This window comes from Aristolochia californica, unplaced genomic scaffold, assembly GCF_029961685.1.
Source record: "Aristolochia californica isolate CCGP_79_NKW_82.1479 unplaced genomic scaffold, dmAriCali1.0.hap1 SCAF_4, whole genome shotgun sequence".
NCBI lineage: Eukaryota > Viridiplantae > Streptophyta > Magnoliopsida > Piperales > Aristolochiaceae > Aristolochia > Aristolochia californica.
Genome location: NW_027182103.1, coordinates 16,533,647 through 16,605,735, shown reverse-complemented (window position 1 = coordinate 16,605,735; position 72,089 = coordinate 16,533,647).

The window sequence follows — 72,089 nt, the reverse complement described above, 5'->3', positions numbered from 1 at the left end:
TATGATCATTAGATCAACTTTTTGTAAATGTGCAAAATAATGGCTTGTTTGACTCGGGTACATTCCCACCGCATGTTCACTTGGCAATTTAATGTTATTCTCTTTAAAAGGTTTTTATCCCTAGGTCATTTGCATATTTAACATGTTTCAAGCATGCATATCCATTTTATAAAACATGTGTAGAAAAATCTCTTTCTTTTAAAATTCTGAGCTATTCGGGTTGAACTAGTGGAATTTCCCAAACTAGGATTTCAAAACTTTTGTGTTCATTTGTGGTGTGTGAACAAATTTTCTTCACTTACATTTGTTATTTCAATAAATTCTTTCCATACATAAACTCAAAAAGTTTCATTTTGTTGTGATCTATTTGCCTTTCATCTCTTTTTTTGTTTACGAGCTGAAGGGAAACTGAAAACTCAAGTTTTGATATAAAAAAAAGTATACTTCTAATATGGAAATGCACAATGCACAAATGTAGAGAGAAATAATTCCAAAAAGTGTCAGTAATTTTTAGGGATTGTAAACTCTTTTTAGTTTTTTATATATAGTGTTATGCAATCATTGGGAAAAGGGGGAGGCGGTGGATTTTTAAATGAGTGTTGTCTCCCAATCCATAAGTCATTCCTTAAAAAAATATAGCCCATTACGCATGATAAATCACTTTACAACCATCTATGATCGTTAGGTCAGCTTTTTGTAAATGGGCAAAATAATGGCTTGTTTGACTCGGGTAAATATCCCACCGCACTTTCACTTGGGAATTTAATATTATTCTCTTTAAAATGTTTGGATCCATTGGTCATTTTCTTCTTTAACTTGTTTCAAGCAACCATATCAATTTTTTAAAACATGTGTACAAAAATCCCTTTCTTTAAATTCCGAGTTATTAGGGTTGAACTAGTGGAATCTCCCAAACTTGGATAACAAAACTTTGGTGTTCATTTGTGGTGTGTGAATAAATTTTATTTACATTTTTAATTGCTTTAAATTCTTTCCATACATAAACTCTAAAATTTTCATTTTGTTGTGATCTATTTTCCTTTTATCTCTTTTTTTGTTTACGAGATGAAGTCAAAGTGAAAACTCAAGTTTTGATTTAAGAAAAAAGTACATATCTAAAATGGAAATGCACAATGCACAAATGTAGATAGAGATAATTCCAAAAAGTCCCTATAATTTTTAGGGATTGTAAATTGTTTTTAAGTTTTTATATATATCAGGTTCTGCAATCGTCTGGAAAAGGGGTTAACGGGGGATTTTTAATTGAGTGTTGGCTCCCAATCCATAAATCATTCCTTACAAAAATATAGCCAGTTATACATGATAAATCACATTACAATCATCTATGATCGTTAGGTCAACTTTTTGTAAATGGGCAAAATAATGGCTTGTTTGACTCGGGTAAATATCCCACCGCATGTTTACTTGGGAATTTAATGTTATTCTTTTTAAAAGCTTTGGATCCATAGGTCGTTTGAATCTTTAACATGTTTCAAGCATGCATATCCATTTTTTAAAACATGTTTAGAAAATTTTCTTTCATATAAAATTCCGAACAATTAGGGTTGAGCTAGAAGAACTTTCCAAATTTGAATAACAAAACTTTTGTGTCCATTTGTGGTGTGTGAAAAAATTATCTTTACTTACATTTGTTATTGCTTTGATTTCTTTCCATACATAAACTCTAAAATTTTCATTTTGTTGTGATCTATTTGCGAAAGTGAAAACTCAAGTTTTGATTAAAAAAAAAGTATACATATAAAATAGAAATGCACAATGCTCAAATGTAGAGAGTAATAATTCCAAAAAGTGTCTCTAATTTTTAGGGATTGTAAACTCTTTTTAGTTTTTTATATATCAGGTTCTGCAATAGTCAGAAAAAAGGGGATTTTTAACTTAGTGTTGACTCCCAATCCATAAGTCTTTCCTTACAAAAATATAGCCCGTTACGCATGATAAATCACTTTACAATAATCTATGATCATTAAGTCTGCTTTTTGTAACTGGGCAAAATAATGGCTTGTTTGACTCAGGTAAATATCCCACCGCACGTTCACTTGAGAATTTAATGTTATTCGCTTTAAAAGGTTTGGATCCATAGGTCATTTGCATCTTTAACATGTTTCAAGCATGCATATCCATTTTTTAAAACATGTGTAGAAAACTCTCATTCTTATAAAACTCTGAGCTATTAGGTTTGAACTAGCTGAATTTCCCAACCTTGGATAACAAAACTTTTGTGTTTATTTGTGGTGTGTGAATGAATTTTCTTTACTTATATTTGTTATTACTTTAAATTCTTTCCATACTAAACTCTAAAATTTTCATTTTGTCATGATCTATTTGCTTTTTATCTCTTTTTTTGTTTACGAGATGAAAGGTAAGTGAAAACTCATGTTTTTATTTAAGAAAAAAATACACATCTAAAATGGAAATACACAATGCAAAAATGTATAGAGAGATAATTCACAAATGTTTCTGTAACTTTTAGGGATAGTGAAGTCTTTTTAGTTTTTATACATCAGGTTCTGCAATCGTCAGGAAAAGAGCGAGGCGGGGGATTTTTAACTAAGTGTTGACTCCAATCCATAAGTCATTCCTTACTAAATTATAGCCCATTACGCATGATAAATCATTATACAATCATCTGTGATTGTTAGGTCTGATTTTTGTAAATGGGAAAAATAATGGCTTGTTTGACTCGGGTAAATATCCCACCGCATGTTCACTTCGGAATTTAACGTTATTATCTTTAAAAAAATTTTATCCATTGGTTTTTTGCATCTTTAACATTTTTCAAGCATGCATATCCATTTTTTAAAACATGTGTAGAAAATTTTCTTTCTTATAAATTTTTGAGCTATTAGGGTTGAACTATAGGAATTTCCCAAAGTTAGATAACAAAACTTGTTCAGTTGTGGTGTGTGAATAAATTTACATTACTTAAATTTGTTATTGCTTTAAATTCTTTCCATACATAAACTCTAAAATTTTCATTTTGTTGTGATCTATTTGCTTTTTATCTCTTTTTTTGTTTACGAGATGAAGGGAAAGTGAATACTCAAGTTTTTATTTAGGAAAAAAGTATACTTCTAAAGTGGAAATGCACAATGCACAAATATAGAGAGAGATAATCGCAAAATGTCTCTGTAATTTTTAGGGATTGTAAACTCATTTTAGTTTTTTATATATAAGGTTCGGCAATCGTTGGGAAATGGGGGAGGCCGGGGATTTTTAAGTGATTGTTGACTCTCAATCCTAAGTCATTCCTTACAAAAATATAGCCCGTTATGCATGATAAATAACTTTACAATCATCTATTATTGTTAGGTCAGCTTTTGTAAATGGGCAAAATAATGGCTTGTTTGACTCGGGTAAATATCCCACCGTACGTTCACTTGGGAATTTAATGTTATTCTCTTTAAAATATTTGGATCCATAGGTTATTTTCATATTTAACATGTTTCAAGCATGCATATTCATTTTTTGAAACATGTGTAAAAAAAGCTCTTTCTTATAAAATTTCGAGCTATTAGGGTTGTACTAGTGGAATTTCCCAAACTTGGATAACAAAACTTTTGTGTTCATTTGTGGTGAGTGAATAAATTTACTTTACTTACATTTTCTATTGCATTAAATTCTTTCCATATATAAACTCTAAAATTTTCATTTTGTTGTGATCTATTTGCCTTTTATCTCTTTTTTTGTTTACGAGATGAAGAGGAAGTGAAAACTCAAGTTTTGATTTAAGAAAAAAGTATATATCTAAAATGGAAATGTACAATGCAAAAATATATAGAGACATTATTCCAAAAAGTTTATGTAGTTTTTAGGGATTTTGAACTCTTTTTAGTTTTTAATATATCAGATTCTGCAATCGTCAGGAAAAGGGGGAGGCGGGGGATTTTAAACTGAGTGTTGGCTCCCAATCCATAAGTCATTCCTTACAAAAATATATCCCGTTACGCATGATAAATCACTTTACAATCATCTATTTTCATTAGGCCAGATTTTTGTAAATTAAAACATTCGGTTTTCACTTTCCCTTCATCTCGTAAACAAAAAAAGTGATAAAAGGCAAAAATTGATTGCAACAAAATGAAAATTGTCAAGTGAACGTGCGGTAGGATATTTACCCGAGTCAAACTAGTCATTATACTGCCCATTTATAAAAAGCTGACCTAACAATTATAGGTAATTGTAAAGTGATTCATGATGCACAACGGACTATATTTTTGGGAGTCAACACTCCGTTAAAAATCCCCCGCCTCCCTCTATTCCCTTCGATTACAAAACCTGATATATAAAAACTAAAAGGAGTTTACAATTCCTAAAAATTACAGACCCTTTTTGGAATTATCTCTCTCTACATTTGTCCATTGTGCATTTCTATTTTAGATGTATACTATTTTCTTAAATCAAAGCTTGAGTTTTCACTTTCCCTTCATCTCGTTAACAAAAAATGAGATAAAAACCAAATAGATCACAACAAAATAAAAAAATTTGAGTTTATGTATGGAAAGAATTTATAGCAATGACAAATGTCAGTATAGAAAATTTATTCACACACCACAAATGAACATAAATGTTATCCAAGTTTGAGAAATTCCACTAGTTCAACCCTAATAGCTTGGAATTTTATAAGAAAGAGATTTTTCTATACTTTTTTTAAAAAATAGATATGCATGCTTGAAATATGTTAAAGATGCAACTGACCTATGGATCCAAACATTTTAAAGAGAATAACAACAAATTCTCAAGTAAACGTGCAGTGGGTTATTTACTCGAGTCAAACAAGCCATTATTTTGCCATTTACAAAAAGCTGACCTAACAGTCATGGATGATTGTAAAGTGATTTATTATGTTTAATGGGCTATATTTTTTTAAGGAATGACTTATGGATTGGGAGTCAACACTCAGTTAAAAATCTTCCACCTCCCTTTTTTCTCGACAATTGCAAAACTTGATATATAAAAACTAAAAAGAGTTTACAATCCCTAAAAATTACAAACACTTTTTGATATTATCTCTATCAAAATTTGTGCAATGTACATTTCCATTTTAGATGTACACTTTTTTCTTAAATCTAAACTTGAGTTTTAACTTTTCCTTCATCTCGTAAACAAAAAAAAGAGATAAAAGGAAAAAATAGATCACTACAAAATGAAAATTTTAGAGTTTTATGTATGGAAAGAATTTAATGCAATAAAAATTGTAAGTAAAGAAAATTTATTCATACACCACAAATGAACAAAAAAAAAATTGTTATCGAAGTTTGGGAAATTCCACTAGTTCAACCCTACTAGCTTGGAATTTTATAAGAAAAATATTTTTCTACAAATGTTTTAAAAAATGGATATGCATGCTTGAAACATGTTAAAGATGCAAATGACCTATGGATCTAAACCTTTTAAATAAAATAACATTAAATTCTCAAGTGAGCGTGCGGTGGGATATTTACCCGAGTCAAACAAGCCATTATTTTGCCCAGTTAAAAAAAGTTGACCTAACTATCATAGATAATCGTAAAGAGATTTATCATGCATAAAGGGTTATATCTTTGCAAGGAATGACTTATGGATTGGGAGTCAACACTCAGGTAAAAATCCTCCGCCTCCCCCTTTTCACGACGATTCCAAAACCATATAAATAAAAACTAAAAAGAGTTTACAATCCCTTAAAATTACAGACACTTTTTGGAATTATCTTTCCCTACATTTGTGCTTTGTGAATTTCCATTTTAGATGTATACTTTTTTCTTAAATCAAAACTTGAGTTTTCACTTTCCCTTCATCTTGTAAAAAAAAAATGAGACAAAAGGCAAATAGATCACAATAAAATGAAAAATTTTCGATTTTATGTATGGAAAGAATTTAAAGCATTAAAAAATTTAAGTAAAGAAAATTTGTTCACACACCACAAATGAACACAAAAAAAAAAATTTCCAAGTTTGGGAAATTCCACTAGGTCAACCCTAATAGCTTGGAATTTTAGAAGAAAGAGATTTTTCTACACATGTTAGAAAAAATGGATATGTATGCTTGAAACATGTTAAAGATGCAAATGACCTATGGATCCAAACCTTTTAAAGAGAATAGTATTAAATTCTCATGTGAACGTGCGGTGGGATATTTACCCGAGTCAAACAAGCCATTATATTGCCCATTTACAACAAGCTGACCTAACGATCATAGATGATTGTAAAGTGATTTATCATGCATAACGGGCTATATTTTTGTAAGGAGTGACTTATGGATTGGGAGTCAACACTAAGTTAAAAATCTTTCGCCTCCCCCTTTTTTCGACGATTGCAAAACCTAATATAGAAAAATTAAAAAGAGTTTACTATCCCTAAAAATAACAGAGACTTTTTGTAATTATCACTCTCTACATTTGTGCATTGTGCATTTCCATTTTAGATGTATACTATTTTGTTAAATCAAAGCTTGAGTTTTCACTTTCCCTTCATTTCTTAAACAAAAAAAAGAGATAAAAGGCAAATAGATCACAACAAAATGAAAATTTTGGAGTTTATGTATGGAAAGAATTTAAAGCAATAACAAATGTAAGTAAAGGAAATTTATTCACACACCACAATTGAACTGAAAAGTTTTGTTATCCAAGTTTTGGAAATTCCACTAGTTCAACCCTAATAGCTTGGAATTTTATAAGAAATAGATTTTCTACACATGTTTTATAAAAAAGGTATGCATACTTGAAACAAGTTAAAGATGGAAATGACCTATGGATCCAAACCTTTTAAAGAGAAGAACATTAAATTCTCAAGTGAACCTGCGATGGGATATTTACCCGAGTCAAACAAGCCATTATATTGCCCATTTAGAAAAACCTGACCTAACGATCATAGATGATTGTAAAGTGATTTCTCAAACATAACGGGCTATATTTTATTAGGGAATGCCTTATGGATTGGGAGTCAAAACTCTGTTAAAAATCCCCCGCCTCCCCCTTTTCCTGACTATTACAAAACCTGATAAATAAAAACTAAAAAGAGTTTACAATTGATAAAAATTACAGACACTTTTTGAAAATTTCTCTCTCTACATTTGTGCATTGTGCATTTCCATTTTAGATGTATACTATTTTCTTAAATCAAAACTTGAGTTTTCACTTTCCCTTCATCTCGTAAACAAAACATGAGATAAAAGGCAAATTGATCACAACAAAATGAAAATTTTAGAGTTTATGTATGGAAAGAATTTAAAGCATTAAAAAATGTAAGTAAAGAAAATTTATTCACACACCACAAATGTACACAAAAGTTTTGTTATCCAAGATTGGGAAATTCTACTAGTTCAACCCTTAGAGCTTGGAATATATAAGAAAGAGAATTTTCTGCTCATGTTTTAAAAAATTGATATGCATTCTTGATACATGTTAAAGATTAAAATGATCTATGGATCCACCCTTTTAAAGAGAATAACAATATATTCTGAAGTGAACGTGCGGTGGGATATTTACCCGAGTCAAACAAACCGTTATTTTGCCCACTTACAAAAAGTTGACCTAACAATCATAGATGATTGTAAAGTGACTTATCATGTGTAACGGGCTATATTTTTTTAAGGAATTACTTATGGATTGGGAGCCAACACTCCATAAAAAATCCCCCACCTCCCCCTTTTTCCCTACGATTAAAAAACCAGATAAAAAAACTAAACAGAGTTAACAATCCCTAAAAATTATAGACACTTTTTGGAATTATCTCTCTCTACATTTGTGCATTGTGCATTTCCATTTTAGATGTATACTTTTTTCTTAAATCAAAAGTTGATTTTTCACTTTCTCTTCATCTCGTAACAAAAAAAGAGATAAAAGGGAAAAATAGATCACAACAAATGAAAATTTTAGAGTTTATGCATGGAAAGAATAAAAAGCAATAACAAATGTAAGTAAATAAAATTTATTCACACACCAAAAATGAACACAAAAGTTTTGTTATCAAAGTTTGGGAAATTCCACTAGTTCAACCCTAATACTTTGGAATTTTATAAGAAAGATATTTTTCTACACATGTTTTAAAAAAGGGATATCCTTGTTTGAAACATGCTAAAGATGCAAATGACCTATGGATCCATACCATTTAAAGAGAATAACATTAAATTCTCAAGCGAACATGCAGTGGGATATTTACCTGAGTCAGACAAGCCATTATTTGTCCCATTTACAAAAAGCTGACCTAACGATCATAGATGATGGTAAAGTGATTAATCATGCGTAACGGGCTATATTTTGGTAAGGTATGACTTATCGATTGGGAGTCAACACTCAGTTAAAAATCGCCCGCCTCCCCCTTTTCCCGACGATTACAAAATGTAATATATAAAAACTAAAAAGAGTTTACAATCCCTAAAAATTACAGACACTTTTTGGAATTATCTCATTCTACATTTGTGCATTGTGCATTTCCATTTTAGATGTATACTTTTTTCTTAAATAAAAACTAGAGTTTTCGTTTTCCCTTAATCTTGTAAAAAAAAAAGAGATAAAAGGTAAATGGATCACAACAAAAAAAAAATTAGGGTTGATGTATGGAAAGGATTTAAAAAAAAAATAAATTTAAGAAACGGTAATTTATTCACACACCACAAATGAACACAAAAGTTTTGTTATCCAAGTTTGGCAAATTCCAGTAGCTCAACCCTAATTGCTTGGAATTTTATAAAAAAGAGATTTTTCTACACATGTTTTAAAAAATGGATATGCAGGCTTGAAACATGTTAAAGATGAAAGTTACCTATGGATCCAAACCTTTTAAAGATAATAACATTAAGTTCGCAAGTGAACGTGCAGTGGGATATTTCCCCGAGTCAAACAAGCCATTATTTTGCTAATTTACAAAAACCTGACCTAATGATCATAGAAGATTGTAAAGTGATTTATAATGTGTAACGAGCTATATTTTTTTAAGGAATGACTACTGGAATGGAAGTCAACACTCAGTTAAAAATCCCCCGCCTCCCCCTTTTCCCGACGATTGCAAAACCGGTTATATAAAAACTAAAAAGACTTACATTCCCTAAAAATTACAGATACTTTTAGGAATTATTTCTCTCTACATTTGTGCAATGTGCATTTCCATTTTAGATGTATACTTTTTTCTTAAATCACAACTTTAGTTTTCACTTTCCCTTCATCTCGAAAATAAAAAAAAGGGATAAAACGCAAATAGATCACAACAAAACAAAAAATTTAGATTTTATGTATAGGAAGAATTTAAAGCAATAACAAATGTAAATAAAGAAAATTTATTCACACACCACAACTGAACACAAAATTTTTGTTGTCCAAGTTTGGGAAATTCCACTAGTTCAGCCCTAATCGCTTGTAATTTTATAAGAAAGAGATTTTTCTACACATGTTTAAAAAAAACGATATGCATGCTTGAAACATGTTAAAGATGCAAATGACAAAAGAATCCAAATTTTTAAAGAGAATAACATGAAAATCTCAAGTGAACGTGGGGTGGGATTTTTACCCAAGTCAAACAAGCCATTATTTTGCCCATTTACAAAAAGTTGACCTAACGATGATAGATTACTGTAAAGTGATTTATCATGCTTAACGGGCAATATTTTTGTAAGGAATGACTTATGGAAAGGGAGTCAACACTCAATTCAAAATCCCCCGCCTCCTCCTTTTCCCGACGATTGCAAAACCTGATATATAAAAACTAAAAAGAGTTTAAAATCCCTAAAAATTACTGACACTTTTAGGAATTATCTCTCTCTACATTTGTGCAATGTGCATTTCCATTTTAGATGGATACTTTTTTTTTAAATCAAAACTAGAGTTTTCACTTTCCCTTCATCACGTAAACAAAAAAAGAGATAAAAGGCAAATAGATCAAAACAAAACAAAAATTTTAGAGTTCATGTATGGAAAGAATTTGAAGCAATAACAAATGTAAGTAAATAAAATTTATTCACACACCACAAATGAACACAAAATTTTTGTTATCAAAGTTTGGGAAATTCCACTAGTTCAACCCTAAAAGCTTGGAATTTTATTCGAAAGAGATTTTTCTACACATGTTTTAAAAAATGAATATGCATGCTTGAAACATGTTAAAGATCCAAATGACCAATGGATCCAAACCTTTTAAAGAGAATAACATTAAATTCTCAAGTGAACGTTCGCTAGGATATTTACCTGAGTCAAACAAGCTATTATTTTGCCCATTTACAAAAGCAGACCTAACGATCATAAATGATAGTAAAGTGATTTATCATGCATAACGGGCTATATTTTTGTATGGATACTCTTATGGATTAAGAGTCTATACTCAGTTAAAAATCCCCCTCCTCCCCATTTTCCTGACGGTTGCAAAACTTGATATATAAAAACTAAAAAGAGTTTACAATCCATAAAAGTTACAGACACTTTTTGGAATTATCTCTCTCTACATTTGTACATTGTGCATTTCCATTTCAAATGTTTAACTTTTTCTTAATTCAAAGCTTGATTTTTCACTTTCCCTTCGTCTCGTAAACAAAAAATGAGATAAATGGCAAAAATAGATCACAACAAAATGAAAATTTTAGAGTTTATGTATGGAAAGAATTTAAAACAATATCAAATGTAAGTAAAGAGAATTTTTTCACACACCACAAATGAATACAAAAGTTTTGTTATCTAAGTTTGGGAAATTCCACTAGTTCAACCCTAATAGCTTGGAATTTTATAAGAAAAAGATTTTTCCACACTTGTTTTAAAAAATGGATATGCATGCTTGAAACATGTTAAAGATTCAAATGACCTCTGGATCCAAACCTTTTAAAGAGAATAATATTAAATTCCCAAGTAAACGTGCGGTGGGTTATTTACCCGAGTCAAACAAGCCATTATTTTTTACATTTACAAAGAGTTGACCTAACGATCATAGATGATTGTAAAGTGATTTATTATGTATAATGGGCTATATTTTTTTAATGAATGACTGATGGATTGGGAGTCAACACTCAGTAAAAAATCCCCAACCTGCCCCTTTTCTCGACGATTGCAAAACCTGATATATAAAAATTTAAAAGAGTTTACATTCCATAAAAATTACAGACACTTTTTGGAATTATCTCTCTCTGATTTTTCTGCATTGTGCATTTCAATTTTAGATGTATACTTTTTGCTAAAATCGAAACTCAAGTTTTCACTTTCCCTTCATCTCGTAAACAAAAAAAGAAACAAAAGGCAGAAATAGAGCACAACAAAATGAAAATTTTTGATTTTATGTATGGAAATAGATAAAAGCAATAACAACTATAAGTAAAGAAAATATTTCACACACTACAAATGAACACAATTTTTGTTAACCAAGTTTGGAAAATTCCACTAGTTCAACCCTAATAGCAAGGAATTTTATAAGAAAGAGATTTTTCTACACATGTTTTAAAAAATGGATATGCATGCTTGAAACATGTCAAAGATGCAAATGACCTATGGATCCAAACCTTTTAAAGATAATAACATTAAATTCTCAAGTGAACGTGCGGTGGGATATTTACTCGAGTCAAGCAAGTCATTATTTTGCCCATCTACAAAAAGTTGACCTAAAGATCATAGATGATTGTAAAGTGATTTATCAGGCATAACGGGCTATATTTTTTGTAAGGAATGACTTATGGATTGGGAGTCAACACTCAGTTAAAAATCCCGCACCTCCCCTTTTTCCCGACGATTGCAAAACCTGATATATAAAAACTAAAAAGAGTTTACAATCCCTAAAAATTACAGACACTTTTTGATATTATCTTTCTCTACATTTTTTCATTGTGCATTTCCATTTTAGATGTACACTTTTATCTTAAATCAAAACTTGAGTTTTCTCTTTTCCTTCATCTCGTAAACAAAAAAAGAGATAAAAGGAAAAAATAGAACACAACAAAATCAAAATTTTAGAGTTTATGTATGGAAAGAATTTAAAGCAATAAAAATTTTATGTAAATAAAATTTATTCACACACCACAAATGAACACAAAATTTTTGTTATCCAAGTTTGGGAAATTCCAAAAGTTCAACACTATCAGCTTGGAATTTTGTTAGAAAGAAATTTTTTTACATTTGTTTTAAAAAATGGATATGCATGCTTGAAACATGTTAAATATTCAAATGACCTATGGATCCAAACCTTTTATAGAGAATAACATTAAATTTGTAAGTGAGCGTGCGGTGGGATTTTTACCCGAGTCAGACAAGCCATTATTTTGCCCATTTACAAAAGGCTGACCTAACGATCATAGATAATTGTAAAGTGATTTATCATGCGTAACAGGCTATATTTTTGAAAGGAATGACTTATGGATTAGGTGTCAACACTCAGTTAAAAGCCCACGCCTCCCCCTTTTACCGACGATTACAAAACCTGATATATACAAACTAAAAAGAGTTTACAATCCATTAAAATTACAAACACTTGTTAAAAATATCTCTCTCTACATTTGTACATTGTCATTTCCACTTTAGATGGAAACTTTTTCCTTAAATCAAAACTAAATTTTTCACTATCCCTTCATCTCGTAAACAAAAAAAGAGATAAAAGGCAAAAATAGATCACAACAAAATGAAAATATTAGAGTTTATCTACGGAAAGAATTAAAAGCAATAACAAATGTAGGTAAAGAAAATTTATTCACACACCACAAATGAACACAAAAGTTTTGTTATCCAAGTTTGGGAAATTCCACTAGTTCAACCCTAATAGCATGGAATTTTATAAGAAAGAGATTTTTTTACATATTTTTGAAAAAATGGATATGAATGCCTGAAACAAGTTAAAGATGCAAATGACCTATGGATCCAAAACCTGATATATAAAAACTAAAAAGAGTTTACAATCCCTAAAAATTACAGTGACGTTATGGAATTATTTCTCTCTACATTTGTCCATTGTGCATTTCCATTTTAGATGTATACTATTTTCTTAAATCAAAGCTTGAGTTTTCGCATACCCTTGATCTCGTAAACAAAAAATGAGATAAAAGGCAAATAGATCACAACAAAGTAAAAAAAATTAGTTTATGTATGGAAAGAATTTAAAGCAATAACAAATGTCAGCATAGAAAATTTATTCACACACCACAAATGAACACAAAAGTTTTGTTATCCAAGTTTGAGAAATTCCACTAGTTCAACCCCACTAGCTTGGAATTTTATGAGAAATATATTTTTGTACACTTGTTTTAAAAAATGGATATGCATGCATGAAATATGTTAAAGATGCGAATGACCTATGGATCCAAACATTTTAAAGAAAATAACAATAAATTTTCAAGTGAATGTGCGGTGGGATATTTACCCGAGTCAAACAAGCCATTATTTGGCCCATTTACAATAGGCCGACCTAATGATAGATATTTGTAAAGTGATTTATCATGCGTAACGGGCTATATCTTTTTAAGAAATGACTTAAGGTTTGGGAGTCTGCACTCAGTTAAAATTCCCCCGTCTCCCCCATTTCCTGACGATTACAAAGCTTGATATAAAAACAAAAAAGAGTTAACAATCCCTAAAAATTACTGACACTTTTTGGAATGATCTCTGTCTACATTTGAACATTGTGCATTTCCATTTTAGATGCATACCTTTTTCTGATATCAGAACTTGACTTTTCACTTTCCTTTCATCTCGTAAATAAAAAAAGAGATAAAAGGCAAAAATAGATCACAACAAAATGAAAATTTTAGAGTTTATGTATGGAAAGAATTTAAAGACATTACAAATGTTAGTAAAGAAAATTTATTCACACACGACAAATGAACACAAAATTTTGTAATCCAAGTTTGGGAAATTCCACTAGTTCAACCCTAATAGCTTGGAATTTTATAAGAAAACGATTTTTCTACACATGTTATGAAAAATGGATATGCATGTTTGAATCATGTTAAAGATGCAAATGACCTATGGATCCATACCATTTAAAGAGAATAACATTAAATTCTCAAGTGAACATGCGATAGGGTATTTACCCTAGACAAACAAGACCTAACGATCATAGAAGATTGTAAAGTGATTTATCATGCGTAACGGGCTTTATTTTTGTAAGGAATGACTTATGGATTGGGAGTCCACACTCAGTTCAAAATCCCCCGCTTCCCCCTTTTTCCCGACGTTTTCAAAAGCTGATATATTAAAACTAAAAAGAGTTTACTATCCCAAATATTACAGACACTTTTTGGAATTATCTCTCTCAACATTTGTGCATTGTGCATCTCCATTTTAGATGTATACTTTTTTCTTAAATCAAAACTTGAGTTTACACTTTCCCATCATCTCGTATACAAAAAAAGAGATAATAGGCAAAAATAGATCACAACAAAATGAAAATTTTAGAGTTTATGTATGGAAAGAATTAAAAGCAATAACAAATCTAAGTAAAGAAATTTTTTTCACACACCACAAATGAACACAAAAGTTTTGTTATCCAAGTTTGGGAAATTCCACTAGTTCAACCCTAATAGCTTGGAATTTTATATGAAAGAGAATTTTCTACACATGTTTTAAAAACTCTATTTGCATGCTTGAAACATATTTTTGTATGGAATTACTTATGGATTGGGAGTCAACACTCAGTTAAAAATCCCCCGCCTCCCCCTTTTCCCAACGATTTCAAAACCTGATATATAAAAACTAAAAAGATTTTACAATCCCAAAAAATAACAGATACTTTTTTATATTATCTCTCTCAAAAATTTTGAATTGTGCATTTCCATTTTAGATGTACACTTTTTTCTTAAATCTAAACTTGAGTTTTAACTTTTCCTTCATCTCGTAAACAAAAAAAAGAGATAAATGGCAAAAATAGATCACAACAAAATGAAAATTTTAGAGTTTATGTCTGGAAATATTATAAAGAAATAACAATTGTAAGTAAAGAAAATTTATTCACACACCACAAAAGAACACAAAAGTTTTGTTATCCAAGTTTGGGAAATTCCGCTAGTTCAACCCTAATAGATTGGAATTTTTTAAGAAAGAAATTTTTCTACAGATGTTTTAAAAAATGGATATGCATGTTTGAAACATGTTAAAGATTCAAATGACCTATGAATCTAAACCTTTTAAAGAAAATAACATTAACTTCTCAAGTGAACGTGCAGTGGGATATTTACACGAGTCAAACAAGCCATTATTTTGCCTAGTTACAAAAAGCTGACCTAATGGTCATAGATGATTGTAAAGAGATTTATCATGCATAAAGGGCTATATTTTTGCAAGGAATGACTTATGGATTGGGAGTCAACACTCAGGTAAAAATCCCTCGCCTCCCCCATTTTTCGACGATTGCAAAACCATATATATAAAAATTAAAAATAATTTAAAATCCCTAAAAATTACAGACACTTTTTGGAATTATCTCTCTCTACATTAGCGTGTTGAGCATTTCCATTTTAGATGTAGAATTTTTTTCTTAAATCAAAACTCTATTTTTCACTTTCTCAGCATCTTGTAAACCAAAAAAGAGTTAAAAGGCAAATAGATCACAACAAAATTAAAATTAGAGAGTTTATGTATGGAAAGAATTTAAAGCAATAAAAAATGAAAGTAAAGAAAATTTATTGACACACCACAAATGAACACAAAAGTTTTGTAATCCAAGTTTGGGAAATTCCACAAGTTCAACCCTAATAGCTTGGAATTTTATTAGAAAGAGATTTTTCTACACAAGTTTTAAAAAATGGATAGGCATGTTTGAAACATTTTAAAGATGAAAATGACCTATGGATCAAAACATTTTAAAGAGATTAACATTAAATTCTCAAGTGAACTTGCGGTGGGATATTTACCCAAATCAAACAAGCGATAATTTTGCCCATTAACAAAAAGGTGACCTAACGATCATAGATGATTGAAAGTGATTTATCATGCATAACGGGTTATATTTTTATAAAGAATGACTTATGGATTGGGAGTCAACACTCAGTTTAAAATCTCCAGGCCCCCCCTTTTCCCGACGATTGCAAAACCTGATATATAAAAATTAAAAAGAGTTTACACTCCATAAAAATTACAGACATTTTTTGGAATTATCTCTCTCTACATTTGTACATTGTGAATTTTCTTTTTAGATGTATACTATTTTCTTAAATCAAAGCTTGAGTTTTTACTTTCCCTTCATCTTGTAAATAAAACATGAGATAAAAGGCTAATTGATCACAACAAAATAAAAATTTTAGAGTTTATATATGGAAAGAATTTAAAGCAATAACAAATGTAAGTAAATAAAATTTATTCACACACCACAAATGAACACAAAAAATTTTTTATCCAAGTTTGGGAAATTCCACTAGTTCAACCCAATTAGCATGGAATTTATAAGAAAGAAATTTTTCAACTCATGTTTTAAAAAATTGATATGCATGCTTGAAACATATTAAAGATTCAAATGAGCTATGGATCCACCGTTTTAAAGAGAATAACAATAAATTCTGAAGTGAACGTGCAGTAGGATATTTACCCGAGTCAAACAAGCCATTATTTTGCCCATTTAAGAAAAGTTGCCCTAACAATCATAGATGAGTGTAAAGTGATTTATCATGCGTAACGGGCTATATTTTTTTAAGGAATGACTTCTGGATTGGGAGTGAACACTCAGTTAAAAATCCCCCCCTCCCCCTTTTCCCGACGATTACAAAACCTGAAAAAAAAAACTAAAAAGAGTTTAAAATATCTAAAAATTACTGACACTTTTTGGAATTATCTCTCTCTACATTTTTGCATTGTGCATTTCCATTTTAGATGTAAACTTTTTCGTAAATCAAAACTTGAGTTTTCACTTTCCCTTCATCTCGTAACAAAAAAAGAGATAAAAGGGAAAAATAGATCACAACAAATGAAAATATTAGAGTTTATGTATGGAAACAATATAAAAAAATAAAAAATGTAATTTAAGAAAAAATATTCACACACCACAAATGAACACAAAAGTTTTGTTATCCAAGTTTGGGAACTTCCACTAGTTCAACCCTAATAGTTTGGAATTTTATATGAAAGAAATTTTTCTACACAATTTTAAAAAATGGATATGCATGTTTGAAACATATTAAATATGCAAATGACCTATGGATCCATACCATTTAAAGAGAATAATAATAAATTCTCAAGTGAACGTGCGGTGGGATATTTACTCGAGTCAGACAAGCAATTATTTTTCCCATTTACAAAAAGCTAACCTAACAATCATAGAAGATTTTAAAGTGATTTATCATGCATAACGGGCTATATTTTTGTAAGGTATGACTTATGGATTGGGAGTCAACAGTCAGTTAAAAATCCCCGCCTCCCTCTCTTCCCGACGATTACAAAACCTGATATATAAAAACTAAAAAGAGTTTACGATCCCTAAAAATTACAGACACTATTAGGAATTATCTCTTTCCACATTTGTGCTTTGTGCATTTCCATTTTAGATGTATACTTTTTCCTTAAATCAAAACTAGAGTTTTCACTGTCCCTTCATCTCGTAAATAAAAAAAAAAGATAAAAGGCAAATAGATCACAACAAAATGAAAGTATTGGAAATTATGTATGGAATGAATTTAAACCAAAAACAAATGTAAGAAAAGGTAATTTATTCACACACCACAAATGATCGGAAAAGTTTTGTCATCCAAGTTTGGGAAATTCCACTAGTTTAACCCTAATTGCTTGGAATTTTATAAGAAAGAGATTTTTCTACACTTGTTTTAAAAAATGGATATGCATGCTTGAAACATGTTAAAGATGCAAATGACCTCTGGATCCAAACCTTTTAAAGAGAATAACATTAAGTTTTCAAGTGAACATGCGGTGGGATATTTACTCGAGTCAAAAATGCCATTATTTTACCCATGTACAAAAACTTGACCTAACGATCTGAATGATTATAAAGTGATTTATAATGCGTAACGGGCTATATTTTTGTAAGGAATGACTTACGGAATGGGTGTCAACACTCAGTTAAAAATCCCTCACCTCCCCCTTTTCCTGACGATTGCAAAACCTGTTATATAAAAACTAAAAAGAGTTTAAAATCCCTAAAAATTACAGACACTTTTCGGAATTATTTATTTCTTCATTTACGCATTGTGCATTTCCATTTTAGATGTATACTTTTTTCTTAAATCAAAACTTTAGATTTCACTTTCCCTTCATCTCGTAAATAAAAAAAGAGATCAAACACAAATAGATCACAACAACACAAAAAATTTAGCATTTATGTATGGAAAGAATTTAAAGCAATAAAAAATGTAAATAAAGAAAATTTATTCACACACCACAAATGAACACAAAAGTTTTGTTATCCAAATTTGGGAAATTCAACAAGTTCAACCCTAGTCGCTAGTAATTTTATAAGAAAGAAATTTTCTACACATGTTTAACAAAAAGGATATGCATGATTGAAACATGTTAAAGATGCAAATGACCAAAGGATCCAAACTTTTTAAAGAGAATAACATGAAATTCTCAAGTGAACGTTGGGTGGGATATTTACCCGAGTCAAACAAGCCATTATTTTTCCCTTTTACAAAAAGTTGACCTACCGATCATAGATTATTATAAAGTGATTTATCTTGCGTAACTGGCGATATTTTTGTACGGAATGACTTCTGGATTGGAAGTCAACACTCAGTTAAAAATCCCCCCCCCCCCCCCCTCCCCTTTTCCCGACTATTGCAAAAACAGATATATAAAAAAAAAGATTTTACAATCCCTAAAAATTATTTCTCTCTACATTTGTGCATTGTACATTCCCATTTTAGATGCATAGTTTTTTCTTAAATCAAAACTAGAGTTTTCACTTTCCCTTCATCTCGTAAACAAAAAAAGAGATAAAAGGCAAATAGATAAAAAAAATAAAAAATTTAGAGTTCATGTATGGAAAGAATTTAAAGCAATAAAAAATATAATTAAAAAAAATTAATTCACACACCACAAATGAACACAAAATTTTTGTTATCCAAGTTTGGGAAATTCTGCTAGTTCAACCCTAAATGCTTGGAATTTTATACGAAAGAGATTTTTCAACACATGTTTTAAAAAATGGATATGCATGCTTGAAATATGTTAAAGATGCAAATGACCTATGGATCCAAACATTTTAAAGAGAATAACATTAAATTCTCAAGTGAACGATCGGTGGGATATTTACCCGAGTCAAACAAGCCATTCTTTTGCCCATTTACAAAAAGCTGACCTAACGATCATAGATGATAGTAAAGTGATTTATCATGCATAAGGGGCTATATTTTTTTATGGAATGACTTATGGATTAAGAGTCAACACTCAGTTAAAAATCCCCCGCCTCACCCTTTTCCCGACAATTGCAAAACCTGATACATAAAAACTAAAAAGAGTTTTAAATCCCTAAAAGTTACAGACACTCTCTAGAATTATCTCTCTATAAATTTGAGCATTGTGCATTTCCATTTTAGATGTATACTATTTTCTTAAATCAAAGCTTTAGTTTTTACTTTCCCTTCATCTCGTAAACAAAAAAAGAGATAAAAGGCAAAAATAGATCACAACAAACTGAAAAATTTAGAGTTCATGTATGGAAAGAATTTAAAGCAATATCAAATGTAACTAAAGAGAATTTTGTCACGCACCACAAATGAACACAAAAGTTTTGTTATCTAAGTTTGGGAAATTCCACTAGTTCAACCCTAATAGCTTGGAATGTTAAAAGAAAGAGATTTTTCTACACTTGTTTTAAACAATGCATATGCATGCTTGAAACATGTTAAAAATTCAAATAACCTATGGATCCAAACCTTTTAAAGAGAATAACATTAAATTCTCAATTAAACTTGCGGTGGGTTATTTACCCGAGTCAAACAAGCCATTATTTTGCCCATTTACAAAAAGTTGACCTAACGATCATAGATTATTGTAAAGTGATTTATTATGTGTAACAGGCTAAATTTTTTTAAGGAATGACTTATGGATTGGGAGTCAACACTCAGTTAAAAGTCCCCTACCTGCCCCTTTTCCCGACGATTGCAAAACCTGATATATAAAAATTTCGAAGAGTTTACAATCCTTAAAAATTACAGAAAATTTTTGGAATTATCTCTCTCTGATTTTTGTGCATTGTACATTTCAATTTTTTATGTATACTTTTTTCTTAAATCAAAACTAGAGTTTTCACTTTCCCTTCATCTCGTAAACAAAAAAAGAGATAAAAGGCAAAAATAGATCACAACAAAATGAAAATTTTTGAGTTTATGTATGCAAAGAATTTAAAGCAATAAAAAATGTAAGTAAATAAAATTTATTCACACACCACCAATGAACACAAAAATTTTGTTATCCAAGTTTGGGAAATTCCACTAGTTCAACCCTAATGGCATGGAATTTTATAAGAAATAGATTTTTCTGCACATTTTTAAAAAATGGATATGCATGCTTGAAACATGACAAAGATGCAAATGACGTATGGATCCAAACCTTTTAAAGATAATAACATTAAATACTCAAGTGAACGTGCGGTGGGATATTTACCCGAGTCAAGCAAGCTATTATTTTGCCCATTTACAAAAAGCCGACCTAACGATCACAGATGATTGTAAAGTGATTTTTCATGCGCAACTGGCTATATTTTTGTAAGGAATGACTTATGGATTGGGAGTCAACACTCAGTTAAAAATCCCGCGCCTTCCCTTTTTCCCGACGATTGCAAAACCTAATATATAAAAAATAAAAAGAGTTTATAATCCTTAAAAATTGAAAACACTTTTTGATATTATCTTACTCTACATTTTTGCATTGTGCATTTACATTTTAGATGTACACTTTTTTCTTAAATAAAAACTTGAGTTTTCTCTTTTCCTTCATCTCGAAAACAAAAAAAGAGATAAAAGACAAAAATAGATCACAATAAAATGAAAATTTTAGAGTTTATGTATGGATAGAATTTAAAGCAATAAAAATTGTATGTAATAAAATTTTATTCACACACCACAAATGAACACAAAATTTTTGTTATCCAAGTTTGGGAAATTCCACTAGTTCAACTCTAATTGCTTGGAATTTTACACAAAAGAGATTTTTCTACACATGTTTGAAAAAATAAATATACATGCTTGAAACATGTTAAAGATGCAAATGACCTATGAATCCAAACGTTTTAAAGAGAATAACATGAAATTCTCAAGTGAACAGTCGGTGGGATATTTACCCGAGTCAAACAAGCCATTATTTTGCCCATTTACAAAAAGCTGACCTAACGATCATAGATGATAGTAAGGTGATTTATCGTCCGTAACGGGCTATATTTTTGTATGGAATGACTAATGGATTAAGAGTCAACACTCAGTTAATAATCCCCAGCCTCCCCCATTTCTCGACGACTCCAAAACCTGATATATAAAAACTAAAAAGAGTTTACTATCCCTAAAAGTTACAGACACTTTTTGGAATTATCTCTCTCTACATTTGTGCATTGTGCATTTCCATTTTAGATGTATACTATTTTCTTAAATCAAAGCTTTAGTTTTCACTTTCCCTTCATCTCGTAAACAAAAAAAGATATAAAAGGCAAAAATAGATCACAACAAAATGAAAATTTTAGAGTTCATGTATGGAAAGAATTTAAAGCAATATCAAATGTAAGTAAAGAGAATTTTTTCACACACCACAAATGAACACAAAATTTTCATTTTTTTGTGATCTATTTTTGCCTTTTATATCTTTTTTTTGTTTACGAGATGATACACAAAATTTTTGTTATCCAAGTTTGGGAAATTCAACTAGTACAACCCTATCAGCATGGAATTTTGTAAGAAAGAAATTTTTCTAGACATGTTTTAAAATATGGATATGCATGCTTGAAACATGTTAAAGATGTAAATGACCTCTGGATCCAAACATTTTAAAGAGAATAACAGTAAATTCTCAAGTGAGCGTGCTGTGGGATATTACCTGAGTCAAACAAGCCATTATTTTGCCTATTTACAAAATGCTGACCTAACGATCCTAGATGATTGTAAAGTGATTTACATGTGTAACGGGCTATATTTTGGAATGGAATGACTTATGGATTAGGTGTCAACACTCAGTTAAAAATCCCACGCCTCCCTCTTTTCCCATCGATTACAAAACCTGATATATAAAAACTAAAAAGAGTTAACAATCCCTAAAAATTAAAGACACTTTTTTCAATTATCTCTCTCTACATTTGTGCATTATGCATTTCCATTTTAGATGTATACTTTTTTCTTTGATCAAAACTTGAGTTTTCACTTCCCATCATCTCGTAAACAAAAAAAAAGATAAAAGACAAAAATAGATCACAACAAAATGTAAATTTTAGAGTTTATGTATGGAAAGAATTTAAAGAAATAACAAATGTAAGTAAAGAAAATTAATTCACACACCACAAATGAACACAAAAGTTTTGTTATCCAAGTTTGGGAAATTCCACTAGTTCGACCCTAATAGCTTGGAATTATATAAGAAAGATATTTTTCTACACATGTTTTAAAAAAATGGATATGCATGCTTGAATCTTGTTAACGATGCAAATGACCAATGGATCCAAACCTTTTCAAGAGATATAGATTAAATTCTCAAGAGAGTGTGTGGGGGGATATTTACCCACGTCAAACAAGCCATTATTTTGCCCATTTACAAAATGCTAACCTAACGATCATAGATGATTGTAAAGTGATTTACCATGCATAACGAGCTATATTTTTGTAAGGAATGACTCATGGATTGGGTGTCAACACTCAGTTAAAAAGCTCCCGCCTCCCCGTTTTCCCAACTATTGCAAAACCTGATATATAAAAACTAAAAAGAGTTTACAATCCCTAAAAATTATAGACAATTTTTGGAATTATCTCTCCCTACATTTGTGCATTGTGCATTTCCATTTTGATGTATACTTTTTTCTTAAATCAAAACTTAAGTTTTCACTTCCCTTCATCTCATAAGCAAAAAAAGACATAAAAGGCAAAAATAGATCACAACAAAACAAAAATTTAAGAGTTTATGTATTAAAAAAAATTATGCAATAAAAAAATCTAGTAAAGAAAAATTATTCACACACCACAAATGAACTCAAATGTTTTCTTATCCAAGTTCTGGAAATTCCACTAGTTCTAACCAAATAGCTTGGAATTTTATTAGACAAAGATTTCTCTACACATGTTTTAAAAAATGGATATGCATGCTCTAAACATGTTAAAGATGCAAATGACCTATGGATCCAAACCTTTTAAAGAGAATAACAATAAATTCTCAAGTGAACGTGCGGTAGGATACGTACCCGAGTCAAACAAGCCATTATTTTGCGCATTTAAAAAAAGCTAACCTAACGATCATAGATGGTGGTAAAGTGATTTATCATGCGTAACGGGTTATATTTTTGTAAGGAATGACTTTTGGATTGAGAGTTAACACTTAGTTAAAATTCCCCGCCACCCCTTTTTTCCTACGATTGCAAAATCGGATATATAAAAACTAAAAAAAGTTTACAATCCCTAAAAATTACTGACACTTTTTGGAATTATCTCTCTCTACATTTGTGCATTGTGCATTTCAATTTTAGATGTATTCTTTTTTCTTGAATCAAAACTTGAGTTTTCACTTTCTCTTCATTTTGTAAACAAAAAAATAGATAAAAGGCAAATAGATCAATACAAAATGAAAATTTTAGAGTTTATGTATGGAAAGAATTTAAATCAATAACAAATGAAAAAAAATAAAATTTATCCACACACCACAAATGAACACAAAAGTTTTGTTATCCATGTTTTGCAAATTCCACTAGTTCAACCCTAATAGCTTGGAATTTTATAAGAAAGAGATTTTGCTACACATTTTTTAAAAAATGGATATGCATGCTTGAAACATTTTAAAGATAAAAATCACCTATGGATCCAAACCTTTTAAAGAGAATAACTTTAAATTCTCAAGTGAACGTGCGGTGGGATATTTACCCGAGTCAAACAAGCCATTATTTTGACCATATACAAAAAGTTGACCTAACGATCATAGATGATTGTAAAGTGATTTATCATACGTAACGGGCTATATTTTTTAAAGGAATGACTTATGGATTGGAAGTCAACACTCAGTTAAAAATCCCCTACCTCCCCCTTTTCCCTACGCTTGCAAAACCTTATATATAAATACTAAAAAGAGTTTACAATCCCTAAAAATTATAGGCAGTTTTGGAATTATCTCTCTCTACATTTGTGCATTGTGCATTTCCATTTTAGATGTATGCTTTTTTCTTAAATTAAAACTTGAGTTTTCACTTTCCCTTCATCACGTAAACAAAAAAAGAGATAAAAGGTCAAATAGATCACAACAAAACAAAAAAAATTGAGTTTATAAATGGAAAGAATTTAAAGCAATAAAAAATATAAATAAATAAAATTTATTCACACACCACAAATGAACACAAAAATTTTGTTATCCAAGTTTGGGAAATTTCACTAGTTCTACCCTAATAGCAGGGAATTTTATAAGAAAGAGATTTTTCTACACATGTTCTAAAACAAATGGATATGCATGCATGAAACATGTTAAAGATGCAATTGACCTATGGATCCAAACCTTTTAAATAGAATAACAATAAATTCTCAAGTTTACGTGCGGTGGGATATTTAACCGAGACAAACAAGTCATTATTTTACCCATTCACAAAAAGTTGACCTAAATATCATAGATGATTGTAAAGTGATTTATCATGCATAACGGGCTATATTTTTGTAAGGAATGACTTATGGATTGGGTGTCAACACTCAGTTAAAAATCCCCCGCCTCCCCCTTTTTCCCACGATTGCAAAACCTGATATACAAAATACTAAAAAGAGTTTACAATCCCTAAAAATTACTGGCACTTTTTGGAATTATCTCTCTCTACATTTGTGCATTGTGCATTTCCATTTTAGATGTATACTTTTTTGTTAAATGAAAACTTGAGTTTTCACTTTCCCTTCATCACGTAAACAAAAAGGGAGATAAAAGGCAAAATAGATCACAACAAAACGAAAATTTTAGTGTCTATAAATGGAAAGAATTTAAAGCAATAACAAATGTAAGTAAAGAAAATTTATTCGCACACCACAAATGAACACAAAAGTTTTTTATCCAAGTTTGGGAAATTCCACGAGTTCTACCCTAATAGCTTGGAATTTTATAAGAAAGAGATTTTTCTACACATGTTCTAAAAAAAATGGATATGCATGCTTGAAACTTGGTAAAATGCAATTGACCTATAGATCCAAACCTTATGAAGAGAATAACATTAAATTCTCAAGTGAACGTGTGGTGGGATATTTACCCGAGTCAAACAAGCCATTATTTTGCCCATTTACAAAAGCTTACCTAACAATCGTAAATGATTGTAAAGTAATTTATCATGCGTAACGGGCTTTTTTTTGTAAGGAATGACTTATGGATTGGGTGTCAACACTCAGTTAAAAATCTCCCGCCTCCCCCTTTTCTCGACTATTGCAAAACCTGATATATAAAAACTAAAAAAAGTTTACAATCCCTAAAAATTACAGACACTTTTTGAATTTATCTTTCTCTACATTTTTGCATTGTGCATTTCAATTTTAGACGTATACTTTTTTCTTAAATCAAAACTTAAGTTTTCACTTTCCCTTCATCTTGTAAACAAAAAATGACATAAAAGGCAAAAATAGATCACAACAACACGAAAATTTTAGAGTTTATGTATTAAAAAAAATTAAGCAATAAAAAATGTTAGTAAAGAAAAATTATTCACACACCACTAATGAACTCAAATGTTTTGTTATCCAAGTTCGGGAAATTCCACTAGTTCAACCCCAATAGCTTGGAATTTTATAAGAAATTTTTTTTTCTACACATGCTTTAAAAAATGGATATGCATGCTCGAAACATGTTAAAGTTGCAAATGACCTATGGATCCAAAACTTTTGAGGGGAATAAAATTAAATTTTAAAGTGAACGTGCGATGAGATATTCACCCGAGTCAAACAAGCCATTATTTTGCGCATTTAAAAAAAGCTGACCTAACGATCATAGATGCTGGTAAAGTGATTTATCATGCGTAACAGGTTACGTTTTTTAAACGAATGACTTTTGGATTGGGAGTTAACACTCAGTTAAAAATCCTTGGCCTCCCTTTATTCACGACGGTTGTGAAACCTGATATATAAAAACTAAAAAAATTTTACAATCCCTAAAAATTAGTGACTCCTTTTGGAATTATCTCTCTCTAAATTAGTTCATTGTGCATTTCCATTTTAGATGTATACTTTTTTCTTGATTCAAAACTTGAGTTTTCACTATCCCTTCATCTCGTTAACAAAAAAAGAGATAAAAGGCAAAATAGATCACAACAAAACGAAAATTTTAGAATTTATGTATGGAAAAAAAATTCATGCAATAACAAATGTAAGTAAAGAAAATTTTTCACACGCCACAAATGAAAACAAAAGTTTTCTTATCCAAGTTTGGGAAATTCCACTAGTTCAACCCTAATAGCTTGGAATTTTAAACGAAACAGATTTTTCTACACATGTTTTAAAAAATAGATGTGCATGCTCGAAACAAGTTAAAGATTCAAATGACCTATGGATCCAAAACTTTTAAATAGAATAACATTAAATTCTCAAGTGTACATGCGGTAGCATATTTAACCAAGACAAACAAACCATTATTTTGCCCATTCACAAAAACTTGACCTAAATATCATAGATGATTGTAAAGTGATTTATCATGCGTAACGGTTTATATTTTTTTAAGGAATAACTTATGAATTGGGTGTCAATACTCAGTTAAAAATCCCCCGCCTCCCCCTGTTCCAGACGATTGCAAAACCTGATATATAAAAACTAAAAAGAGTTTACAATCTCTAAAAATTACATACACTTTTTGGAATTATCTCTCTCTACATTTTTGCATTGTGCATTTCCATTTTAGATGTATACTTTTTTCTTAAATCAAAACTTGAGTTTTCACTTTCACTTCATTTCGTAAACAAAAAAAAAAGATAAAAGGCAAATAGATCAATACAAAATGAAAATTTTAGAGTTTTTGAATTTAAAGAATTTAAACCAATAACAAATGTAAGTAAAGAAAATTTATACACACACTACAAATGAGCATAAAATTTTTGTTATCCAAGTTTGAGAAATTCCACTAGTTCAACCCTAATATCTTGGAATTTTACTAGAAAGAGATTTTTCTACAAATTTTTAAAAAATGGATATGCATGCTCGAAACATGTTAAAGATGCAAATGACCTATGGATCCAAACCTTTTAAAGAGAATAATAGTAAATTCTCAAGTGAACGTGCGGTGGGATACTTACCCGAGTCAAGCAAGCCATTATTTTTCCAATTTTCAAAAAGCTTACCTAAGGATCATAGAAGATTGAAAAGAGATTTATTTTTCGTAACGGGCTATATTTTTGTAAGGAATGACTTATGGATTGGGATTCGACAGTCAGTTAAAAATCCCCCACTTGTCCCTTTTCCCGTCAATTGCAAAACCTGACATTTAAAAACTAAAAATAGTATACAATCCCTAAAAATTACTAACACTTTTTGGAATTATCTCTCTCTACATTTTTGCATTGTGCATTTCCCTTTTAGATGTATACTTTTTTCTTAAATCAAAACTTGAGTTTTCACTTTCCCTTCATCTCAGAAACTAAAAAAGAGAGAAAAAGCAAATAGATCACAACAATAAAAAAAAAAATTTAGAGTTTATGTATGTAAAGAATTAAAAGCAATAAAAATGTATGTAAAGAAAATTTATTCACACCGCACATATGAGCACAAAAGTTTTGTTATCCAAGTTTGGGAAATTCCACTAGTTCAACCCTAATAGCTAGGAATTTTATAAGAAAAAGATTTTTCTACAAATGTTTTAAAAAATGGATATGCATGTTGGAAACATGTTAAATATGCAAATGACCTATGGATCAAAACCTTTCAAAGAGAATAACATTTAAATTCTCATGTGAACGTGCACTGGGATATTTACCCAAGTCAAACAAGCCATTATTTTGTACATTTATAAAAAACTGACCTAACGATTATAGATGATTGGAAAGTGATTTGTCATACATAACGGGCTATATTTTTTCAAGGAACGACTTATGGATTCTGAGTGAACACTCAGTTAAAAATACCCCACCTCCCCCTTTTCCCGACGATGGAAAATCGGATACATAAAAACAAAAAAAATTTACAATCCCTAACAATTACAGACACTTTTTGGAATTATCTCTCTCTACATTTGCGCATTGTGCATTTCTTTTTTAGATGTATACTTTTTTGTTAAAACAAAACTGGAGTGTCTACTTTCCCTTCATCTCATCAATAAAAAAAGAGATAAAAGGCAAATAGATCAATACAAAATGAAAATTTTAGAGTTTATGTATGGAAAGAATTTAAAGCAATAACAAATGTAAGTAAAGAAAATTTATTCACACACCACAAATGAACACGAGTTTTCTTATCCAAGTTTGGGAAATTCCTCTAGTTCAACCCTAATTGCTTGAAATTTTATAAGAAGGAGATTTTTCTACACATGTTTTAAAAAATGGATATGCATGCTTGAAACATGTTAAAGATGAAAATGACCTATGGATCCAAACCTTTTAAAGAGAATAACATTAAATTCTCATGTGAACGTGCGGTGGGATATTTACCCGAGTCAAACAAGCCATTATTTTGCCCATTTACAAAAAGCTGACCTAACGATCATAAATTATTGTAAAGTGATTTATCATGCGTAACAGGCTATATTTTTTAAGGAATGACTTATGGATTGGGAGTCAAGACTCAGGTAAAAATCCCCCCGCCTCCCCCTTTTCCCAACGATTGCAAAACCGGATAAGTAAAAATTAAAAAGATTTTACAGTCCGTAAAAATTACAAACTTTTTTTTTTGGAATTATCTCTCTCTACATTTGTGCAATGTGCATTTCCATTTTAGATCTATACTTCTTTCTTAAATCAAAACTTGATTTTTCACTTTCCCTTCATCTTCTAAACAAAAAAAGGGAAAAAAGGCAAAAATATATCACAAAAAAATGAAAATTTTAGAGTTTATGAATGGAAATAATTTAAAGCAATAACAAATGTAAGTAAAGAAAATCTATTCACACACCACAAATGAACAAAAAAGTTTTGTTATCCAAGTTTGGGAAATTCCACTTGTTCAACCCAAATAGCTTGGAATTTTATAAGAAAGAGATTTTTCTACAAATGTTTTTAAAAATGGATATGAATGCATGAAACATGTTAAAGATGTGAATGACCTGTGAATCCAAACCTTTTAAAGAGAATAACATTAAATTCTCAAGTGAACATAAGGTGGGATATTTACCCGAGTCCAACAAGCCATTAAATTGCCCATTTAAGAAAAGGTGACCTAACGATCATAGATGATTGTAAAGTGATTTATCATGCATAACGGGCTATATTTTTGTAAGGAATGACTTATGGATTGGGAGTTAACACTCAGTTCAAATTCCCCCACCTCCCCCTTTTCCTGACGATTGCAAAACCGGATACATAAAAAATAAAAAGAGATTACAATCCCTAAAAATTACTGACTCTTTTTGGAATTATCTCTTTCTACATTTGTGCATTGTGCATCTCCTTTTCAGATGTATATTATTTTCTTAAATCACAACTTGAGTTTTCACTTTCCATTCAACTCTTAAACAAAAAATGATATAAATGCAAGAACAGATCACAACAAAATGAAAATTTTAGAGTTTATGTATTAAAAAAAATTTAAGAAATAAAAAATGTAAGTAAAGAAAATATATTTACACACCGCATTTTAACACAAAATTTTTATTATCCAAGTTTGAGAAATTCCACTAGTTCACCCCTAATAGCTTGGAATTTAATAAGAAAGAGATTTTTCTACACATGTTTTAAAAAATGGATATGCATGCTCGAAACATGTTAAAGATGCAAATGATCTATGGATCCAATCTTTTTAAAGAGAATAATATTAAATTCTCAAGTGAACATGCGGTGGGATATTTACCCAAGTCAAACAAGCCAATATTTGCCCATTTAAAAAAAGCTGACCTAAGGATCATTGATGATTTTAAAGAGATTTATCTTTCTTAACAGGCTATATTTTAATATAGAATGACTTAAGGTTTGGTAGTCAACACTCAGTTAAAAATCCCCCGCCTCCCCCTTTTCCCGACGATTGCAAATCCTGATATATAAAAACTAAAAATTGTATACAATCCCTAAAAATTACTGACACTTGTTGGAATTATCTTTCTCTTCATTTTTGCATTGTGCATTTCAATTTTAGATGTATACTTTTTTCTTAAATAAAAACTTGAGTTTTCACTTTCCCTTCGTCTCGTAAACAAAAAAAGAGAGTAAAATCAAATAGATCATAGCAAAATGAAAATTTTAGAGTTGATGAATGTAAAGAATTTAAAGAAATTAAAAATGTAAGTAAAGAAAATTTATTCACACACCGCATATGAAAACAAAAGTTTTGTTGTCCAAGTTTGAGAAATTCCACTTGTTCAACCCTAATAGCTTGGAATTTTATAAGAAAGAGATTTTTCTACACATGTTTTAAAAAATGGATATGCATGCTTGAAACATGTTAAAGATGAAAATGACCTATGGATCAAAACCTTTTAAAGAAAATAACATTAAATTCTTCAGTGAACATGCGATGAGACATTTACCCGAGTCAAACATGCCATTATTTTGCCCATTTACAAAAAGCTGACCTAAAGATCATTGATGATTGTAAAGTGATTTATCATGCGTAATGGGCTATCTTTTTTTAAGGAATGACTTCTGGATTCGGAGTCAACACTCAATTAAAAATTTCCCGCCTCCCCCTTTTCCCGACTATTGCAAAACCTTATATATAAAAACTAAAAAAAGTTTACAATCCCTAAAAATTACAGACACTTTTTGGAATTATCTCTCTCTAAATTTGTACATTGTTCATTTCCATTTTAAATGTATACTTTTTCATTAAATCAAAACATGAATTTTCACTTTCCCTTCATCTCGTAAACAAAAAAAAGTCATAAAAGGCAAATAGATCAATACAAAATGAAAATTTTAGAGTTTATGTATGGAACAAATTTAAAGCCAAACAAATGAAAGTAAAGAATATTTATTCACACACCACAAATGAACACAATAGTATTGTTATCCAACTTTGGGAAATTCCACTAGTTGAACTCTAATAGCTTTGAATTAATATTATAAGAAGGAGATTTTTCTACACAAGTTTTAAAAAATGGATAGGCTTGCTTGAAACATGTTAAAGATGAAAATGACCTATGGATCCAAACCTTTTAAAGAAAATAACATTAAATTTTCAAGTGAATGTGCGGTGCGATATTTACCCGAGTCAAACAAGCCATTATTTTGCCCATTTACCAAAAGCTGACCAAACGATCATAGATGATTGTAGAGTGATTTATAATGTGAAATAGGCTATATTTTTGTAAGGAATGACTTATGAATTGGGAGTCCACACTTAGGAAAAAATCCCCTGCCTCCCCCTTTTCCAAACAATTGCAAAACCAGATAAATAAAAACTAAAATGAGTTTACAATCCTTAAAAATTACAAACAACTTTTGGAATTATCTCTCTCTCTAGATTTGTGCATTGTGCATTTCCATTTTAGATGTATACTTTTTTCTTAAATCAAAACTTGAGTTTTCACTTTCCCTTCATATCTTAAACAAAAAAAGAGATAAAAGGAAAAAATATATCATTGCAAAATGAAAATTTTAGAGATTATGTACGGAAAAATTTAAAGCAACAAAAAATGTAATTATAGAATTATTCACACACCACAAAAGAGCACAAATGTTTTGTTATCCTTGTTTTGGAAATTCCACTAGTTCAACCCAAATAGCTTAGAATTTTACAAGAAAGAGATTTTTTTACACATGTTTTAAAAAATGGATATGAATGCTTGAAACATGTTAAAGATGCAAATGACCTGTGGAACCAAACCCTTTCAAGAGAATAACATTAAATTCTCAAGTGAACGTGCGGTGGGATATTTACCCGAATCAAACAAGCCATTAAATTGCCATTTACAAATAGATGACCTAACGTTCATAGATGAATGTAAAGTAATTTATCATTCACAATGGGCTATATTTTTTCTAAGGAATGACTTATGGATTGGGAGTCAACACTCAGTTAAAACTCCCCCGCCTCCCCCTTTTCCCGACGATTACAAAACCTGATATATAAAAACTAAAAACAGTTTTCAAACCTTAAAAATTACTGACACTTTTTGTAATTATCTCTCTCTGCATTTTTGAATTGTGCATTTCCATTTAGATGTATACTTTATTCTTAAATGAAAACTTAAGTTTGCACTATCCCTTCATCTTGGAAACAAAAAATGGGATAAAAAGCAAATTGTTCAGAACAAAATGAAAATTTTAGAGTTTATATTTGTAAATAATTTCAATCAATACAAAATTGAAGTAAAGAAAATTTATTCACACACCACATTTTAACACAAAAGTTTTGTTATCCAAGTTTTGGAAATTCCACAAGTTCAACCCTAATATCTTGGAATTTTATAAGAAAGAGATTTTTCTACACATGTTTTAAAAAATGGATATGCATGCTTGAAACATGTTAAAGATGCAAATACCTATGGATCCAAACTTTTTAAAGAGAATAACATTCAATGCTCAAGTGAACGTGCGATAGGATATTTACCTGAGTCAAACAAGCCATTATTTTGCCCATTTACAAAAAGTTGACCTAACTATCATAGATGATTGTAAAGTGATTTATCATGTGTAACGGGCTATATTTTTCTAAGGAATAACTTATGGATTGAGAGTCAACACTCAGTTAAAAATCCCCCGGGTCCCCCTTTTCCCGACAATTGGAAAACCTGATATATTAAAACTAAAAAGAGTTTACAATCCCTAAAAATTGTAGACACTTTTTGGAATTATCTCTCTCTAAATTTCTGCGTTGTGCATTTCCATTTTAGATGTATACTTTTTTCTTAAATCAAAACTTGAGTTTTGACTTTCCCTCCATCTCATCAACAAAAAAAGAGATAAAAGTTAAAAATAGATCACAAAAAAATGAAAATTTAAGAGTTTATGTATGGGAAAAAAATTAAATCAATAACAAGTGTAAGTAAAGAAAATATATTCACACACCACAAATGAACACAAAAGTTTTGTTATCCAAGTTTTGAAAATTTCACTAGTTCAACCCTAATAGCTTTGAATTTTCAGAGAAAAAGATTTTTCTACACATGTTTTAAAAAATGGATATACATGCTTGAAACTTGTTAAAGATGCAAATAACCTATGGATCCAAACCTTTTAAAGAGAATAACATTAAATTCTCAAGTGAATGTGCGGTGGGATATTTACACGAGTCAAACAAGCCATTATTTTGCCCATTTACAAAACGTTGACCTGACGATCATAGATGATTGTAAAGAGATTTATCTTTTGTAACGGGCTATATTTTTGTATGGAATAACTTATGGATTTGGAGTCAACACTCAGTGAAAAATCCCCTGCCTCCCCCTTTTCCCGACGATTGCAAAACCTGATATATAAAAACTAAAAACAGTTTTCAATCCTTAAAAATTACTGACACTTTTTGGAATTATCTCTCTGTATATTTTTGAATTCTACATTTCCATTTTAGATGTATACTTTTTTCTTAAATGAAAACTTAAGTTTTGACTATCCCATCATCTTGTAAACAAAAAATGGGATAAAAAGCAAATTGTTCACAACAAAATGAAAATTTTAATGTTTATGTTTTTAAATAATTTCAAGCAATACGAAATGTATGTAAAGAAAATTTATTCAGACACAACATTTTAACACAAAATTTTTGTTATCCAAGTTTTGGAAATTCCACTAGTTTAACCCTAATAGCTTGGAATTTTATAAGAAAGAGATTTTTCTACACATGTTTTAAAAAATGGATATGCATGCTTGAAACATGTTAAAGATGCAAATGACCTATGGATCCAAACCTTTTAAAGAGAATAACTTTCAATTCTCAAGTGAACGTGCGGTGGGATATTTACCTGAGTCATACAAGCCATTATTTTGCCCATTTACAAAAAGCTGACCTAACGATCATAGATGATTGTAAAGTTATTTATCATGCGTAACGGGCTATATTTTTTTATGGAATGACTTATGCATTGGGAGTCAACACCCAGTTAACAAACCCCTACCTCCCCTTTTTCCCAACGATTGGAAAACCTGAGATATAAAAAATAAAACAAGTTTAGAACCCTAAAAATTACAAACACTTTTTGGAATTATCTCTCTCCACATTTGTGCATTGTGAATTTCCATTTTAGATGTATACTTTTTTTTAAATCAAAACTTGAGTTTTCACTTTCCCTTCATCTCGTAAACAAAAGAAGAGATGTAAGGCAAATCGATCAATACAAAATGAAAATTTTAGTGTTTATGTATGGAAAGAATTTAAAGCAATAACAAATGTAAATAAAGAAAATTTATTCAGACACAACAAATGAAGACAATAGTTTTGTTATCCAAGTTAGGGGAATTCCACTAGTTCAACCCTAATAGCTGGGAATTTTATTAAAAAGAGATTTTTCTACACATGCTTTAAAAAATGGATATGCATGCTTGAAACATGTTAAAGATACAAATGACCTATGGATCAAAACCTTTTAAAGAGAATAACATTAAATTCTCAAGTAAACATGTGGTGGGATCTTTACTCGAGTCTAACAAGCCATTATTTTGCCCATTTACAAAAAGCTGACCTACTGATGATAGATGATTGTAAAGTGATTTATCTTGCGTAACGGGCTATATTTTTTTAAGGAATGACTTATGGATTGGGAGTCAACGCTCAGTTAAAAATCCGTTGCCTCCCCCTTTTCTCGACAATTGCAGAACCTGATATATAAGAACTAAAAAGAGTTTACAATCCCTAAAACTTACAGACACTTTTTGGAATTATCTCTCCCAACATTTATGCATTGTGCATTACCATTTTAGATGTATACTTTTTTCTTAAATCAAAACTTGAGTTTTCACTTCCCCTTCATCTCATAAACAAAAAAAGAGATTAAAGGCAAATAGATCACAACAAAATGAAAATTATAGAGTTTATATATGGAAAGAATTTAAAGCAATAACAAATGTAAGTAAAGAAAATTTATTCACACTCCACAAATGTACACAAAATTTTTGTTATCCAAGTGTGGGAAACTCCACTAGTTCAACCCTAATAGCTTGTAATTTTATAAATAAGAGATTTTTCTTCTTATGTTTTAAAAAATGGATATGCATGCTTGAAACATGTTAAATATGCAAATGACCTATGGATCCAAACCTTTTAAACAGAATAATGTTAGATTCCCAAGTGAGGGTGCGGTGGGATATTTACCCGAGTCAAACAAGCCATTATTTTACCCACTTACAAAAAGTTGACCTAACGATCATAGATGACTGTAAAGTGATTTATCATGCATAACAGGCTATATTTTTGGAAGGAAGGACTTATGGATTGGGAGTCAACACTCAGTTAAAAATCCCCTGCCTCCCCTTTTTCTCGACGATTGCAGAACCTGATATTTAAAAACTAAAAAGAGTTTACAATCCCTAAAAATTACAAACACTTTTTGGAAAATCTCTCTTTAAATTTGTGCATTGTGCATTTACATTTTAGATATATACTTTTTTCTTCAATCAAAACTTGAGTTTCCACTTCCCCTCCATCTCGTATAAAAAAGAGATAAAAACCAAATAGATCACAACAAAATGAAAATTTTAGAGTTTATGTATGGTAAGAATTTAAAGCAATAACAAATTCAAGTAAATAAAATTTATTCACACACCATAAATGTACACTAAAGTTTTTTTATCCAAGTTTGGGAAATTCCACTAGTTCAACCCTAAAATCTCATAATTTTATGAGAAAGAGATTTTTCTACACTTGTTTTAAAAAATGTATATGCATGCTTGAAACATGTTAAATATGCAAATGACCTATGGATCCAAACCTTTTAAAAAGAATAACGTTAAATTCCCAAGTGAACGTGTGGTGGGATATTTACCCGAGTCAAACAAGCCATTATTTGGTCCTTTTACCAAAAGAGCACCTAACGATCAAAGATGATTGTAAAGTGATTTTTGATGCGTAACGGGCTTAATTTTTTTAGGGAATGAATTATGGATTCGTAGTCAACACTCAGTTAAAAATCCCCCGCCTCTCCCTTTTCCAGAGGATTGCAGAACCTGATATATAAAAACTAAAAATAGTTTACAATCCCTAAAAATTATAGGCACTTTTTTTTAATTATCTCTCTCTACATTATTGCATTGTGCATTTAAATTTTAGATGTACACTTTTTTCTTAAATCAAAACTTGAGTTTTCACTTCCCCTTCATCTTGTAAACAAAAAAAGAGATAAAAGCCAAATAGATCACAACAAAATGAAAATTTTAGAGTTTAAGTATGGAAAGAATTTAAAGAAATAACAAATGTTAGTAAAGAAAATTTATTCACAAATCACAAATGTACACAAAAGTTTTTTTATCCAAGTTTGGGAAATTCCACTAGTTCAATCCTAATAGATCGGAATTTTATAAGAAAGAGATTATTCTACACATGTTTTAAAAAAATGGATATGCATGGTTGAAACATTTTAAATATGCAAATGACCTATGGATCCAAACATTTTAAAGAGAATAACATTAAATTCCCAAGTGAACGTGTGTTGAGATATTTACCCGAGTCAAACAAGCCATTATTTTTCCCATATACAAAAAGTTGACCTAACGATTATAGATGATTGAAAATTGATTTATATGCTTAACGGGCTATATTTTTGTAAGGAATGACGTATGGATTCAGAGTCAACACTCAGTTAAAAATCCCCTGCCTCCCCCTTTTCCCGACGATTGGAAAACATAAGATATAAAAACTAAAAAAAGTATACAATCCCAAAATATTAGAGACACATTTTGGAATTATCTCTCTCCATATTTGTGCATTGTGCATTTCCATTTTAGATGTATACGATTTTCTTAAATGAAAACTTTAGTTTTCACTTTCCCCTCATCTCGTAAACAAAAAATGAGATAAAATGCAAATAGATCACAACAAAATGAAAATTTTAGAGTTTACCTATGGAAAAAATTTAAATCAATAACAAATGTAAGTTAAGAAAACTTATTTACACATTACAAAAGAACACAAAAGTTTTGTTGTCCAAGTTTGGGAAATTCCTCTAATTTAACCCTAATAGCTTGGAATTTTATCAAAAATAGATTTTTCTACACATGTTTTAAAATATGGATATGAATGCTTGAAACTTGTTAAAGATGCAAATGACCTATGGATCCAAAACTTTTAAATAAAATAAGATTAAATTCCGAAGTGAACGTGTTGTGGAATATTTTCCCGAGTCAAACAAGCCATTATTTTCCCTATTTACAAAAAATGGACCTAACGATGATAGATGATTGTAAAGTGATTTATCATACGTAACGGGCTATATTTTTTTATGTAATGACTTATGGATAGGGAGTCAACGCTCAGTTAAAAATCCCCCGCCTCCCATTTTTCCTGACGATTGCAGAACTTGATATACAAGAACTAGAAAGAGTTTGCAATCCCTAAAACTTATAGACACTTTTTGGAATTATCTCTCTCTACATTTGTGATTGTGCATTTCCATTTTAGATGTATACTTTTTACTTCAATCAAAACTTGAGTTTTCACTTTCCCTTCAACTCGTAAACAATAAAAAGAGATAAAAGGCAAATAGATCACAACAAAATGAAAATTTCAGAGTTTATGTATTGAAAGAATTTAAATAAATAACAAATTTAAGTAAAGAAAATTTATTCACTCACCACAAATGAACACAAAATTTTTGCTATCCTAGTTTGGGAAATTCCACAAGTTCAACCCTAATAGCTTGGAATTTTATAAGAAAGAGATTTTTCTGCACTTTTCTAAAAATATGGATATGCAATCTTGAAACATGTTAAAAATTCAATTGACCTATGGGTCCAAACCTTTTAAAGAAAATAACATTAAATTTCCGAGTGAACGTGGAGTGGGATATTTACCCGAGTCAAACAAGCCATTTTTTGCCCATTTACAAAAAGCTGACCTAACGATCATAAATGATTGTAAAGTGATTTATCATGCATAATTGGCTATATTTTTGTAAGCAATGACTTATGGATTGGGTGTCAACACTCAGTTAAAAATCCCCCACCTCCCCCTTTTCTCAACGATTGCAGAACCTAACATACAAAAACTAAAAAGAGTTTACAATCCTTAAAAATTCTAGACACTTATTGGAATTATCTCTCTCTACATTTTTGCATTGTGCATTTACATAGTGTATTTATACTATTTTCTTAAATCAAAACTTGAGTTTTCACTTCCCCTTCATCTCGTAAACAAAAAAAGAAATAAAAGGCAAATACATCACAACAAAATGAAAATTTTAGAGTTTATATATGGAAAGAATTTAAAGCAATAAAAAATTTAAGTAAAGAAAATTTATTGACACGCCACAAATGTACACAAAAGTTTTGTTATCCAAGTTTTGGAAATTCCACTAGTTCAACCGAAATAGCTCGGAATTTTATAAATAACAGACTTTTCTTCACATGTTTTAAAAAATGGATATCCATGCTTGAAACATGTTAAAAATGCAAATGACCTTTGGATCCAAACCTTTTAAAGAGAAAAACATTAAATTCCCAAGTGAACGTGCGGTGGGATATTTACCCAAGTCAAACAAGCCATTATTTCACCCATTTACAAAAAGCTGACCTAACGATCAAAGATAAATGTAAAGTGATTTATGATGCGTAATGGGCTTAATTTTTTTAAGGAATGACTTATGGATTGGGAGTCAACACTCAGTTAAAAATCCCCCGACTCCGCCTTTTCTCGATGACTATAGAACCTGATATATAAAAACTAAAAATAGTTTACAATCACTAAAAATTACAGGCACTTTTTGGAATTATCTCTCTCCATATTTTTGCATTGTGCATTTACATTTTAGATGTATTCTTTTTTCTTAAATCAAAACTTGAGTTTTCACTTCCCATTCATCTCGTAAACAAAAAAAAAGAGATAAAAGCCATATAAATCACAACAAAATGAAAATTTTACAATTCAATGTAAGTAAAGAAAATTTATTCACACACCACAAATGTACACAAAAGTTTTTTTATCCAAGTTTGGGAATTTCCACTAGTTCAACCCTAATAGCTCGAAATTTTATAAGAATGAGATTTTTGTACACAAGTTTTAAAAAACATGATATGCATGCTTGAAACATATTAAAGATGCAAATGACCTATGGATTCAAACATTTTAAAGAGAATAACATTAAATTCCCAAGTGCACGTGCGATGGGATATTTACCCGAGTCAAACAAGCCATTATTTCGCCCATTTACAAAAAGCTGACCTAACAATCAAGCATGACCGTAAACGGATTTATGATGCGTAACAGGCTTAATTTTTGTAAGGAATGACTAATTGATTAAGAGTCAACACTCAGTTAAAAATCCCATGCCTCCCGCTTTTCCCGACGATTGTAGAACTTGATATATAAAAACTAAAAAGAGTTTACAATCCCTAAAAATTACGGGCACTTTTTGGAATTATCTCTCTCTACATTTTTGCATTGTGTATTTACATTTTAGATGTATACTTTTTTCTTATATCTAAACTTAAGTTTTCACTTCCCCTTCATCTCGTAAAAAAAAAAAAGAGATAAAAGCAAAACAGATCACAACAAAATGAAAATTTTACAGTTTATGTATGGAAGGAATTTAACGTAATCACAAATGTAAGTAAAGAAAATTTATTTACACACCACAAATGTACGCAAAAGTTTTTTTATCAAAATTTTTGAAATTCCACTAGTTCAACCCTAATAGCTAGGAATTTTATAAGAAAGAGATTTTTCTATACTTGTTTTAAAAAATGGTTCTGCATGCTTGAAACATGTTAAAGAAGCAAATGACCTATGGTCCAAACATTTTAAAGAGAATAACATTAAATTCCCAAGTGAACGTGCAGTGGGATATTTACCCGAGTCAAACAAACCATTATTTCGCACATTTACAAAAATTGGCCCAACGATCATAGATGATTGCAAAGTGCTTTATCATGCGTAACGGGCTATTTTTTGCTATGGAATGACTTATTGATTGGAGTCAATACTTAGTTAAAAACTCCATGTCTCCCCCTTTTCCCGACGATTGCAAAACCTGATATATAAAAACTAAAAAGAGTTTACAATCCATAAAAATTTATAGCCATTTTTTGGAATTATCCCTCTCTACATTTGTCAATTTCCATTTTAGATGTATACTTTTTTCTTAAATCACAACATGAGTTTTCACTTCCCCTTCATCTCGTAAAAAAAAAAAAAGAGATAAAAGCAAAATAGATCACAACAAAATGAAAATTTTAGAGTTTATATAAGGTAAGAATTTGAAGAAATAACAATTGTAAGTAAAGAAAATTTATTCACACCACACAAATGTACACAAAAGTTTTGTTATCCAAGTTTGGGAAATGCCACTAGTTCAACCCTAATAGCTCGGAATTTTATAAGAAAGAGATTTTTCTACACTTGTGTTAAAAGCTAGTTCTGCATGCTTGAAACATGTTAAAGAAGCAAATGACCTATGAATCCAAACCTTTTAAACAGAATAACATTAAATTCCCAAGTGAACGTGCGGTGGGATATTTACCCGAGTCAAACAAGCCATTATTTTGTCGATTTACAAAAAGTCGACATAACGATCATAGATGACTGTAAAGTGATTTATCATGCATAACGGGCTATAATTTTGTAAGGAATGACTTGTGGATTGGGTGTCAACACTCAGTTAAATATCCCCTGCCTCCCCCCTTTTCCCGACGTTTGCAGAACCTGATCTATAAAAACTAAAAAGAGTTTACAATCCCTAAAAATTACAGACACTTTATGCAATTATCTCTCTCTACATTTGTACATTGTGCATTTCCATTTTAGATGTATACTTTTTTCTTAAATCAAAACTTGAGTTTACACTTTCCCTTCATCTCGAAAATAAAAAAAGAGATAAAAGGTAAATAGATCACAACAAAATGAAAATGTTAGACTTTATATATGGAAAAAATTTTAAGCAATAAAAAATTTAAGTAAATAAAATTTATTCACACACTACAAATGTACACAAAAGTTTTGTTATCCAAGTTTGGGAAATTTCACTAGTTGACTCTAATAGCTCGGAATTTAATAAAAAAGAGATTTTTTTCACATGTTTTAAAAAATGGATATGCATGCTTGAAACATGCTAAAAATGCAAATGACCTATGGATCCAAACCTTTTAAAGAGAATAAATTAAATTCCCAAGTGAACGTGCGGTGGGATATTTACCCGAGTCAAACAAGCCATTATTTTGCCCATTTACAAAAAGTTGACCTAACGATCAAAGATGATTGTAAAGTGATTTATGATGCGTAACGGGCTTAAATTTTGTAAGGAATAACTTATGGATTGGGAGTCAACACTCAGTTAAAAATTCCCCTCCTCCCCCTTCTCCTGACGATCGCAGAACCTGATATATAAAAATTAAAAATAGTTCACAATCCCTAAAAAATTATAGGTACTTTTTGGAATTACCTCTCTCTATATTTTTGCATTGTGCATTTACATTTTAGATGTATACTATTTTCTTAAATCAAAACGTGAGTTTTCACTTCCCTTCATCTCGTAAACAAAAAAAAGAGATGAAAGCCAAATAGATCACACAAAATGAAACTTTTATAGTTTATGTATGGAAATAATTTAAAGTAATCACAAATTTAAATAAAGAAAATTTATTCGCACACCACAAATGTACACAAAAATTTTTTTATCCAAGTTTGGGAAATTCCACTAGTTCAACCCTAATAGCTCAGAATTTTATAAGAAAGAGATTTTTCTACACATGTTTTAAAAAATGGATATGCATGCTTGAAACATGTTAAAGAAGCAAATGACCTATGGTCCAAATATTTTAAAGAGAATAACATTAAATTCCCAAGTGAACGTGCAGTGGAATATTTACCCGAGTCAAACAAGCCATTATTTCGTTCATTTACAAAAAGTTGACCCAACGATCATAGATGACTGCAAAGTGATTTATCATGCGTAACGGGCTATTTTTTTGTAAGGAATGATTTATTGATTGGAGTCAATACTTAGTTAAAAACTCCATGTCTCCCCCTTTTCCCCACGATTGCAAAACCTGATATATAAAAACTAAAAAGAGTTTACAATCGATAAAAATTATAGCCACTTTTTGGAATTATCTCTCTCTACATTTGTGCATTTCCATTTTAGATGTATACTTTTTTCTTAAATCACAACATGAGTTTTCACTTCCCCTTCATCTCCTAAAAAAAAAAAGATAAAAGCAAAATAGATCACAACAAAATGAAAATTTTAGAGTTTATGTATGGTAAGAATTTGAAGAAATAACAATTGTAAGTAAAGAAAATTTATTCACACAACACAAATGTACACAAAAGTTTTGTTATACAAGTTTGAGAAATTCCAGTAGTTCAACCCTGATAGCTCGGAATTTTATAAGAAAGAGATTTTGCTACACTTGTGTTAAAAAATGGTTCTGCATGCTTGAAACATGTTAAAGAAGCAAATGACCTATGAATCCAATCCTTTTAAACAGAATAACATTAAATTCCCAAGTGAACGTGTGGTGGGATATTTACCCGAGTCAAACAAGCCATTATTTTGCCGATTTACAAAAAGTCGACATAACGATCATAGATGACTGTAAAGTGATTTATCTTGCATAACGGGCTATATTTTTTTAGGGAATAACTTGTGGATTGGGAGTCAACACTCAGTTAAATATCCCCTGCCTCCCCCTTTTCCCGACGTTTGCAAAACCTGATCTATAAAAACTAAAAAGAGTTTACAATCCCTAAAAATTACAGACACTTTTTGCAATTATCTCTCTCTATTTTTGTGCATTGTGCATTTCCATTTTGGATGTATACTTTTTTCTTAAATCAAAACTTGAGTTTACACTTTCCCTTCATCTTGAAAATAAAAAAAAAGAGATAAAAAGGTAAATAGATCACAACAAAATGAAAATTTTTGAGTTTATATATGGAAAAAATTTTAAGCAATAAAAAATTTAAGTAAATAAAATCTATTCACACACCAAAAATGTACACAAAAGTTTTTTTATCCAAGTTTGGGAAATTCCACTAGTTCAACCCTAATAGCTCGGAATTTAATAAATAAGAGATTTTTTTTCACATGTTTTAAAAAATGGATATGCATTCTTGAAACATGTTAAAAATACAAATGACCTATGGATCCAAACCTTTTAAAGAGAATAACATTAAATTCCCAAGTGAACGTGCGGTGGGATATTTACCCGAGTCAAACAAGCCATTATTTTGCCCATTTACAAAAAGCTGACCTAACGATCAAAGATGATTGTAAAGTGATTTATGATGTGTAACGGGCTTAATTTTTTTAAATAATGACTTATGGATTGGGAGTCAACACTCAGTTAAAAATTCCCCTCCTCCCCCTTTTCCCGACGATCGCAGAACCTGATATATAAAAATTAAAAATAGTTTACAATCCCTAAAAATTATAGGTACTTTTTGGAATTATCTCTCTCTACATTTTTGCATTGTGAATTTAAATTTTAGATGTATACTATTTTCTTAAATCGAAACTTGAGTTTTCACTTCCCTTCATCTCGTAAACAAAAAAAAAAAAGATAAAAGCCAAATAGATCACAACAAAATGAAAATTTTACTGTTTATGTATGGAAATAATTTAAAGTAATTACAAATGTAAGAAAAGAAAATTTATTCGCACACCAAAAATGTACACAAAAGTTTTTTTATCCAAGTTTGGGAAATTCTACTAGTTCAACCCTAATAGCTAGGAATTTTATAATAAAGAGATTTTTCTACACATGTTTTAAAAAATGGATATGCATGCTTGAAACATGTTAAAGATGCAAATGACCTATGGATCCAAACATTTTAAAAAGAATAACATTAAATTCACAAGTGAACGTGCGGTGGGATATTTACCCGAGTCAAACACGCCATTATTTCGCCCATTTACAGAAAGTTGACCTAACGCTCATAGATGACTACAAAGTGATTTATCATGTATAATGGGCTATTTTTTTTGTAGGGAATGACTTATGGATTGCAAGTCAACACTCAGTTAAAAATCCCATGGCTCCCCTTTTTCCCGACGATTGTAGAACCTAACATATAAAAACTAAAAAGAGTTTACAATCCCGAAAAATTATTGACACTTTTTGGAATTATCTCTCTCTACATTTATGCATCGTGCATTTAGATATTAGATTTATACTTTTTTCTTAAATCAAAATTTGAGTTTTCACTTCCCCTTCATCTCGTAAACAAAAAAAGAGATAAAAGACAAATAGATCACAACAAAATGAAAATTTTAGAGTTTATATATAGAAAGAATTTAAAGCAATAAAAAATGTAAGTAAAAAAAATTTATTCACACACGACAAATGTACACAAAAGTTTTGTTATCCTAGTTTGGGAAATTCCACTAGTTAACCCCTAATAGCTCAAAAATTTATAAGAAAGAGATTTTTCTACACATGTTTTAAAAAATGGATATGCATGCTTGAAACATGTTAATGATGCAAATGACCTATGGATCCAAACCTTTTAAAGAGAATAACATTAAATTCCCATGTGAACGTGCGATGGGATACTTACCCGAGTCAAACAAGCCATTATTTTGCCCATTTACAAAAAACGGACCTAACGATCAATGATAATTGTGGACTGATTTATCATGCGTAACGGGCTATATTTTTGTAAGGAATGACTTATGGAATTAGAGTCAACACTCAGTTAAAAATCCCATACGTCCCCATTTTCCCGACGATTGCAAAACCCAATATATAAAAACAAAAAAGTGTTTACAATCCCTTAAAATTGCAGACTTTCAAGAATTATCTCTCTATACATTTTTGCACTGCGTGTTTACATTTTAGATGTATACTTTTTTCATAAATCAAAACTTGAGTTTTCACTTCCCCTTCATCTGATATACAAAAAATGAGATAAAAGCCAAAAGAGTTTATTTATGGAAAGAATTTAAAGAAATAAAAAATGTAAGTAAAGAAAATGTATTCACCCACCACAAATGTACACAAAAGATATTTTATCTAGGTTTGGGAAATTCCACTAGTTCAACCCTAATAGCTTGGCATTTTATAAGAAAGAGATTTTTCTAGACATGTTTTAAAAAATGGATATGCATGCTTGAAATATGTTAAAGATGCAAATGAACTATCGATCCAAACATATTAAAGAGAATAACATTAAATTCCCAAGTGAACATGCAGTGGGATATTTACCCGAGTCAAACAAGCCATTATTTCACCCATTTACAAAACGTTGACCTAACGATCATAGATGACTATAAAGTGATTTGTCATGCGTAATGGGCTATATTTTGGTAAGGAATGACATATCGATTGGAAGTCAACACTCAGTTAAAAATCTCCCGCCTCCCCCTTTTCCCGACGATTGCAGAACCTAATATATAAAACGTAAAAAGAGTTTACAATCCCTAAAAATTACAGACACTTTTTGGAATTATCTCTCTCTACATTTGTGCATTGTGCATTTACATTTTACAAGTATACTTTTTTCTTAAATCAAAACTTGAGTTTTCACTTCCCCTTCATCTCGTAAACAAAAAAAGAGATAAAAGCCAAATAGATCACAACAAAATGAAAATTGTAGAGTTTATGTATGAAAAGAATTTAAAGCAATTACAAAATGTAAGTAAAGAAAATTTATTCACACAACCCAAATGTACACAAATCCAAGTTTGGGAAATTCCACTAGTTCAACCCTAATAGCTCAGAATTTTATAAGAAAGAGATTTTTCAACACATGTTTTAAAAAAGGGATATGCATGCTTGAAACATGTTATAGATAACTGACCTATGGATCCATACCTTTTAAAGAGAATAAAATTAAATTCCCAAGTGAACGTGCGGTGGCATATTTACCCGAGTCAAACAAGCCGTTATTTTTTCTGTTTACAAAAAGCTGACCTAATGATCATAGATGATTGTAAAGTGATTTATCACGCGTAATGGGCTATAGTTTTTAAAGGAATGACTTATGGATTGGGAGTCAATACTCAGTTAAAAATCCCTCGCCTCCCCCTTTTCCCGACGATTGTAGAACCTGATATATAAAAACTAAAAAGAGATTACAATCCCTAAAAATTACTGACACTTTTTGAAATTATCACTCTCTACATTTGTGCGTTACGCATTTCAATTTTAGATGTATACTTTTTACATAAATCAAAACTTGAGTTTTCACTTTCCTTCCATCACGTAAACAAAAAAAGAGATAAAAGACAAATAGATCACAACAAAATGAAAATTTTAGAGTTTATGTATGGAAAGAATTTAAAGTAATAAAAAATGTAATTAAATAAAATTTATTCACACACCACAAATGAACACAAAAGTTTTGTTATTCAAGTTTTGGGAAATTCCACTAGTTCAACCCTAACAGCTCGGAATTTGTTAAGAAAGAGATTTTTCTACACATGTTTTAGAAAATGGATAAGCATGCTTGACACATGTTAAATATGCAAATGACCTCTGGATCCTAACCTTTTAATGAGAATAACATTAAATTCCCAAGTGAACGTGTGGTGGGATATTTACGTGGGATATTTACCCGAGTCAAATAAACCATTATTTTGCCCATTTACAAAAAGTTGACCTAACGATCATAGATGATTGTAATGTGATTTATCATGCGTAACGGGTTATAGTTTTTTAAGGAATGACTTATGGATAGGGAGTCAACACTCAGTTAAAAATCCCCACCTTCCCATTTTCCCGACGTTTGTTTCAGCGTTTTGTTTCAGTCTTAGCTACCATAAGCGGAAGGATTTGGTCTACCTTGTGAGAGACCTTTGCATCATACTCAGGCCATTTAGCTACCAGACTGATTGAGCAATTGAATGAAGCGGTGCGGGTGCAGGTTGCGCCAGCATAGTAGCTTGCACTTACCGTTTGACTCACCATCCGGGTAGCTAAGCATCTTTCGGCCCGACATGTGAGATTCGTTTTCTCCCAACGCTGCCGATTGGATTTGACGCTGTTCGACTGAACTCGTTTAATCGTAATCAAAGATGTTTTGTGTTGTCGATCTATTACGACCAGCGCGGTTGTTCGTATTTAGGGCTCCTATCTCAAATCCTGCATCGTTGAAATCAGCCAATCAGTAATATTCATGGGGAAGCGGAACGGCTCTCCTCTTTATTAATCGGAATGTGCGAAAAAAGTGCATTAGACAAAAGGTGCTTTTGCAGTGTCACCTAGGGTCACTCAAGTGCAGGTCATAACTCTATATTTTCTTAAGTGAACCTTGCCCCAGAGACCGTTCTCTCGTCTGTTCCCACTCGATAGTCCTTCGTCTTCTTATTCAGATAGAGGAGAAAGGGAACCAGGAAGGAAGTCAGAGAGATGGTACTCGTAAACAAGGCCTGACTGCTGGTACTCGTAAACAAGGCCTGACTGCTGGCTAAGCCTACTTGCTTGTTAGTAACGTTCGCGAACCATAAAAGATGGCTCAATCACTACAGGAACTGCATCCTAACAACCTTTCCTCACCTTGTTTTAACCTTATCCTTCTATGCTAATAGAACTCACAAAATTCTGGAATAAAAAGAGCCTTTCTTTTCTTTCTTTCCAGGTTTCGAAGTGACAAGGACCCGCCCGAACATATATTCCTAATGTGCCTTCGCACTCGCGGGTTTCTGAACGTGAACAATTTGCATTGCAGAATCGAAAGTTCAAAAAGAGAAGCGAGAATGATAATGAAGAAAAATGAAACAAAGAATGAAATGTAAATGAAGGTCATTTCATTCTTTTCATTTGAATTTCTAAATTGAATTCAAGGAAAGGATGTCTTATTTCTTTCACTCTCATTTCAGAAATTCATTCTTTCATAAATAAAACATATTACAATTTAAATTGAATTTTGAGCTTCAATTTGAGAACTTTCTATTGCTCTCCTTGCACCCTTTTGTCTCCTTGTCTGTCTTCCCTCTCTTCCGGTTGTAAGAGTCAAGTTGTGCCTATCTAACGTTATCATTCGAATCCTTTCAATTGAGTGCTTTCCTTCCGCAGGACTCGGCTGTCCAGTTAGTCTTGCTTCCTATTTTGTGCCCTATCCTAAACGAAGAAGGGTTTCCTCCCGCTGTAGGTAATCAAGTGCCTGCAGTTTCGCAAAATCTAATGATTACCTGTCTTCTTCTTCTCGATAAAAAGGAGGATCAGTCAGAACCCAGAAGCGCTGCTATCAGTTTGTGTTCATATCCCTTCAAATAAGTATAATGTAGTATTTTGAGTAAGGATGCATCATAGGAAGGATAAATCTAGCAATTACCTCACCTTTTCGCACCAGATAGTTCGTATACCACTGGGTGATTTTTCCATGTGAAATAGATGGGCCATAGATAACTAGCGGTAAGAGATCTACCTTGGGATGGTACTCGTGAAAAGCCTAATCAGTAGTCCCAGTACTGCCGAAACTGGGTTAGAGATGAGATGGATCAGTAGAACATGTAATTGGACCTTAACCTTAGGAGCCTAATCTGTATAAATCTAGTAGTGCTATTCCTGGGCCATATCTACACAGTTCCATTGGTTTTTCCTTCGCGCACGATTAAAAAGTTGTAGTGAGAAACCGTATCATCGTTTTCACACAGCTCACCCAGAAAGATTTCAATCCTATACTCTCTTTATAACTTCTACCCTTCGCTTTCTCGCTTCTCTTTTTTTATTTTTCACTACTGTTAAATCCTGTAGCGCCGGTCCCTACGGACCAGAAACCTGTTCATTTTCTTCGCCAGGTGGCTATAATTCAGAATATTATAGTATGGTTATGGGAGTCAGGGTCGTCTACTCGGCTGCTACCTTCCCCAAGGCCGGGATTGCGTCTGTTCGGGCTTGGGCGGTTTTTCTCCTTTTTTTCTATTCATTGGGCTTTCTTTCTGATTCCCACTCCTTGCTGCGAGAAAGAACCTTCCTTCGGATCTTTGGGCGGTGTTTGGACTTAGGATAGCCCCTCTCTTGCTCGCGGGGCAATAACAATAGCCGGCAGTGTCTGCTCATCTGAAGGTCCCTCTTTTGCTCGCTGGGTCTCTTCCTTCGTCTCTTCACTTTCCACGATCCTTCTTGGGCACATTCGTGATAGGTGTCCATGTTCGTGGCGGATCATGCACCCGAAGGGAACGGCACCCTTTAATAGTCCAGGATACTAAATGGTATGCCTGGAACTAAGAGGATTATGGATTCTGGCAGGCCTTTGTCCAGCCGTGACACATATCAAGGCACCTTTTTTGACTCCTTGGTTGTCCAGAGGGCTCCCTGCTTTAACAAACTCCCCTGCCTAATAGAAAGGTGCTTTCTGTTCGCCTAACCTAAGAAGTCACTACTAATAGCTGTTCGCCTACTTACTAGACTCTAGTAGGCTACCTGAATCTATTGAACATTTATCTTATTTGATTTGAGAATCTTAGTAAGAGATTTTGAATACACTATAGTGAGGAGATTCTCCTGTTTCGTATTCTTACGATGATTCGGATGCGGATGCTGATGTTGATGTTTCCTCGCGACCAACCTTCCCCTCTTCCGGTTATGGTAAGAGAGTCTGTCCCTCTGCTCCTATTGATTTTTGTTCTAAACCCATAGAGTCGAGGACTGGTGTTGTTGGGTTGGTTACTTAAACCACAAACGGATGGCGCAAGAGCAGCTGCGGCTAGGAACGAGAAGGGCGGTGGATTAGATCGGGTAGTCTCAGTAGCGGAGAATATTCCCATGATATGTGGTTCCGTCAGGCGGGACTCCTACATTAGCGAAGAGAGATCTCACAGGCCTTGGAGGACCGAACCCATACGCAGAAGAAGAAGCAACAGCCCGCATGGCCACACCAACCCTTTCGCGCTAGGCGAGGCTCTGTAAGACCTCGCGTTAGCGCTCTAGTTTGATTGCTCCTTTGATTCGAAAGAAAGGGGCGTTGTTGATTCGTTAGAAACGGCAGGATCCATTGGCTAAAAAGAAACCTGAGATGTTGGTTCAACGTCTGAAACAACAGCTTAAGATTAGGACTATGAAACCTCTGGGACTGATTCCTCGTGTAGATCAAATTTCTCATTTCAAGGTTGGTGAATGGACAAAAAAGAACCTTCGAACCATGCAGGACAGCCTGTCACGCTTAAGGTGTAAAAAAAGAAAGTAGGCCAGAAACAGAATAATCGGTTGGTTCGATAGAAACTGTTAGATCTGTTTGTGTTTGCTAGGAAGAAAAGAAGAAAGAGGAGGCTATAAATGGTTTGGCCGATGCCGATTCGTATGGCAATGCGGACTCTAGATGTAATGAAAAAAGAATCTTTTGACTTTTTTCACATCCATGAAATCAGATAAATGGGAAATGAATTATCCAGAAATGGATTGGAAAAAGAAATTCAATTATATTATTCAGGACTCAAAATAAAAGTCTATAAGTCAGGCACTGCTGTAATGACTTACTTCCACACTATGGATGTACAAAAAAAAGTGAAAGCAGGACACGAGACATCATCTTTATTTCTCAATCGTATCCGTAGCTCCAGACTCCTTGGATTTTCTTTTATGCTTAACGAAAGTTAACGAAAGGAAAGAGGCCTCGGCCACCAATGCCAATTGGGCCCAGAGATGATTTAATCAGCTTGATTGACAATATCCTCGTTAGCTCCCCACCTTTGCCGGACACAATGCGTTGTTGAGTTGATCGATGCTTCGGAATCATTCCTAGGAAGATCAATCTGGTAGTGAGAACTATCGTTTCGTAATGCTTGCGAAAGAAAATAATCGAAGTAATCAACCCGTCCGAATAAGGACGACATCTTTCCTCTTTCTGGTGGTACCCCGGTGCAGTCACAGCACAGCCAACAAACCATTTTGGATTCGATAGCAGGCTTATAGCTCCCATCTGGAAATGGAAAGAAAAGAAACATGGATGCATTCGCCCGGGTACACAAGCTTAGTAACAACCAGTCAGCTGATGCCGGCAAGCTCATTCGTGTAAGCGAACCAGTGGTTCCCGACTACAAAAGGATATCGTTTCTCAACAGTACTCGAAGTCGTTCAACCATCCTGCAATTCCTTTAGGGCGGGTTAGTGCATATGACTCAGGATATGATCTTCATGTGTATTATGCAATCCATGTCCTGATGTCGTTAAAGAACACCAAAATTCATGTTATGTACATAAACAGACATGACTCAAGAGTTCATGTCTCAAGAGGAAACGGCGGAAAGTGCTTTTCGCCCGATTTTGAGAATCATCTACGTGACTCTCGCGCGGGCTCTCTCTTTTCAAGCAGAAGAGTTTTCTTTGAACATTCTGTTTTCCGGAAAAGCGACTATAGAATCTTCGTTTCGGATGCCGAGCCGAGCTTTTCGGACGATGAGGGAGAAATTATAGTGGGAAATGGAGGACGAATCGCTTTTGGCTCCGCAATTACTGTGGCTTTGTTGGTGATGAACCGAGTTCTTTACACCATGCAACAGTACCCTTTCTTCTTGGCTCAGATTACAACCTTCGGGTACAATTCCATTTTTCTTATTTTTCTTCAAAAAATCATTTGTAATTTTTGGTTATCTCAGCAATAGTGCGAAGAAATTGGAAATGATGCGCGTAAGAATGTAAAAAGGTGACGAATTCTGGCCATGTCATATTGAGGATGAGAGCCAGATATCTGAACAATGGTTCGAGTTGCATCATTATTCTTTAGCTAGACATAAGGGTCGGGTATAAGTATAACTGTGATTTAGTTGTCAGATGATGTATTTTTTATAGATATCTTGTCAATTGCAGGTATGTAGCTATGTACTTTTCTATTCTTTATGGACGTTATTATGCTGGAATTGTTACAAAAGAAATGCTAGCACTTCAAAAGTCACACTTTATGACCATTGGTTTTCTAGAAGCTCTTGGAGTTGCTTCTGGAATGGCTGCAGCAGGTATGCATAGTTTTTTCTTTGGGTCAGAGTTGATTAAGATTTTTCTTCCTTTTGGAAACTGAATGATCGCACTTATGTAGAGTTAAAAGCTAAATAATTGTGGGAACTGAGCTTTTTATAAGGTGGCTTTTGTGCTAGTTACCCTCTATGCTGAAGAGTTTTATTGACAATATCTGAAACTAGGGGCTCTGTGAAAAACAAGCCACCTTTCACACAATTAGCACTATTTCATAAAGTGGAAGAGATTTCCTTGGGAACTTGAGATTCGAAAGAGATTTGGTACTAAATAAGTTGGTGAAAGTGTCCAGCTAATTGATTAGCATGATTTCCATCTCCTGGGTCAATTTTTTTCTATATAAGAGGTTCTAATTGTACTCAATTATCCTAAGTCTGTCATATTTGACCTAGTTGAACATATGTTGTTTACAACAGAAAAACAAAACACTACACACTACAGTAAAACAGATTGCTGTAGTAGCTTTTGGATAACCATTTCTCCCACTGATGACTTTTTATACTTGTTTTGTTTTAGCTATGCTTCCAGGACCAGCTATACCAATATTATCCCAGGTGATATTTCTTTTCCCATTGGTTTATGTACAACCCTATACAAAATCTATCTTTTATTTTTTTGAAAAGTTATACAAATCCATCTTTGGGTGCTGAGTAACTGAAATAATCTCTTTAAATATCAATTTTTGATATATATCTTATTATTTGATTCAATATCCATAGAGAATTCTCTCTCTCTCTCTCTCTCATGACTATGCACTCTTATTAGGCATTGTGACTTTTTACCCTTTTTGCTGTTCAGACATTCTTAATATGGCAGCTTGTCTTCTCATCACTTATTCTTGGACGAAAGTACTCTTAAACAAATTTTGGGCTGCTTGCTCGTTGCTTCTGGTGTTGTTATAGCTATAACAAGGTATTATTTATATAAATATATACTTTGCAATGATCATCTTGCCTAATAATTTTTTGTAGACTAAACAAAAGCCCCATTTTATGAGTGATGAATGACTAAAATGCATTTGCTAGCATTTGATGTGAGACATTGGGCATAAATCATGTTATAGTCACCAAGAAATTTTATTAATTTTAATACTGCATATCTACTATGACTGCAGTGGGGTAGATCATGGTCAAATGTTCACCCAAGAAGAGTTTATTAATTATACATTAAATAATTTTATTAATTATACATTAAATAATTTTATTAATTATACATTAAATAATTTATTCGTGTAGTTGTAATGGTTGTTTTACCTAATTTGGGGTTTAAAGATTATGTTGTAATTAAGTGTACTGTAAAGGCTTAGAGATTCTATTGTTTTTTATGTTTTTCTCATGTTGGGGCACTAACACTGAAAACTGTTTTCCAGTATACATGAAGTCGTCAACACTAACACCAAGTGCGAAGATGATCTTTATGTACATGACTGACATGATCTTCATGTTGGATATGAACTTGATCTTCATGTATCCATTTGGGGGACTAACCCCCCCTTAAGGAACATGGTCAAAGCCCAATTCAAATCATTCCCTCCCTTCGGTCGCCTCGCGAGTATTCCCACGTGTGCTCCTATCTGGCGTGCGCTTACACACCAAAGGCTTTGCGCAGCCTTTCAGCTTGCATTCTCCGGCATGGTTTGCCCAATTCTGTGAGTTAAAGGGTGAGTGCAGATCCTTTTGAAATCAATGTGGCGAAGCGAACTAGGTGACCTCAGAGGGGGGATGCACCCTAATTCCCTCACGTCGAGTTCAGCTGGACGAGTTACTTAGTTTGTAACGTCAGATACAAAGGGAACTGAACTGTCACATCGAGTGAGGAAAGACTTAGTATGGCTCTCGATGGATGCGAGATAGATGTTAAATGCATCTTGTACCGGGGATCAGATATGAAGTTTCGAATCTTGACTTGACCCAATGCCAGCTATATAAACAAGTCCTGCTAAGCAAGCTCAACTCAAAGATGCTCGGCTGAATGAACGGGAAGCTGCGGAACCAACTCAATAATCATCGAGAAGGGCATTGTAGCGGCGGGTTGAACAAGCTTTTCAAGTCCCAGGCTATGATACCGATCAAGCTTCGGAATTTGCTTTTTCAAATCCCAGGGCTAAAGGTGGGAATAGATTGTAGAAGAAAGGTCCGCTGAAGGATCAACTGAAGCATCAAAAGCAAAATTTGAAGAAAGAGATTCATAAACATAGATAGGATATAGAAGCATCCTCCGCAGCATTTCCCGATACGAATACTGTTGGTGGAGCAAGGGCTGATGCTATAGTTCTTTCAATTCAAAATCCCAAGTGTGAAGCTGGAATTATCAAGCTTCGGAATTTGCTTTTTCAAATCCCAGGGCTAAAGGTGGGAATAGATTGTAGAAGAAAGGTCCGCTGAAGGATCAACTGAAGCATCAAAAGCAGAATTTAAAGAAAGAGATTCATAAACATAGATAGGATATAGAAGCATCCTCCGCAGCATTTCCCGATACGAATACTGTTGGTGGAGCAAGGGCCGATGCTATAGTTCTTTCAATTCAAAATCCCAAGTGTGAAGCTGGAATTGATGATTCTCATCATAAGGGAATTGTTGAAACCAGCGCTAAAAGGCTCGAACCTGTTAGGAAAGTAACCCCACAGATCTTATACAAGGACCGGCCCGGTCGATACAAACACAAATTCCAACACTCCCCCGCATGGGGAAAACCCGTGGACAAATTATCCTGAAAAACCCGGGACAAACTCCTGGAAAAACCCAGGACAAAATTCGGTGGGAGCGGGACTCAAACTCGTGACCAACCTGCTCTAATACCATGTTGAAACCATTGGGCTAAAAGGCTCGAACTTGTTAGGAAAGCAACCCCACGGATCTTATACAAGGACTGGCCCGGTCGATACAAACACAAATTCCAACAGGAATTGAATGCATGATCTTGTTTCTTTTCTTTTCCTAAGAGAATGATTTTCTAAATTCAACTTATTAAGCTTCAAGCAAAGAATTACGATAGAGTAATTCATTTAAGTAGCGCTCCGTAGCGCGCTATAAAGCAGCGAATGAAGGAAGAGCGCGAAAGAACGCAATCGCGCGATGCAAGGGTTGCGCTGGCTGCAAGGGAAAGGTGTGTTGCACGGGTTGCGCTCGCTGAAAGGGAGGGCGGCGGGCGGAAGAGAGATAGCATACAAAAAAGTAGCCAACCAAGAGAGCGGAGATATAGGCTAGCTAAATGCCCTAAAACCGTGTACGAAAGGGCCCGCGATCCTGGGAGTATATGGAAACCCAGGACCCACCAAGCACTTAGGAACGTGTTGTGAAAGTGGAATAGAGTTTCCCGTTAAAATGATGACTTCAAATGTATCCAAGTTTAGTTTTAAGGGTTCCATGCTAACGAACCATGGCCACAGTACCTGTTGTAAGTCTTAAACATGAATTTCTAATATCAAAATGAAATTCATTATAAATTAAACGGAAGATAAATCGTACCTCCTTCCATACGCTTCAAATTTCTTCTCTCTGTTTTCTCGGCGCTTCCGATCTCTGAGCACTCACGGCGATGGCTCAACTAAAGGGGAATGAGAGTGACGAGACAGGGGACCGAAAAACATATCTTAACCGAAGCCAACCTCCCATCAAGGTTATTCATGGCTTCGTGTTACCGAAGGAGTTGCAACTGCTGGAAGTTGCAACTGCCGGAAGTTTGAGACCACACATTAATGAGAAAACCGTTTCTCATAAAAACGGTTTACATTCTTCCACTTGGTCCAAACTACCAATATAATCTTAAACCCATCGATAATCTGAATTTAAGTAATAAATACATGAATCATGGGGATAGGTCCTCTAATGACGAGTATTATCTTCCATGTATTACTATGTATGTATTACTTATACTTTATGAATAAACCCTATGTTTACTCTTGGTCCAACACAGATGAATTTTCTCACAATTAAAGTGCACATAAATATGAGAAAAACATCACATTAATTAAGAATTTCACTTAAATAACATTGTTCATACAATGAAAAAATTTACATAATGGAACCAAGTCCCATATTCACAACATGATCCTTGAATTTAAACAATGGCATACCCTTAGTCAAAGGATCTGCGATCATTAAGTCATTGCTGACGTGCTCAATGACCACTTTCTTTTCTTTAACACGTTCTCGTATGGCCAAATACTTTATGCCAATGTGTTTACTTCGACTTCCACTTTTGTTGTTCTTGGCCATAAAAACAACAACTGAATTATCGCAATATATTCTTAATGGCCTAGAGATAGAATCCATAATTCTAAGCCCAGAAATGAAACTCTTAAGCCATACACCATGTGAAATAGCCTCAAAATAGGAAACTAACTCGGTTTCCATAGTCGACGTGGCGGTCAAGTCTGTTTGGCACTCCTCCATGATATTGCTCCACTGGCCAACAAGAAAATGTATCCTGATGTTGATTTGCGGGAATCAACACAGCCAGCAAAGTCAGAATCTGAGTAACCAATGACTTCTAAATTGTTCGTCCGCCTATACATCAGCATGTAGTCTTTGGTTCCTTGAAGGTACCTCATGACTTTCTTTGCAGCTCTCCAGTGGTCTAACCCGGGATTACTCTGATATCGCCCCAACATCCCAACAGCAAATGCAATATCAGGTCTTGTACAAACTTGAACATACATTAGGCTTCCAACAGCAGAAGCATATGGAATGTCCTTCATTTTTTCCCTTTCAAGGTCGTTCTTCGGGCATTGGTTCAAATTGAACCTATCACCCTTCACAATGGGAGCTACACTTGGTGAACAACTTTTCATCTGAAATCTCTCTAACACTGTATTAATATAGGTTGCTTGAGACAGGCCTAAGATACCTCAAAATTTGTCTCTATGAATCTTAATGCCAATGACATAAGATGTTTCACCCATATCCTTCATATCAAAATTGTTAGAGAGAAATTGTTTCACCTCATGTAGAAAACCCTTATCATTGGTTGCTAGCAAAATGTCATCCATATATAAAACAAGAAAACAGATTTTACTCCCACTGACCTTCTGATATATACATTGATCCATAATGTTTTCTACAAACCTGAATGAAGAAATTATATTATGAAATTTCAAATACCATTGGCGGGATGCTTGTTTTAATCCATATATTGACTTTTTTAACTTGCAAACCAATTGGTCACCATCACTAGAGGGGAATCCTTCAGGTTGTTTCATGTAAACCTCCTCCTCTAGATCTCCATTGAGAAATACCGTTTTCACATCCATTTGTTGCAACTCTAAGTCAAAATGGGCTACTAATGCCAAAATAATGCGCAAGGAATCTTTCTTAGATACAAGAGAAAAAGTTTCCTTGTAATCGATTCCTTCTTTCTGAGTGAATCCCTTAGCAACGAGTCTTGCCTTGTATCGCTCAATGTTGCCTAATAAGTCTTTCTTTGTTTTAAAGACCCATTTACATCCAATGGTTTTAAATCCACTAGGCAACTCAACAAGATCCCAGACGTCATTACTCTTCATAGAATTCATCTCTTCCTTCATGGCATTGTACCTAATTTTGATTCTTTGCAACTCATGGCTTCTGAAAAATACATGGGATCATTTGCGGTTCCAATGTCAGATTCTTGAAGATACACAATATAATCATCAGGAATTGCTGATCTCCTGAGTCTAGTAGATCTTCTTAATGTAGAACCATCATTTTCCTGAGAAGTATGTGGTTCAACAAGTTGTTCAAAAGTGTTTGGCAACTCTTGAAGAACTTGATCTACTAGAATGTTGTCAGCAATTTATGGAACTCCAATGATTGGTTGTTCAACACCAGTTTGTACTTGAGGGGTGCTGTGAACAATAACCAATCTATCACTTGAGGTGGAAGGTTTAGATTCTGAATAATCCTTCTCAAAAACTATGTTCCGAGTTGGATTCCTCCCACTGATCAAGTCATTTTCAAGAAATTTTGCATTTCTTGATTCCACTATCCTAGTGTTGTGAGATGGACAATAAAATCTGTAACCTTTAGACCTTTCAGCATATCCAATGAAATACCCACTAATGGTCCTTGGGTCCAACTTCTTCTCTTGTGGATTATAAATTCTCACTTCAGACGGGCATCCCCAAATGCGCATATGTCGCAAACTCGGTTTCCAACCTTTCCATAAGTCAAATGGCGTTTTTGGAATAGCCTTAGTTGGAACTCGATTTAATATATACACTGCCATCTTAAGTGCTTCAGGCCACAAGGATCTAGGAAGATTGGAGTTGCTAAGCATACTCCGCACCATGCCTAATAATGTTCGGTTTATTCTTTCTACTACACCATTTTGGTCCGGAGAACCAGGCATGGTATATTGGGCAACAATCCCATGTTCCTGAAGAAACTTTGCAAATGGCCCAGGTGCTTGTCCATTCTTTGTGTATCTACCATAGTATTCTCCACCTCTATCTGATCTCACGATCTTAATTTGTTTACCGCATTGTGTCTCTACTTCAGCCTTAAAGATCTTAAAGGCGTCTAATGCTTCATTCTTGTTATAAAGCATGTAGAGATATATGTATCTTGAGGAATCATCTATAAAAGAGATGAAGTATTTTTGACCATGTGAGTCCATGTCTGGACTACATGTATCAGTATGTATGATCTCTAATATGGTTGAACTCCTATTGGCACCTTTCTTTGACTTGTTAGTCTGCTTTCCCTTAATGCAGTCTACACAAGTCTCAAAATCAGTAAAATCCAGAGTATTAAGTACCCCTTCATTCACTAATCTTTTAATTCTATCTATGGAGATATGACCTAATCTCCGGTGCCATAATGTAGAAGAATCCTCATTAATAACACCTCTTTTATTACCAGTGTGAACATGCATTGAACTGTAAGTGGCATTGTTTTGTAAATTAATGCTATAAAGACCATCAGACAATGTACCATTCCCAACACAATCAGACTTTATAATATATACTGAAAGTTGAGTCTGAAAAGTTAAAAAAATATCCATAAGGTACAAGCCTTGAAACTGAAATCAAGTTTCTGGAGAAACTTGGAACATAAAAAGTCTTTTCTAATTTTAAAACAAAGTCACTACTTAAAGTTAAATAGCAAGTTCCTATAGCTTCCACATGTGAGCTCATCTGATCTCCTGAGAAAATGTGATGCTCACTTCCCACTGGTTTCCTTAGGTTTTGCAAACCCTGCAAGGAATTCGAGATGTGGATTGTTGATCCAGAATCAATCCACCAAGTGTAATTATTGACATTAACCATATTAGATTCATAACAAACAAATGAGGTTGGTGTACCTTTGTCAGCAAGCCATTTCTGAAACTTGGCACATTCCTTCTTCATGTGTCCCTTCTTTTTACAGAAAAAACACTTGGAATCTTTCTTAATACCAACTTGGGAAAATATTTTACCCTTCCCTTTTTGTTTGGCTTGATACTTGCCCATTCCATGTGTTGCCATCATGACATTTTCTCCTTGTTCCATCACCAGTCTCCCTTCCTCTTGAACACACATGGTCAAAAGTTCATTAACTGACCATTTATCTTTATGTGTGTTGTACGAGATTTTGAAGGGTCCATATTGGTGCGGAAGGGAATTCAGAATGTAATGCACCACGAAAGATTCTGACATATCAACCTCAAGATTTTTTAATTGAGCCACAATATCCATTCATTTGCATGATGTGCTCACGCACACCTCTCATACTGGTGTGTTTTAAGGATGAGAACTTCATGATTAGGGTGTTTGCTAATGCCTTAAGTGACAAATTGAGCATCAATGGCTTTCAGCAAGTCTTTGACATTTTCATACTGCTCAACAGAACCACGAATACTAGCAGCAATTTTTGTCTTAATGGACATTACACTGAGGCGATTAGATCACTCCCATCGTTCATAAAGTGTAATTGCAGCTGTAGTGCTGGTATCAGTAATTACGGGTGGTTCGTCTTTCCTAATAGCATAATCTATGTCCATCCACCCTAAATGAAGAAATATTCTCTCTTTCCAGACCTTATAGTTATCTCCCTTAAGATCATGGATATCACAACGAAAATTAGATAAATGTGCAGGTTGTACAACTGCATAAAATTACAAATTATATGCCGACATTAAAATTGAGGCCTGAATAAAATATCATGCTTAAAAATCAAATCACCTGACATAAAAAACATTGCCTGTGGGCTCAATGTTTTTAATTCAAGTAGATTCAAGATTCTTTATGACTAAACTGGATGATAAAACTATCAAATTATTTATGAATTCATAATTCCTGTGGGTAAATTATGAATAATTTGATATTTTATCCTAATTAATATACACAAATAAAATAAAAAAATTCTTGTGGGATAAAATTTATTATATTAAGTATAATTAATTATAATTAATTTCTAATTTTTATTTATGAGAAAACTATCAAATTATTTATGAATTCATAATCCCTGTGGGTAAATTATGAATAACTTGATATTTTATCCTAACTAATAAACTCAAATATAATAAAAATTCCTGTGGGATAAAATTTATTATATCAAATAAAATTAGTTACAATTAATGTCTAATATTCTTTATGTGATCCTAATCATAATATATAATTTTTATTAAGTTAAAGATGTTGTGGCTACTCTCTAATTAATAAAAATTATATGGATCACTAGACATTAAATCTCATAAATATATGAGAATATCATGAATTGCATAATTGTAACTTACACTAACATGTTATCATTATGCACCAAATATGCTCATAAGATATGCATAATGAAAAACTATAATATTATGCATAACTTTAATTTCATGCATTTACATATATGCCAAAAATTGCATAAAAAACTGTAACAGGAAATAAATCTAAACGTTCCTAAATACTGAACAGCAGACGACCAGTGGCCTAATGGTCACTGGCGCAAGTAATTTTCCCATCGCGTGCGGGTTCAAATCCTGCCGGCGCAAATCCAATTTATGCACCGAGTTGGCTCGGTTCAGGAACGGCCAGCAACTCAAATCGTTCGAGTCAACTCGACGTTGTTTTTTTTTTTTTTCGAGTCAACCCAACCTGAGTCGTGGTTGCCGAGTTGGAACGGCGAGTCGCAGAAAACTCGTCCCGAGCCAACTCGATGGTATTTATAAAAATACCTTATAAATTTAATCAAATTTTTCTGCATGCTGGAGGTCGTCTTCAACCTCTAGCCGCGCCCAGAAAAAAACTTTGCCAGTATTCCGCCGGCGTTCTTTCAAGTCATCGACGCCAAAAAACAGGTCGGAATTGTCTCCAGCGTCGACGCTGCGTCTCCGACGCTCTCAGGCGTCACAAGACAACCGCCGCAGTGAGCTCACAGAGAGCGTACTGCGACAGCCTCCGTCGGCGTTCTGTAAATCGTCGCCGCCAGCAACCGTGCGGAATGGTCGCCGACGTCATGCTCGACGCTGGCTGTCGCCGATGCCAGAGCCCCGACGCCCGCAAGCAGTGAGCGCAGAATTTGTTTTAAAAAACAAAAACAGAGACTCTAACTGAAACAGAGACCGAAAACAAAACAGAGTCTCTCGGAATCGAAACGCTGGATCAAAGGTCTGCTCTGATACCAACTGTAAGTCTTAAACGTGAATTTCTAATATCAAAATGAAATTCATTATAAATTAAACGGAAGATAAATCGTACCTCCTTCCATACGCTTCAAATTCTCTCTTTGTTTTCTCGGCACTTCCGATCTCTGAGCACTCATGGCGATGACTCAACTGAAGGGGAATGAGAGTGACAAGACAGGGGACCGAAAAACATATCTTAACCGAAGCCAACCTCCCATCAAGGTTATTCATGGCTTCGTGTTACCGAGGGAGTTGCAACTGCCTAAAGTTGCAATTGCCAGAAGTTTGAAACCACATTAATGAAAAAACCGTTTCTCATAAAAATAGTTTACACCTGTTTCTCTCGAATCCCTGAGGATGATGTGGGGAAACGAGAAAAAGAAGTCGGAGCTTATCAACCATAGGAATGCCCAATCGACTTGACTTTGCGAGCTACGAGGTCTATTTTAGTTTAGCGCACTTGACTGATTGATTTTCGTATACAATAATCACATACGTTGCTTATAAGCATTCTGAGAATCGTATCAGAAACCGAAGTCTCTTGCGAGGGGCGCCTCGAGTGGTTAAAACATGACAAGTACAAGAGGAGGAATCAGGGAGGGCCAGATGCCTCGACCTTAGCTCTCATCCAAAACCTAACAAACAAGCGTAACAATAGATAAGAAAAAATGAATGCCAGAGATAGAAAGGGTTCTCCTGGTAAAAAATATGTTCCTATCTGGGACAAATCCAGTTGTCCAAGCCCCTGTGGCCTCTCCACAATCACTCTCTTTCTCTCCTGACAGAAGCCTTGCTAATCATTTTTCAACACTTCCACTGAAACAGACGACCGAATTGAAGCAGTCTTGGTGGTATAGCTGAAACTCAATGTCTTGGCGACCGATCCACTCCTACAACTTCTCGTAAGGGATTCGTCATAGATATTGTATTCAGACCGGAAGACCAGGACGGGCAATACCAAAAATCAGGGCTAATACGAGTTGCTCGTAAGGCTAGTGCGAGTTGCTCGTAGGTCAGCGGTTCAATCTATACTTTCTGTAAGCGGTTTAAGTCAGAAGAGGAAAGAACCAGCTAGCCAATAGGGGTGGCATCGAGCCGAGCCGAGCCCGAACCTGTCTATGTTCGAGCCCAGCTTGATTTAAATATTTCGAGCTGAGCCGAACTCGAGCCTCAACATACATTTAAAATTTTTCAAAAAATATATACCAAATAAAATATATATAAAATTATGCATACATTTTACATAAAATTGGGCATAACCTATATATATATATATATAATACATGTATAAGATTGGGCCTACTTAAAATTAAGCATAATCTATATATATAATACCTGTATAAAATTCGACACAATCTCAATATAAAATTGGGCATAATCAACATACATAATACTTGTATAAATACTCCATAAAATTATTTATACATTCCATAAACACTCCAATAAATTTTTTATTCATTCCATAAAATAGTCTAAACACTCCATACATAATATTATGAATAAATTCCATACAATAATCAAACACAACAAAATTAAATGAAATATCACTATCAATTTACAATCACCCAAATAAAAACTATAAATCCATTATAAATTTACAAACTATAGTTATTTCTCTTTATGTTAGAAAATAATATACGTCCTTGCTTGAGCAAAATCTCCACCTATGACAAAAACAAAAAAATAAAATTAGTTATTGTCAAATAAAAAAATACTCTTCCACTAGTAGTTACTTAATGTCATTAAAAATATTAAAATTACCATGATGAGAAAAACATGAAAAATCATATAGCTGATAGCATTATCTTTATACTCTTCTTCTCAGGCTGTAATCATAAAAAAAAATTAATAAATAAAACTAAAAAATATCGTAATAAATAATTAATCAAAGAAATTCACCTTTTGATTTGTCCTTATACCGTGAAGAGTCCGAACCCAACCAGTGCCACAAATCAAAGTTTGAAATGTATTTGGTACCAAGGAAAAACTATACGAGTCTCTACCACCAGCACTAAATAATGACTCCGAAGTTACTGTGGATATGAGAATTATAAGGGGGGTTAGTTAACAAACTTAAAATTTGAAGTTCATCTTCATCTCCTGCTTCAAATTCATTTAATTCCTCTACATGAAATTCAATTTCAAACTTGGTGTTAGTGTGGACAAGTTCATATACATTGGAAAACAATTTCCAGTGTTAGTGCCCCAAAATAAGAAAAATATAAAAAACAAAAAAATGAGTAACTTATAATAGTATACTTAATTAAAACATAATATTTAAACCCAATATTAGGTAAAACAAACATGATTACAATACAAATAAGTAATTTAATGTATAATTAATATATTAATTAATTAAATTAGATATTATATTATTTATTGATTGTTGTTTATTATACATCAATACAATAATTACGTGAGCCAATTAACTGTGTACAAGATTAATTATAAAAAATAAAAAAAATAAACAGAAAAATTTGATCAAATGCTAACTTTAACACATTATATTTTTACGTATTAGGATTTGCAAGTTTTTTTTTATTATATAAAAACCACACGTGCGAAACTCGCATGTGTGACCTGCACGTGCGAGTTTGCACGCTGTGCGGGACGGAGCGTCAAGGAGGGAAAATAATCTCCCCCCTTTCTCTGAACTTTAGGTATCCATGGGTTCCCGTTCCGACGAGAGCAGTGGCCGGCTGATTTAACGGCGACAGCAGGCAGTGGTAGGGGGTGACGACGACGGGAGAGGGTCCAGAGCAGCCTGTCACGGGACCTAGGCCCACTGTCCACCCATTGGGCCAATTTGAGGATACATAGAAGAGGTTCTAGTCCAAGCCCTCTATGGATGGCCCAACACATGCTCTAGAAGGAAGGATCTCTAGAAGCTCTCTAGAAGGTCCTGCACATACACCAAGTAGGATCCGGTATATGTACATGGGCATACACCCTAGTATTGTATATAGGAGTCTAGAAAGGTCCATAGTTAGATGGTAGTGGAATAGTCTAGAAGGATCCAACCCATTGGATCAATGACAAGTGTACATAATCTAGAACATTCCTTGCTCCCCCTCAAAACTATAAATAGGGGAGAGCCTCTCATTTGTACACAACTCATTGGACTGTAATACAATCTCTCTTGAGCAAGTCCCTTGAGTCCTCTTAAGTTCTCTTATTGTTTTCATCGGGCGAGTGAGTGTAGCCCTTGCAAGTAAGAGTGAGAGTTAGGCTGACTTGTGTCTTTGCAAAAAAGAGCTTGCACACAAGTGCCGCACGGGTAAAGCAAAGGAGTTGCGACCCCGTGACAGTTGGTATCAGAGCTTCGGTTCGAGAGGGGGAATTGCTGAGGATTGTTGCGGCGTCATGGCCAGCGATTCGCAAGTGACCAACGTGCCGGTGGAAGGCCCGTCTTCAAAGACGAAAAGAGATAGGTCAAGGGACCGAGGTCGGGAATCGTCGTTGGATGCTCGTATGTCTATATTGGAGGCTCGGGCCGGTAAGTTCGAACAAACTCTCTCTGAGTGTTTGAACAAATCGAACGCTTTTGTAGATGCCTTGCATAGTCTTGAGGCCGACATGCGAAGTGCAGTAGAGGTTTTCAAAACCTTGAATGAAAAGACAACAGAGAGGGTTGAAAGCATGTCGGAAAAGCTTGAGACTATGGAAGGAGAAATGACTAGCCTCCGCGAAGAAGTAGCTGAGGTCGAAGATGTCAAAATTCGATTGACCCTACTGGAGAAGGCGGTAGCTTCTGGGGGAGGGCTTGGACCGAGGGAGTTTGCTCCAAAGGTCAAAGTCCCGGAACCTAAGAGCTACAATGGGAAACGAGATGCCAAGGAGTTGGAGAATTTTCTTTGGCAAATGGAGCAATACTTCAAAGCCGCCAAGATTTCAGAGGAAGCCTTGAAGGTGGATACAGCCACTATGTATCTCACCGATGATGCAATGCTATGGTGGAGACGGAGGTACGGTGATGTGACCGAAGGCCGTTGCACTATAGCAACGTGGGAAGATTTCAGGAAGGAGATCAAGTCTCAATTCTTCCCAGAGAACGTGGAGTACTTAGCTCGGAAGGATCTAAAGCGGCTAAAACATACGGGGTCTATTCGAGAATATGTCAACCAGTTCACAGCATTGCTGCTAAATATATCTGACATGGCTGAGAAAGACAAACTCTTCTTCTTCATGGACGGTTTGCAACCTTGGGCAGAGCAAGAGTTGCAAAGGCGGGGAGTTCAAGACCTGGCCACCGCACTCTCAACAACGGAGAAGTTGGTTGAATTCACAAAGAAGGTTGAGGGCTCAAACAAAGACAAAAGGGGCAAGCCTAACCAAGGCAAAGGCCGGGGAGACAAACCGAAGTACCAGAAGGAAGAAGGTAAGAAAACCAACTATGATCAAAAGGGCAAAGGTAAGTTCGTCACTCGTCGCTCTGGTTGTTTCATTTGTGATGGAGACCATAGAGCTTTTGAGTGCCCAAAGAAGAAAGCTCTCAATGCTTTGTTGGTGAACATGGAAGGCCATGAGGAGGAGAGCGAGAATGAGGAGGAGCCTAAGATGGGGGCACTTAGACTCCTCAATGCCATGAAGGGGCAGGCTCATGTGGAAAAACCTGCTGCCCATTCAGTCAAGGACCTCATGTACGTAGACGTGTGTCTAAATGGCAAAAACACACGTGCTATGATTGATACGGGAGCCACTCACAACTTCATCTCAGAAGAAGAGGCCAAGAGGCTGGGTCTCAAGTTGGAGAAGGATGTGAGTAGGATGAAGGCGGTCAACTCTAAGGCTAAACCAGTGATTGGAGTTGCAAGGAGCATCGCCTTTAAGGCAGGAGAATGGCAAGGCACCATTAACCTGACAGTAGTGCCCATGGATGACTTCAAGGTCATTCTCGGAATGGAGTTCCTTAGCTCGGCCAAGGCCATTCCTATGCCATGCTTAGGTGTGTTAAGCTTTCTGGATGAGAAGGCACCTTGCATGGTCCCGGTGTTGAAGGACGGCAAGAAGATAGGAAAGATGTTATCGGCTATGTAGTTGGTCAAGGGTCTCAAGAAGGGTGAGGTAACCTACTTGGCCACTTTGTCAGAAGAGAAAAATGGGATGCCCATGCCGCGAGAAGTTGAGAAGGTCCTTAGTGATTTTAAGGACGTCATGCCGCCAGAGCTGCCCAAGAGATTACCACCAAGGAGGGAGGTCGATCACCAAATCGAGTTGGAGTCAGGCTCAAGACCCCCTGCGCTAGCCCCATATCGGATGTTGCCACCTGAGCTGGAGGAACTAAGGAGGCAACTACGAGAGTTGCTGGATGCTGGATTTCTACGACCATCGAAAGCCCCTTATGGAGCCCCGGTATTATTCCAGAAGAAGCGTGATGGGACCCTTAGGATATGCATCGACTACCGAGCACTCAACAAGGTAACCATCAAGAATAAATATCCGATTCCGCTCATAGCAGATTTGTTCGATAGGCTGGCTGAGGCACGCTACTTTAGCAAACTTGATCTTCGATCGGGGTACTATCAAGTGCGGATTGCTGAAGGAGATGAGCCGAAGACTACTTGTGTCACCAGGTATGGAGCTTACGAGTTTCTAGTAATGCCCTTCGGTTTAACGAATGCCCCAGCTACGTTTTGCACTTTGATGAACAAGATCTTTCATCCATACTTGGATCGATTCGTGGTGGTCTACTTGGATGATATCGTAGTCTACAGTCAAACATTAAAGGAACACTTAGACCATTTACGAATTGTTTTCCAAGTACTACGGGAAAACTCTCTCTATGTGAAGAGAGAGAAGTGCTCTTTTGCCTTGAAGGAAGTCTCATTCCTTGGGCATTGGATCGGAGATGGGCGGATCTGGATGGACAAGGCCAAAGTCCATGCTATAGCAAAGTGGGAGGTACCCACGAAGGTGACAGAGCTCCGGAGCTTCTTGGGCCTTGTCAACTACTATCGGAGGTTCATTGAGGGATACTCGCAGCGTGCTGCTCCACTCACAAATTTGTTGAAAAAGAACATCTCATGGCTATGGACGGAGCAGTGCAAGGAGGCGTTTGAGGACCTAAAGAGCGCTGTAATGGCTGAACCAGTGCTCAAGTTGGCAGATCATTCCAAAACTTTTGAGGTACACACTGATGCTTCTGACTTTGCCATTGGAGGGGTATTGGAACAAGATGGGCACCCTGTTGCATATGAAAGTCGGAAGCTGAATGAGACGGAGCGAAAGTATACGGTTCAAGAGAAGGAGATGATGGCCGTGGTACATTGCCTAAAAACATGGAGGCACTACTTACTTGGCTCTCACTTCGTTGTTAAGACGGACAATGTGGCTACAAGCTATTTTCAAACCCAGAAGAAGTTGAGTCCGAAGCAAGCGCGTTGGCAAGACTTCTTGGCCGAGTTTGATATGGTGATGGAATACAAGCCTGGACGGATTAACCAGGTTGCGGACGCCTTGAGTCGGAAGGCCGAACTTGCCACCATGAAGCTCGAACATGTAGCCACGGTAAGCAAACTGAATGAGACCTTGCCAGACCGTATACGGGAAGGGCTTAACAAGGATGATGTGGCCAGAGGCATCATTCAAGCTATCGAGGGTGGAAGGACAAGGAGATTTTGGAAAGAGGATGGGCTTCTCTACACCAAGGGGAACCGCCTCTATGTACCAAAGTGGGGCACCCTCAGAAGAGAATTGATGAAGGAATGCCATGACACCCTGTGGGCTGGCCACCCAGGACAGAGAAGGACCCTTGCTTTGTTGGAGACCAGGTACTATTGGCCTCGGATGGCAGACGATATAGACGAGTACGTGAAAACCTGCCTAGTCTGCCAACAAGACAAGGTTGAACATAGAAAGCCGGGAGGGCTACTGGAACCATTGCCTATGCCGGAACGACCATGGGAAAGCATCTCCATGGATTTCATATCAGCGTTGCCTAAGATGGACGGGATGGGGTCTATCTTAGTTGTGGTAGATCGGTTCTCCAAGTATGCTACCTTCATTGCTGCTCCAACAGATTGCACTGCAGATGAAGCAGCCCGGCTGATCTTGAAAAACGTGGTGAAGTATTGGGGAGTCCCTAAGACGATTATAAGTGACCGAGACCCTCGGTTCACTGGGAAGTTCTGGACGGAGATGTTCAAACTTTTGGGGACAGAACTTTGCTTCTCCACAAGCTTTCACCCCCAAACAGACGGACAAACAGAACGTGCAAACGCATTGCTGGAGGAATACCTAAGGCACTTCGTGAGTGCAAATCAGAAAGATTGGGTGAAGCTTTTGGATGTGGCCCAGTTTTGCTACAACTTGCAAAAGAGCGAGTCAACAGGCCACAGCCCCTTTGAGTTGGCCACCGGCCAACAACCGCTCACACCATTGACGGTAGGGACCAGCTATGAAGGCAAGAGCCCTGCAGCCTACCAGTTTGCTAAGAATTGGCATGAACAAGCTGACATAGCAAAGTCTTACCTATACAAGGCTGCTAAGAGGATGAAGAAGCACGCGGATGGAAAGAGGCGGCCACTTGAGTTCAAGGTGGGGGACCTAGTCATGATAAAGTTACCACCCCAACAGTTCAAGGCTTTGCGCGGTAAGCACAAGGGGTTGGTAAGGAGATATGAAGGGCCCTACCCCATCATCAAGAGAGTAGGAAAGGTTTCATACCAAGTCCAACTCCCACCGTCCCTCAAGATCCATCCGGTCTTTCATGCAAGCATATTGAAGCCCTACCATGCAGATGCGGAGGATCCCTCACGTGGAGTTAGCAAACGTGCACCACCGTTGATGACTTCGTCATTTGACAAGGAGGTGGAGTACATCATTAGCGATCGCGTGAAGAGACGAAGGGGCGTCCAGCCTAAGACTGAATACCTAGTGAAATGGTGTGGATTGCCAGAAAGTGAGGCTACATGGGAAGAAGCTGAGGCGCTGTGGCAGTTCGAGGACCAGATCACGATGTACAAGGAACGCAACGAGGACGTTGCATGAATTAGGCGGGGGAGAATGTCACGGGACCTAGGCCCACTGTCCACCCATTGGGCCAATTTGAGGATACATAGAAGAGGTTCTAGTCCGAGCCCTCTATGGATGGCCCAACACATGCTCTAGAAGGAAGGATCTCTAGAAGCTCTCTTGAAGGTCCCGCACATACACCAAGTAGGATCCGGTATATGTACATGGGCATACACCCTAGTATTGTATATAGGAGTCTAGAAAGGTCCATAGTTAGATGGTAGTGGAATAGTCTAGAAGGATCCAACCCATTGGATCAATGACAAGTGTACATAATCTAGAACATTCCTTGCTCCCCCTCAAAACTATAAATAGGGGAGAGCCTCTCATTTGTACACAACTCATTGGACTGTAATACAATCTCTCTTGAGCAAGTCCCTTGAGTCCTCTTAAGTTCTCTTATTGCTTTCATCGGGCGAGTGAGTGTAGCCCTTGCAAGTAAGAGTGAGAGTTAAGCTGACTTGTGTCTTTGCAAAAAGGAGCTTGCACACAAGTGCCGCACGGGTAAAGCAAAGGAGTTGCGACCCCTTGACAAGCCGCTCTAGTTGGGGTACGACGAAGTGAGAGCGACGCTACGGGAGTCGACGATGAGAGGCAGAGAAGGCAATGAGCGGGGAGAAGGATAAGGTGCGGCGGCGACGGAAGGGGCACCGGCGGCGAGAGGGAGAAGGGAGATGGAGGCCGAGAGAGGGAATTTCGGAGGAAAAAGAGAGAAGGGAAGGAGGAGACGAAGAGAGCGAGGGCGAGTGAGAGACCCCCGATCCCGCCGCTCGTTAAATTAATGACTCGGCTCACGAGCCGACGAATCGAACCTGACTCTGTTCGAGCTCGGCTCGTTAACCTAAACGAGCCCATTTCTGAATTCGAGCTCGAAATATAACGAGTCGAATCGAATTAGAACCGGGCTAAACATGAGCCTTTCGCGAGCCGGCTCGGTTCGAAGCCACCCCTACGGCATGGTCTCGTCGATCTCTGCCTGGCTAGGTTCGAAGCTACCCCTACGGCGTGGTCTCGTCGATCTCTACTTTCTCTCGTTCTATCGCTTTCGGCTTCGCTGTCGGGAAAGCTGCTTTCTCTCGTACTATCGCTTTCGGCTTTTAGCTGTCGGGAAAGCTGCTCATGAATGAATTCCTTTGCTTAGGGGGGGTTAGTCAACAAAATGAAAATTTGATCTTCATCTTCATCTTATGTATCTACATGATCTTCATCTTCGAAATGGGTGTTAGTCAAGACAACTTCATCTTCGAAATCTTTGAAATAGGGTGTTAGTCAAGATAACTTCATCTTCTTCTTCATCTTATAGAAAATTAAAATTATTGATTTTAATAATTATAAAAATGAACTAATTAAACCAAAGTGTCTGAGTTAACAATATTTTAATTACCACTATTAAATCACTAATACAATAGAGTGAATAAAAAAAATTCTGATTAATGAATAAAAAATATTATATTAATAACATAAGATAGATTTGTAATGTATTAATTAATAATATATTTTGACATAATTAATGATGATATATTAATCAAATGCATACTTTAATTATATTTTATTTACCAGGGAGGATTGAATTTTGTGTATTCTTCAGTCAACTAGCCTAACCAAATATGATGAATTAATCTGAACTAAACACTAATTATATCCTAAATTATCAAGCAATAATTTAATTAACTACTTCCTAAATTGTCAAGCAATAATTTAATTAACTACTTGCACAATAGGAAACGTCAACTCTGGATTTTACCGTGATTCGTGCCTCTCTCGAGCGCCACGTAACCATGAATCCGGATTCTCAATCCTTACGTCTAGCCCCTCTCGGGCGCCTAGAGTTAATGACAAAGATCGGATTACAATAGAATGTAGAGAATCAATTTCCTATTGTGGTGATGCTAAAATTATCAACTTTGGATTTTACCATGATTCGTGCCTCTCTCGAGCGCCACGTAACCACGAATACGGATTCTCGATCCTTGCGTCTAACCCCTCTCGGGCGCCTAGAGTTAAAGACAGAAATTGGATTAAAATACCAAAATCCAACCTCAATTATAATCGTACCCTAATTAACTAATTTAATCAAATATCAAGAAAACAAATCTTAAATAAACCTTAATTATCAAATCAGATTCGATTAACATTCAAAACCTAAGTTCAAACTATATGAAAAATTAAATTCAATAATAACGAATTACTCCCCTTCTTCCTCCTCTCGCTCGGGCAGCAACTCGTTCTCACAGGTGCTGCAATTTCCGGAAATTGGTGGCGTCGGGTAGCAATAGTGAGTGGCCGGAGGTAGAGACGACGCCGGCGACGACGGTTAGAAGCCGACGGATGGATGTAACATCCGGCGAAGAGCGAAAC